Source organism: Physella acuta, unplaced genomic scaffold (genome assembly GCF_028476545.2).
Source record: "Physella acuta isolate Inbredline_101_S28 unplaced genomic scaffold, ASM2847654v3 ptg000090l, whole genome shotgun sequence".
In the NCBI taxonomy this organism is placed as follows: Eukaryota; Metazoa; Mollusca; class Gastropoda; family Physidae; genus Physella; species Physella acuta.
The window spans coordinates 2,350,656-2,422,744 of NW_026731610.1; the positions used below are offsets into that span (position 1 = coordinate 2,350,656).

A 72,089-nucleotide genomic window follows, 5' to 3' on the forward strand; every position below is an offset into this window, starting at 1 on the left:
ACTACTGCCTAGTGCTGACCCAAGTACGTTTGCCTAATGCTGACCCAAGTACGTTTTTCCTAATGCTGACCTAAGTACTACTGCCTAGTGCTGTCCCAAGTACTACTGCCTAATGCTGACCCAAGTACTACTGCCTAATGCTGACCCAAGTACTACTGCCTAATGCTGACCCAAGTACTACTGCCTAATGCTGTCCCAAGTACTACTGTCTAATGCGGACCCAAGTACTACTGCCTAATGCTGTCCCAAGTACTACTGTCTAATGCTGACCCAAGTACTACTGCCTAATGCTGACCTTTGAACATATGTCTAGTGCTGACCCAAATACTACTGCCTAGTGCTGACCTTTGAACATATGTCTAGTGCTGACCCAAATACTACTGCCTAGTGCTGACCCAAATACTACTGCCTAGTGCTGACCCAAGTACTACTGCCTAGTGCTGACCCAAGTACTACTGCCTAGTGCTGACCCAAATACTACTGCCTAGTGCTGACCCAAGTACTACTGCCTAATGCTGACCCAAGTACGTTTCATTAATGCTGACCCAAGTACTACTGCCTAGTGCTGACCCAAGTACTACTGCCTAGTGCTGACCCAAGTACTACTGCCTAGTGCTGACCCAAATACTACTGCCTAGTGCTGACCCAAGTACTACTGCCTAGTGCAGACGCAAGTACTACTGCCTAGTGCTGACCCAAGTACTACTGCCTAATGCTGACCCAAGTATTACTGCCTAATGCTCACCCAAATACCTATCCCTAATGCTGACCCAAGTACTACTGCCTAGTGCTGACCCAAGTACTACTGCCTAATTCTGACCCAAGTACTACTGCCTAATGCTGACCCAAGTACTACTGCCTAGTGCAGACGCAAGTACTACTGCCTAGTGCTGACCCAAGTACTACTGCCTAGTGCAGACCCAAGTACTACTGCCTAATGCTGACACAAGTACTACTGCCTAATGCTGACCCAAGTATTACTGCCTAATGCTCACCCAAATACCTATCCCTAATGCTGACCCAAGTACTACTGCCTAATGCTGACCCAAGTACTACTGCCTAATGCTGACCCAAGTACTACTACCTAATGCTGACCCAAGTACTACTGCCTAATGCTGACCCAAGTACTACTGCCTAATGCTGACCCAAGTACTACTACCTAATGCTGACCCAAGTACGTTTCCCTAATGCTGACCCAAGTACTACTGCCTAATGCTGACTCAAGTACTACTGTCTAATGCTGACCCAAGTACTACTGCCTAATGCTGACCCAAGTACTACTGCCTAATGCTGACCCAAGTACTACTACCTAATGCTGACCCAAGTACTACTACCTAAAGCTGACCCAAGTACTACTGCCTAGTGCTGACCCAAATACTACTGCCTAGTGCTGACCCAAGTACTACTGCCTAATGCTGACCCAAGTACTACTACCTAATGCTGACCCAAGTACTACTGCCTAATGCTGACCCAAGTACTACTGCCTAGTGCTGACCCAAGTACGTTTGCCTAATGCTGACCCAAGTACGTTTGCCTAATGCTGACCCAAGTACGTTTCCCTAATGCTGACACAAGTACTACTGCCTAATGCTGACCCAAGTATTACTGCCTAATGCTGACCCAAGTACTACTGCCTAGTGCTGACCCAAGTACTACTGCCTAATGCTGACCCAAGTACTACTGCCTAATGCTGTCCCAAGTACTACTGTCTAATGCTGACCCAAGTACTACTGCCTAATGCTGACCCAAGTACTACTGCCTAGTGCTGACCTTTGAACATTTGCCTAATGATGACCCAAGAACTACTGCCTAATGCTGACCCAAGTACTACTGCCTAGTGCTGACCTTTGAACATTTGCCTAATGCTGACCCAAGTACTACTGCCTAATGCTGACCTTTGAACATATGTCTAGTGCTGACCCAAATACTACTGCCTAGTGCTGACCTTTGAACATATGTCTAGTGCTGACCCAAATACTACTGCCTAGTGCTGACCCAAGTACTACTGCCTAGTGCTGACCCAAGTACTACTGCCTAGTGCTGACCCAAATACTACTGCCTAGTGCTGACCCAAGTACTACTGCCTAATGCTGACCCAAGTACGTTTCATTAATGCTGACCCAAGTACTACTGCCTAATGCTGACCCAAGTACTACTGCCTAGTGCTGACCCAAATACTACTGCCTAGTGCTGACCCAAGTACTACTGCCTAGTGCTGACCCAAATACTACTGCCTAGTGCTGACCCAAGTACTACTGCCTAGTGCTGACCCAAGTACTACTGCCTAATGCTGACCTTTAAACGTTTCCCTAATGTTGACCCAAGTACGTTTGCCTAATGCTGACCCAAGTACTACTGCCTAGTGCTGACCCAAGTACTACTGTCTAATGCTGACCCAAGTACTACTGCCTAATGCTGACCCAAGTACTACTGCCTAATGCAGACCCAAGTACTACTGCCTTGTGCTGACCCAAGAACGTTTGCTTTGTACTGACCTAGCACAATTGTATAATTCTGACCAAAGTACTTACCATAATCCTTACCTCAACTTTTCTTGTTTCATTTCGTACAGAGTTTCAGACGTTTTCCGACATTGAGAACAATTGAAAATTTCGGGAGGGGAGGGGGGTGGGGGTTGGTATTAAATTTTCCAGAGGGTAGGGAGGGGCGGACACGGGTAGAAATATATATGTTCTGTAAAAAGTATACTGCCGTCGGGGATGGGGGTGGTGCAGTAGACTTGCTAGTGCTACTTGGGTGGGGGGGGGGGGGGGCACTTCGGTAAGCCTGAAAGAAACACTTCTTATACATGAGCTTTAATTTTATCATTCAGCTCTAAGTGAATTCGTTTGTTATCTCAAAGTTTTAGAAAAAAAATAGTCATAATTCAGTGTTATTAAATTTTTTTTAAAAATCATGGTTTTACATATTGTATTTTTGTAACACCCCACCTCACCCATTGACGCTATTGATGTAGATGTTCATCGGCGCTTTCTTGTCTCCTTCCCTTGAACCTTCCCAACTCTCTACCCTCCCCCCCCCCCCCCCATCCCCCTAACCTCTACCCCTCGCCACACCCTTACTTTTACAATAAGATGTAATGCATAGATTAACGAACCGTTTATGAACTACTGAACTGTAAACTGACCACTTCTGCACATTTTGTTAAAGAAACTAGTCGGTAGTTGTTCATTTACCTTATGAAGTATTTCGTTGACGAATCTAATTCACACAACAAGGAAGGTAAGACTCGTCTTTATATTATTAATCGTTTTATAATTAGTACACGTATTAATGGAACATTAGTTATTAACACTAAATACATTAAAGTTAAAAAATTTTAGGATACAATGATCTAGCTTTTAAGCCTAAAAATAACCAAAAGATCTATACAGGGGCGGAACTACAGTGCCGCCAGACCCCGCAATGCGGGTGGGGGGCGGGTGTGGGGGAGGCCGTTTAGGGGCCCACTGCTGACCATAATTAGTATTTTTAAAATTTTGAATTTAATTTTCGTGCATTTTTGCCTTGATATTTAGTTTGTAAAAGAAAAACACTGTAGCTGTGGTACGATTATCTTTATTTTACAGTCACTATACCACGCTCTTCAGCAAAAAAATAAAATCCATTACACAAAATACAGTGTAAAATATAGGCAACGCTTCAAATTTGTATGACACATTTGACTCGTTGCCCCCCTTTGATAGCTAAATAGAGGACACGTAACTGTTTGACCGATCCTCCAAAGTGTACTGTGGCGGATGGGGCAGGGGATGGGGATCAAATTTCTTTTTATTTATAGTTGTATTTTTTAACCATAGTCAAGGCCGAGTTCTATTTCCCCACAATCAAACACACGCTGTCGCCGGCAAAATTCTTTTAAAAAAAAACAACAAAGACCATAGTACGAGAAGCCGCTACATATGAAGTGGCTTTCATGATGCGCGGTTCTACTTTGCGGCATAAGTTAGGGACCCGCCGAAATCCATTGTACATTTTTCAATGTTAATATGTGTTTGTGATAGTGGTTGAATTTGTATTCTGTACTATCTTGAATCCTACAAATAATAAAAAAGAATATAATACTAGAAACTTCGTTTTTATATACGTTTACTTGTTTTTTACTTTTACAAGAAATATCATAGTAAACTTTTAAGGCCTATACTTGGAATTATCTCCCCTGAGTAAGTTTTTTAATGGGCGGTGGTACATAGGCGCTTTGTTGTCTCTTTCAAGATTTTTCCCGAGCCGACCCCCATCCCATCCCTCTTTTTTAGCCTCGCAAGTATCGAGTAGACCAATGTATCGTTTATGAACTACTTCCTAACCGTACGATTCACCACTTTAGCACATTTTGTCTGACATTAGACAGCAGTAGTCAACATATATTGATTTATTTGCATAGTATTAGTATTAGGCACATCTAATTCACAAAACAAGGAAGGTAAGACTATTTTTTATATAATTATTTAGAAATTAATTAGAACGTTTAAAATTAATTGAACATTATTATATAATTAATAGTCAATTACTATTTATAAATGAAGTTATTGAGGTGGGGGTGTGTGAGGGTCTGGCTTTTTGTTAGTCGTTAAAAAATGTGACGTCATTTGTGGATTTCCCCCCCCCCCCTAAATCAGAAGGTTATCCGACGCGTGAGCTGGCCACATACAGTTGTGCATGTGAAAAACATTTTTCTGTCTATTTTGCATTACTGCATATTTACCCAATCGCCATGAAAACTTTGGAAGCTGTTGAGGACAGCTCAGGGGAGGAACTTCAGTGCCGCCAGACCCCGCAATGCATGGGGGGGGGGGGGGGGGGAGCAAGCCGTTTAGGGGGCCCACAGCCGCCCATAAAAAATTTTTTATAGTTACAATTATTTTTCTTGCATTTTTGAACTGATGGTTGTTTTGAAAAAGAATACCGTAGCTGTGGTTGGAGTATCTTTATTCTATAGACACCATCCCACGCACTTGTATATTCTTTTTCCTACAAACACACGCTGTTGTCGGCAAAATTCTTTTGAAAAAACATCAATTGCGCGAGAGACCGCTAGATATTAAGACGGCATTTTGAGACCATCCCAAATTTGGTACTGATGGATAAAATCACATTGGTGCTTTGTTGTCCCTTTTAAGTTCCTTTCTCAGACCTCCCCTCCCGCTCTTAGCCTTACAACTAAGCTGGCTCGTATCGGTGGTAGTGTAGACAAACTAGCGCTCCAACAACAACGCTGGCTCGAATCGGTGGTAGTTTTGATAAACTAGCGCTCCAACAACTAATATCCAAGAAATAAAGTGCCTACATTGTTTACGTTTAATAACCACTGTTCTAGAGAACAAGGCAGACGTCTCAAATGAATACACGAATGATAGCGTGTTATATATATATATATATATATATATATATATATATATATATATATATATATATATATATATATATATATATATATATACATATATATATATATATATATATATATATATATATATATATATATATATATATATATATATATATATATATATATATAAATCAGTTTCGTCACTGGCAACTTGATAGTGGTTTTGTAAGTAACAAACAGAATACAGATCTAATACAGTAGTTATGTTATATAGTAGCTAAGACATGCTGTTGCGTAAAAAAAAATTTTAAAAATGAACACAGCTGTAGTGTGAAAGATAGGCAAACGTTCAAACCACTTGCATAAATTATTTCCCTTTTTCAAATAGTCAAATAGGGGTGCTCAAAAACTCTTTTTAATAATCAAATTAAAAAGCAATTGCTTATCTTAATTATTATTTTTTAAAAAATAAGTACTTAAGAATGATATAGTATAAAAATGAAACGTAGTTAAAGTTAATAATATAAATCCAAAAATCATAAAAATAAACATAACACGAGACACCATTACTTATACAAAGCTTCATACACTTTTGACCGACTGAATGATTAGAAGTATTTTACATACATGAAAACAGAAATTTTTTCAAAACAGACCAATGCACTCATACACATGACATGCTGTTGTGATTAGATTTAATTGAATTTTTTTTTTAAAACTCGATCAGGCCAGAAAGGAGTATCCTATATTCGTATTGTGTTTGAGTGTATATATATATATATATATATATATATATATATATATATATATATATATATATATATATATATATATATATATATATATATATATATATATATACATATATATATACATATATAGGGGGGCCCAAAAAAAAATTTTGCGGGGTGGCCCATGTTTTCTAGTTCCGCCACTGGTGTCCAGCATCTGGTGAGGGGGGGGGAGGAGGGCAAGCCTGGTAAGAACCTACGGAATGAAAAGCGACCCACTTGTAGTTATCAAACCGGCATCTTCAAAAGCCAGTTAGTCAGTTCACTACGTCGAGGCTTGCATGGCTATATAGGAGTTCAACTCCTGAGCCGGTATATCCGTGTCACCATAGTGGTTTATGCAGTCATCAGCTGAATTAAACTGTGGTTATTTAAAGAGTAGTGTGTTGTTATATATTTAAAGAAAATCATTTTTTTATATTTTTAGTCCGTTATTACATAAAATCGTGTTATTGAAACGTTTTTTATGAATTTTTTTTTAAAGACAAGCATTGGTTGGTTGTATTAGAAACTCCGTGATCCATCTTTTTGTAAACCCCGCGTTTTAGTCATTTGTTCTCAAAACTTTGCCGATAAATTTTTAAAATGAAATTATATTTAATTTTTCTTTAAACGCATGGCCTAATTATGCTATAGTTATTTACATTTTTTTTTCTGTGACAAAATGGAAACAACCCAATTGATTTTCGGGTCAATATGGACGTCCACGTGCAGAATTAAACCAACCACAAAATACTTAAATTTGATAATTTAAAAAAAAAATAAAAATGCATGTAAAATGTAGATTATACATTAAATCGGCAGTTCTCGTGATGAATGTATCGGAAATGTAGCTGTTTACTACCCGCCTTAGAAAAAAAATGCGATTTTTTTTTTTTTTTTTTTTTTACAAGCGGGTAATCTAATTAAATCATATTAGGCCTACATCATTATTTTGTGTCAAAGCCTAAGATGATGTAGATCTAATAATTTTTTTTTCAAGTAAAAAACTCAAAACAACGTCGTTACAATTAAATATTCAAATATCAGCGCGTGTATAATGTGCTTGCTTGGTCAGGTGTGTAGGACTAACGGTCAGCGCGACCACAAAAAGGGGGAGAGGCGGTTTGTTATGGAAACACATGTAGCGTAAAGATGGGTAAAAGTAATATAACGACATGACATTGATTAGCCGAATTTACACGAACCCATATAGTCGTAGATAGCTAGACAGCCACAAATGACAGGTCTACAGCATCTTCAATTTAAAAACAAGATGCATGACTGCCTGCAATCTCTGATTCTTTATAACAAATAGAGGGTTAAAAAAAGCCTTTACAATCTAGAGCAGTGTTTCTTCCAGACTTATTTCTCCAGGGGTGGGGGGGCACTTAAAATTTTCGGGGGCGGTAGACTTTCTTAGGGGGGGGGCGGACACTGTTAAAAGTATATATTTTCTATATAAATTTCATTTCGTTCGGGGGGGGGGGGGGGGGGTAGACTTTCTTCGTCGTCGTCGTCCCCCCCCCCCCCCCCGAAAAGATGCCTGGAAGAAACTCTGATCTAGAGGCAGGCTACACAGCGTCCAAGCGCGATCACTCTTTCAATAAAGAACAATTTTAGATAGTCTTAGCACATTCTCATTCACACGGTAAGTTGACACGCCGTAGACTTATGGACATCTTGGAAAAAGTTGACTATTATTATTTAGGCCTAGTATTAGATGTTACCGAAAATATCAAGTCCCTATATTACATTATTAGTTAAGGTACACATTGCATGTAAATGAATTAGTAATTTTGCAGCCTGTATTGAGAGGTCTACTTAATTTTTGTGGACGTCCACATTGGGGGGGGGGGGGGGGTTCGTCGAAAGTGGACGTGAGAAGGGGGGGGGGGTGTCTAGAATTCCAAATTTTTGTGGACGTCATAAATGGATGACCCCTATTGTCGTCTTGTTGTCATTCAAGAAAATCGTTTTATTTTCTTCTTTTTAGTGAATAGGTAAAAGCTTGTTGTCTTTATCGTTTTTAAACATTGATTATTATTGTTCAATACTATTTAGCAATCAGATCATCATCATCATCATCATTACCCGTTGGGGCAGATGAAGTAGAGCTTCAGAGACCTCGTCATATGCCCAGCCGCCATTGTTTCCCTAACGTAAGTTAGGTACACATTAGAGCTGGGTGGACTCAGGGACATTCCATTGATTTGAACCCGCTAGGCCACGCCGTCCCCGACAATCAGATAGACTACAACACCGACGCTTTCGTTAGGTCTATAAATAGCATTTTGTGGGCGTGTTACCAAGTCGGACCATGTACTTTGGGCTTATATCATTACTGATTGCGAAAGTAAACTACACACTTAAATTTTATTTAAAAAAAAAAACACGTGTTTGTTGTGCAATAATAAAACTATTATATACAATCAACCATTGTTTAAATATAAGGATGATAAACTTCGAGTTTCACAAGATGAGCGTAGATTTTTATCTCGTGTTATTGTTAATTAACTTGAGGTAGCTTATAGAAGAAAGATGAAAGCGTTTATTGTGTTGCTGTTCCTTCTTCACGTTGATAGAAGCAGGGAAGCAACCCCTGGTGAATTTAAACGGAGATTCATCCTCAACATAATCCAGCCGGATATTACCAATGTTTTGGACGACAAAGAAGCACAGAGGCAGCTTTTTCAAGAGTTTTCCAGAGCTCGTCTCATGGGAAACGGAAATTCATTGGCAGCTGAGTTGTTATTTAAATATCATGATAGGGGAGTCGTTGAAGAGTCAGGCAGGGGAGTCATTGAAGAGTCAGGTAGGGGAATCTTTACAGAATCAGGTAAGGAAGTCTTTGAAGAGATGAGTAATGTGGCAGATGCGGTGAGATCATCAGTGAGATCTTCTGCTGGTCGAGTCGACAATCAGCTTGCCTCACAAACTCACAAGGCATCGGTTCAAATCCAAACGACTCCAATGAAAAACAAGACCAGATGCGACACTGACCTTGATAGACTGGCTTCCAGTGTTGTCTTGGGAGAGTTGTGGGCCCTGCAATGTGAGTAATTCATGTAACATATGATAACTCAAAAGATATTTCGCGTGATATATTAGTCAAAAGATAATTCTCGTGATAAATGATAAGTTATAATATATTTCTTGTAATATATGATAAGTTAAAAGATATTTCTCGTGATACATGATAATCCAAAAGATATTTCTCGTGATATATGATAAGTCAAAAGATATTTCTTGTGATATATGATAATTCAAAAGATATTTCTTGTGATATATGATAAGTCAAAAGATAAAATCAATTTTATTTTCCCTTTATAACACGACCAAAAATGTCGTTTGTTGATTCTTACCATAATCTTAACCCATACTTAACTACACTATTGTACTAGATTTAACCGTTACTGTGCACAATACTTACATTTTGTTGCGTGCTGTTAGTTGACTAGGCTAGTCTCCTAAGTGTCAAGTAAAACAAAATACTAAATTATGACAAATATGTATGTGGTGTCGTGGTCTAGTGGACAGTTTAACATAGTTGCCATTCGGAACCCATGTCCTCATTGTAAATGTCCTTTTTTTTACTATTCTCTTTACCAATCCCTCATATTCTCTGACAAATTCCCTACGGGATATTCCATCCATAAGCGTAAAGTAAACATAACAAAAGTTATAATGGGCAAATTAATACAGTAGGGCAGTGGCGTAGCAAGGTCGGGTGTCACCCGCTGCGGCACTTAATGGTGTCACCCCCCAGAGGCGTAGCGACCCTTCCCGGTGACAAACTTTCAAACTTTCGATTTGCACCCCCCCCCCTAAAGTTTTTCTCTATATATTTTGCTATTTTTTGCCTTGGAGTCACCACCCTAAATGGTGTCACCCGGTGCGGTCCGCACCCCCTGCCCCCCCCCCCCCCTCGCTACGCCTCTGTAGTAGGGCATTAATGTGAAAAAAATATTGTTATTCCATCTACAGTAATAGATGCATGGGGCAAGCCTAGCTCGTCCATTCTAGATGGGCGTCTGAACTTTGCTGGCGGATATCAACAATGTAGAAGTGTCACCGCGCCTGCGCAGTCGCAGGGGATGGAGGGGTTCAAAGGAAATTACTGCGCCGTAGGAATGCTGGTAGAATTGTTACAGGTAAAAAACATGAACGACATTGTTTTAAATATTTGTATTTCAAATTTACATTTGACGTCTTATAATTTAATGAAATATATACCAGTACAAATATTTTCTTATAATTTAATAAAATATATACCAATACAAATAATATCGTATAATTTAATAAAATATGTACCAGTAAAATTAATTTCTTATAATTTAATAACATATATACCAGTACAATTAATTTCTTATAATTTATTAAAATATGTATCAAGACATTTAATTTCTTATAATTTAATAACATATATACCAATACAATTAATTTCTTATAATTTAATAAAATATGAACGGTACAGTTAGTTTCTTATAATGTAATAAAAATATATCCCTGTAATATAAGTTTGTGTTTTTATATAACCAGAAAACCAATGTCACTGTTCAGTTGGGTGCCTGTATGCCAGACACCTGCACAGAATTGGAAATTGGGGAATTTATTGCCTCAGGTGACGCATCGTTTTCTTGAAAAAGATTTTACTCGCCAAGTTGTCCACCACATACTCGTGTCCAGTGTCTCTTACAGACTTTTTCTCCAGGGAGGGGGGGTACTTGAAATTTTCGGGGGGGGGGGGGGGGGGCGGACACTGTTAAAAGTATATATTTTCTATATAAATTCCATTTCGTTCGGGGGGGGGGGGGGCGGTAGACTGAAGGCCCCCCCCCCACACACACACCTCTCCCCACCCCCACCCCCCCCCCCTTACCGAAGAGGTGCCTGGAAGAAACCCTGCTCGTGTCGTTATTATATACTTGAAAACCTACACCCCCCCCCTCCTTGTCAATAGTCACTCCTTTGTCACAACGTGTCCCGAAAATATATCCCCCTTGTCAAGCGCGCCTCCCGACTATGTCACTTTGTGCTGCCTAACATAGTCGCCCACTCATACTTTGACACTACTTATCGACCATATTTTCTGATTCAATATAGTGGTCGTCCATAAGTGACGTCACACTCGTAGGGGCGAAGGGGGGGGGAGCTTAATTTTGTAACGGTGTATGATGAGGGAGAGGGGAGGGGGTGTTCAGATGGTGCGACGTCCACACTTTTGCGTTATAAAAAAGCAGTGTTAGAAAATATATTTGAGCCGTTCTTTCGCGTTTTAGAAAACTGTTTTAATAAATTTTAATAAAAAGTATTGATTAAAATACTCTATTCTGACAGAGTTCAGAAATATCGATGTTTAAAAAAAAATCAACTGCAATTTTGTAGGCTGAGGTGTGACGTCATTTTAGGGGGGGGGGGTCTGGGCTTTTTGTGACGTTGTGTGACGGATGGGAGGGGGGAGGTAAAAATCGTCCAAAAAAGCGTGACGTCATTTATGATGACCCCAATCTCACATTGATTTATAACATTAAAAATAAAATAACATAATATACATTCTTAAAATATAAACATTATTTTCTTCTTCTGACTCCACACCATATTTGGGGAGTCTTGTTCCGAAAACCCCCCTCTCTTCTATTTTTATAAAACAAAACAAAAGTTCTTTAAATAGTTTCTTTATGTGCTTTATTACTTTCCATTCAGGCCTTGCCAGGCTGAATCTGACGTTTGCGGTTGGTACTCCCCGAATGTCGTACGGACTACCGGGAGGTCACTCTCGCTACCAAAGTATCCATGTAGGTGCATTTGTGTTGTTGAATTATTACTGCCACTAAAATGTAATGCAGAACTCGCCTGTGTTTTTGACATGTACCCAACATGGCGATATTGTAGATTCTTTCAGCTATCTCTTCTTGGTGGGGGAGGGGGGGCCTAATAAAGAAATGTTTAAAAATCTATAATTTATATACAAAATAATTATATACTTTAACCAGTGTCCGTCGTCCCCGATCTCTGTAAATATAGGTCCACGACTCCCCTCCCGAAAGTTTCAAAATACTCTTCCGCCCCCACTCCCTCCTCTCCCCCGGAGAAAAGTTTCTGTAATAAACTCTGGATGTATTCGAGGCACGTCGCAAGAATGTTTGCTAGACATTTTCCAAACATTTTGCATGTCATTCAAAAGACCATTTATTTTTCCTAGTCATTCTCCTAGCCTTCCAGAGTATTCCGTTTAACTTCCATATCCTTCAACCCCCCCCCCCCCCCCACGATGAATACTAATAACAATACACCACCATCACCATCATCATCACCATCATCATCATCATCACCATCATCATCACCACCATCATCATCATCATCATCATCACCACCATCATCATCATCGCAATCACCATCATCATCATCATCATCATCATCATCATCATCACCATCATCATCATCATCATCATCATCATCATCACCATCACCACCATCACCATTCATTTTGACCCCTTTGCAACCCCAACTATCCATCGTACTCAGTTCTTGGCGACCCTCCAAGCTGGGCCCACGACATTCGTCTGCTTCAGTTTTAATGTATGTTTATTCTATGCTAACCTACTTACAACAGCGCTATTCTGTCTGTGGTTAGTTTTATTTTATGTTTATTCTATGTAACCCTACTTACAACCAACAGCGCTATCCTGTCAGTGTTTAGTTTTAATTTATGTTTATGTAATGCTACCCTACTTACAACAGCGCTATCCTGACTATCATCGGAGTTTTAATGCTACTCGGGAGTTGTTACGACATCTTACGTCAGAAGTGGAACCCCTGGGAGCTGAGTACACTGCCAGCTCCTGGGTCACCTGCCGTAAGACAGACCCCCAGGTACGGAGCCATGCCAGGCGGGGACATAAACAGGACTTCAAAGCCAGACACACTCCAAGACGTCTCGGGTTCTCGCGTACTGCAAGGGGACGTAATTCATGTCATGAAAGACGATGAGACCGGAGTATTAAGGGACGTAACACGCGTGATGCAAGGGGACGTAAGTCAAGCCATTCGTGACGATCTGGCTGAAACTAAGGAAGAGACGAGTTTGTTGTTGGCGGGGACTGAGAAGACTGTGAGGAGGAAGTGGTCAGGTAAGGGTAGACGTTTTTTTTATGGAAGAGTTTGGTTAGGCGTACCACTTCATTATTTTTTTTGCCAATTTCGTCGTCTCCCAACCTAAAATTTAAACTGAGAACTTATCCGGCAGTTTATTCCAGAAATGCCCAACCAAGCTGAATTTACAAAACGGACGTCTCAGAACGTAAAGCATTTTATATATATATATGTATGTATATATATATATATATATATATATATATATATATATATATATATATATATATATATATATATATATATATATATATATATATATATATATATATTATTATTATTATTTTTTTATTTTTTTTTTATATTTTTTTTTATTAATACAATTTTAAAAACTTAATTATTGGTTTTGCATTGCAGATATTTACATTTTGAATTAGCTATTGCTTTTTATGTTCTATAAAGATTTTTTTTAACAAAAAAAAAATTGCTTCCTTTAAATCTCAAGAAAATCTAAACAGTGCTGCAGTCTTGACGACAAAAAAGATATCCTCAAAACAAATAAATTAAACATCTTTATAAAACAGTGTCTAATACAACCAGAGGCGTAGCGAAGGGGGGAATATGTCCCCGGATGCCGATCTTAGAGGGCGCCAAAATGGGTTGGAAAAACAAATTGAAAGTTTGAGCGGGGGGTGCAAATCAAAGTTTGAGAAGTGGGGTGCAAATCGAAAGTTTGAGGGGAGGGGGTGCAAATCGAAAGTTTGAGGGGGAGGGGTGAAAATCGAAAGTTTGTCCCCGGGTGCCGGGAAGGGTCGCTACGCCTCTGAATATAACTCGACACATAACTAAAATTGCAAAAGTTTATTTTCACGGTTTGCTTGTGGGAGCTAGCGTGAAGCTACCACGCTATCCCTGTCTTTAAACTGCCATGCAAACTAGCACCTACCACCGTACGCACCCCAGTGCTAAACTTCACGGTGCCATGTGGTACCCCTAACACAAGACTTTTAATACCGGGTGATCTTTAATTTTAAATGGTTATGAAAAATTCTTCCACATAAGACGTAACCATTTTTTAATATAACTCTTCCTCCTCTCCAACGTCACAAACTCTTCCTCCTCTCCAACGTCACAAAGGTCCGACCCCAACACCCCACCCCCCTGTTTCACCTAAAATAATTTCCTTTTTCGGATTTATACCCACCTTCAATTTTCATGTTTTAAATGTTTTCTAGGGCGTTTCCTTTGTAAAATATTCATTGATCTGGGTTGAGGTTAGGTTCACTTACTAAGTTTAATTACAGTTTACAAGCTGTCCAATACATGTAGTAAAATAAATTGCCAAGTTTTATATGAAAATTTTTAAAAATTGAAAACAGACTTTCTGACCCCCCCCCCCCCCCATACACTCACTGTCGCAAACCTCAATCTCCCCTCCCCCATGGCAAGGTCTTTTATAGATCCCCTCCCCGCGTTTAGTACTTTATCTAGGGGTGGGCAGGTTGTGTCCAAGAGGCCAGTGAAATTTTTAAAGGGACCCCCGGGACTAGGGTTAGGGTTGTGCATTTTTCCTCCATCAAAGCCTGAATGTTTCGCCCTGATGTGAAGGAGTGGAAATGGTCAAATGGAGAAATACCAACAGCTTATTTTTTTTCAAATCAAAACATTAATAAGACTATTACAGCACCTTTCTTGATCCCAACCGGGATTTATTCCTTGGTACCATCGGGATTTTTTTCTTGGGTCCCACCGGTATTTTTTCTTGGGTCCCACTGAGATTATTCCTTGGTACCATCGGGATTTTCCCTTGGGTCCCACCGGTATTTTTTTCTTGGGTCCCACTGAGATTATTCCTTGGTACCATCGGGATTTTCCCTTGGGTCCCACCGGTATTTTTTTCTTGGGTCCCACTGAGATTATTCCTTGGTACCATCGGGATTTTCCCTTGGGTCCCACCGGTATTTTTTTCTTGGGTCCCACTGAGATTATTCCTTGGTACCATCGGGATTTTCCCTTGGGTCCCATCGGGATTTTTCACGTAAACCAGCGGACCAGTCCACCCTTGAATCTAACACATCAGAACTCAATTTTTCAGTATTGGTCGACATATTGTTGGCTTTCTCGGTTTACACGAATGGGAAAAAAGTACTCGATACTCGTCAGCCTGCTGGGTCTTTGACAGCGATACACGGTATTCGATTCTTGAGCATGACGTGGGTGATCCTAGGACATACGTATAACGTATCCATATCTATTCTCGGTAGGTAATCCATTTTTAGCGCAATTTCCATTCTGGAGAATTGCGTTTATTAACTCGTCATTTCTGGGAATGGATGGATGAATGAATGAATGAATGAATGAATGTATGGATGAATGTGTGTCCGGGCTTTAAGTCGTATCTCCTCCTCAACGAAGCAATATCGATGACTAGTTCCAAAAGCAATTATGTTAAGCAAGTTACGAGAATGAGCATAGGCCATAAAAATTCCGGTTTCTTTCATGTATTTCCCGGAAAAGCCAAAAAACCTCGAAAAAAATTCAGTTTTTGGCCAATATCTCGGCAACCAGACCACTTAGCGACTTGAAACATGTACCAATCGATTTCTGCCATAATTTAGAACAATATTGTACCGAAGAAAGTTTTCAAAAATATCCTCTCGTTCGGTCACAAATTTTAAAATTACATAAACACCTACAAACCGATCGTTCTTCTAGCTTGAACGCACCCCAGCATTATACGTCAGAGCTATTTTTAGATAACATAAGGAAATTGCGCATAAATGTCACTAGACTTTTTAAATTAACTTGTTTGTTTATATGCGATAAGCTTGGATTAAAGTACTAGTCTTTTATTTTGACTTTCGACGTTAATTGCGCACATGAAAATTCGGGTAAAAAAAAAAAGGAAGAAGACGGTGCACACATACACAAAATGACTAAACAGGCAATTGCGCACAGAAAAATCCGAAAAAGTAATTTGCGGCGTGAAAATATTCAATTGTAACTGAAATTGTAAACTTGACTAATTCTTCATTTACAATTATTTAGTGTTAAGGTTGTTAGTTGTGTTTATGTTCTGTTGTTCTATATTACTTTTGTAGCTGTTTTTGTTTTCAATGTGTCATAACTGTTTTGTTGTTGTATCGTGAAATTAATGTATATTGAGTTGTGTTTTGTTTGTTTATTTCTTGTGATTTTTCCTTGTTGTGTTTTAGTTTGCCTGGTGGTTTTGATATTGTTGTGTTGAGTTGAGAATTCTTAACGTGTTTTTTTTTTTACATTGTATTTTAGTAGAATACGAATCCTTGAACAAGCCTAAGTTTAAAAAAAAAAAATTCAGTTCAAATCATCATTTTAGTAGGGGTAAAACTATTATATTAAAAAACACGTACTTTGAAATATTTTGTTTTTTAAAAGTAAAGTTACCCTTCCAAACCTGACGGGGCAAGAGAAGTAGAGTTCACCTGTTTCTGTGACCTCGGCATATGAAGAGATAGTGTGGTCAGCACTGTAGCCAGCCACCTTTACTTTTCTAACGTGAATAGATACCCATCAGATCTGGGTGGACTCAGGAACGATCGGCTGATTATGAACCCTGATTCTAACTCGAGACTTAAGGGCTATCAGTCTAGCTGTCTACCGCTAGACCACTCCGTTCCACGCTTTGAAACACATTAGTTAAAATTCTTAACATATTACTAAAATATTTTTGAATGATTAAAATTATAAAGCATTTTCCATTTTATCTGCTAAAAAGGAAATCCCATGACTTGATAAAGTGAATTAACCCACCATACCTGTTGTATACCTTGCTGAATTCTCGAACTTTCTTCTCCACCTGTAACTACAGGCAGTACACCAACTACAGTGTTGCTGGAGCATATCAAGCGATGGACATTCGATGCCGTGTTTAATGCCAGTGTCTCCGTGGATACATTCTTCACCCTCAGGTTAGTATAGGGCTGGTAAGTAGGTCAATAAACAGTTCTATGGCTCATGCAGGTTTTATTGAGCCGTAGAACTGATTGGTGACCTACTTACCAGCCCTATACTTGTTTTCTTTTGACTCTGAGGTAACGATAAATTAAATCTCTCTGTCAGAGTTCTAAAATCTATATCATCTCATAACCCTTGTTAGGGTCGTTGGGATACTACAGTGTTGTATGTCTAGGGTTAAGTGTCGCATAGCAGCGCCCACCTCTCTCCTTGCTTGACCACATCCGGATGCCGCCATTTTGTTGACTTGCCTTGGTCACGAATACGTGGCCGTTGAAGTTCATCTAGGAACTCTTGCGCTATGGCCGGTGACCTTTCATGGAAGGTCATACGTCTTTAATTTTGGAGTTTTACCTCTCTTAGATGAGTTACTGACCCCAGCTATCAAGCCTCATCTGCCCGGGGGTTTGAACTCGAGACTTTTCGGTTTAGCAACCATGCGCTATACCGACCCGGACATACCGACTTATAGAGCTGTTTTACTTAAAATGGAGGGAGCCGGACGTTTTCCCGAAAGAAAATTGCCCGAATGCCGTTTGCCCGAAGGCCAATTTCCCGAATGGACACTTGCCCGAATGCGACAAACACCCGAATGGACACTAGCCCGAATGCGACAAATTCCCGAATGGACACTTGCCTCAAATGCGACAAATCGCTTTTTTCTTAGGCGGGTGGTAAATTGCTACATTACTGATACATTCACCACGAGAACTGCCGATTTAATGTGTAATCTACATTTTATGTGCATTTTTTAAATTTATTTTATAAATTATCAAATGTAAGTATTTTGTGGTTTAATTCCGCATGTGGACGTCCACATTGACCCATCCCCCCTCACCAGTCCACACGCGTCCACAAAAGTCGATTTTTTCGGACACACTCCCCCCCCCCCCCCCCCCCCCCCAAATGGATGACCTCATAGCTAACAACAAAATATCACCGGTCGACTAACACGACTATAGGTTGTTTTAGTACATACAACACTGTCAATAGGTCATAGGTCAAGCCCAAAAGACAAAAGCCCGTCAATCAGGAACAAAACAAACAACAGTCAATAGGTCAGAGGTGAATAAACACTCCTCATAAGGTCATAGGTCAAACAGCATAGGTCAAAAAAGTCAAGTGACGCGTGGACATGCCATTCATTTCGCTGTTGTTGTTTTATTTATTGATTTAATTTTTTTTTTTTTTTTTTTTTTTTATTTACAGCGGCCTCCTTGTGGCGTACCTGACCTGCAAGGAAATCTTCAAAAAGGGCTGGAAGATTAACTGGCCACTCTTTTACTTTCATCGTTTTTGGAGGTGAGGTTCATCCACTTCAAAATCTTTACACTGTTCAACCGAGTCGTGTTTTAATTTGATGATCACGTATACCACAGAGTATACCATTTGTATCCGGGCGCCGACCTTAGGGCAGTATTTCTTCCAGACATTTTCCCTGAGGGGGGGGGGGGCACTTGAAATTTTCGGGGGGGGGGGGGGGGGCGGTAGACTTTCTTCGGAGGGGGGGGGGGGGCGAGCCTTAGGGGCGCCAAAATAAGCTCATTTTAGCTGCTATTTTTAATTATAAATATAAAAAAAAATGGGGGGGGGCGCCAAATTGAAAGTTTGTCCCCGGGTGCCGAGAGGGGTGGCTACGCCTCTGGTATACCATGAGGGGAAAATATAAACTTTAATTCCTGTCTAAGCTTACCTGAGTATCTAATTATTTATTTTTTTAAACATACAAAACCTACCCATAATTTAAAAGCTGAAACCCAACCATAATGAAGAAATTAATACCCAGCCTTAAATTATGGACTATCGTCAAAAAAATAATTAACAGGTTAAACCCCAACCCTAGTTTAGAACCTGAAACCCAACATTGTATTGTAGCCTAAAAAACCCAACCCGATATTGTAGACCAGTGGTTCTTAACCTGGGTTTGAGCGAACACAAGGGGTTCGGTGAGTCAGTCTCAGGGGTTCGACGGAGATCAAGACACACCACCGATTCAAATGATTTAGTCAGTTTGGATGATAGAACTAGTAAAAAGGGTTCGGTGAATGCGCATAAGAAAGTGGTAAGGTTCGGTACTTCCAAAAATGTTAAAAACCACTGCTATAGACTAAATCTCATCACTTGTTTAAGAGTCTAAAATCCCACCATAGAAAGTAGACTAAAATCTTAACGCTAGTTTAAAGGCTTAAAACCAAAACAAGAGGCGTAGCGACCCTTTCCGGCGCCCGGGGACAAACTTTCAATTTGGCGCCCCCCTCGGGAGCAACCTTTCAATTTTTAATTTGCAAACCCCCTCAAACTTTCGATTTGCAACCCCCCCCCCCCCCCCAACTTTCAATTTGCACCACCACCACCCCCCCCCCCCCCCCCCCCATCTAAATATTTTTTTTATATTTATAATGCAAAACTGCAGCTAAAATGAGATTTTAATTTGTTTTTCCAATCCATTTTGGGGAAATATGAACCCCACCCCACCCCCTCGCTACGACTCTGACCCAAACCTATTTTTGAATGCCTTAAACCCAACCCTATTTTGAATGCCTGAAACCCCAACCCCGAATTGACCCTACAACATCTGCACCCCTCCCACAGGCTGACCCCACCCTACATGCTGACCATACTCCTGGTTCTAGGCCTGCAGAGGTTCATGGGGTCGGGGTCCCTGTGGCCCATGCAGATGCCCGTGGACAAGACCTTCTGTGAGAACAACTGGTGGACCAACCTTCTCTACATCAACAACATCGTTCACAACGACGAGATGGTAAGCTATGTGTTATGATATAGTCAACTGGACTCAGTTATAACACTATGGCTATTTACCTTTTCTCTTTTCAACAACATAGTTAATAAAGACGAGATGGTAAACTATGGCTATTTACCTTCTCTATATCAACAACATAGCGGTCATCCATAAATGACGTCACGCTTTTTTTTTGACGATTTTTACCCCCCCCCCCCCTCTCTTCCGTCACACGTCGTCACAAAAAGCCAGACCTTCCCCCTAAAATGACGTCACACCTCAACCTACAACCCTCTCAAAATTGCTATTGAACTTTTGTTAAAACATCGATATTTTTCCAAAATCTTGTCAGAATTTTGTCAACATAGAGTATTTTGATAAATTCATAAATTCCTATTACAATTTATTAAAACCGTTTTCTAGAACGCGAAATAACGGCAAAAACTCATTTTCTAACATTGCTTTTTTATAATGCAAAAAAGTGACGTCACACCATCTGAACACCCCCCCCCCCCCCACCACCCCTCCACCTCATCACATACCGTCACAAAATTCCAATCCCCCCTCCCCCGTACGAGTGTGACGTCATTTATGGACGACAACATAGTTCACAACGACGAGATGGTAAGCTATGTGTTATGATATAGTCAACTGGACTCTACTCTATAACACTGTGGCTATTTACCTTCTCTATAACAACAACATAGTTCACAATGAAATGGTAAGCTATGGCTATTTACCTTCTCTACATCAACAACATAGTTCACAATGACGAAATGGTAAGCTATGGCTATTTACCTTCTCTACATCAACAACATAGTTCACAATGAAATGGTAAGCTATGGCTATTTACCTTCTCTACATCAACAACATAGTTCACAATGAAATGGTAAGCTATGGCTATTTACCTTCTCTACATCAACAACATAGTTCACAATGACGAGATGGTAAGCTATGGCTATTTACCTTCTCTACATCAACAACATAGTTCACAATGAAATGGTAAGCTATGGCTATTTACCTTCTCTGCATCAACAACATAGTTCACAATGAAATGGTAAGCTATGGCTATTTACCTTCTCTACATCAACAACATAGTTCACAATGAAATGGTAAGCTATGGCTATTTACCTTCTCTACATCAACAACATAGTTCACAATGACGAGATGGTAAGCTATGGCTATTTACCTTCTCTACATCAACAACATAGTTCACAATGACGAAATGGTAAGCTATGGCTATTTACCTTCTCTACATCAACAACATAGTTCACAATGAAATGGTAAGCTATGGCTATTTACCTTCTCTACATCAACAACATAGTTCATGTTACGTCCCTTACATGTCCCCTGCTTGTGTGTGTGTGTGTTGTGTGCTGGAACGACAGGTACCCTCCCTTTGGTGTATAGTTGTATCCCTTGGTTGAGTGTGTTTACATGGAGCGAGAGGTGTTCACGTGAGGTGTGTCAGGTGACGGGTGTCAGAGCGTGTGCTAGTGTGTGAATCAGTTGGTTGGAGTGTGGCTGTGGCTGTGGACGTGGAACGTGGAACGTGGGGGTTGAGATCTGGATGTGAAGTTGTGCTGTGGCTGTGGACGGGGAGACGTTGAGTATCTTGTTATTTTATGTTGTAGATTCCATTTGCTCTTTTATTATTCTTATTACTATATATATTTATATTAAACATCTTATTGTTATTATTATATTTATATAGTGTTAGTTGTCTTTGTTTGTCGCTACATATATATATATACCCTAGATTCCAGAACCCAACATTTGGGGGCCCGTCCGTTTAGCATGGCTACTACCAGGAGTGCCAGAAGACAGCTAATAAGTGATTTGAAGGAGGAGGGAAAGCTAATTGGGCTGACCGATGACAGTTTGGCGGAGTGGGTGAAGGAAGAGTTGAGGAGGGTGGAAGATGCGAAGGTCGAGGTTGTAGCAAAGGTATGTAACCCTGTACCCCGCTTGAGGGATGTGGCGGCGATGACGGTGGACGAAGACCTGGGTGCGTATGTGAGGCATTTTGAGAGTCAGGCAAAGAGACAAGGCATTGACCCCAAGGACTGGTCGCTCCTTCTGACGGACAAGATGAGTGGACAACTGAAGACTTTCCTCGTTGAGACGGGACTGAACCTGCATCATGACTTCGAGTCAGTAAAGGTAAAGTTATTCACGCACGCAGGTTTCAACGAGGAAAAGTATAGGGTCAGATTCCACCAGCTAGTACCAACACACGACGACATGAGAAGCTTCGCAGTCAACACAGAAGCCGCTTTGAGAGCGTGGGTCCAGCAGTCGGGAATAAAGGAAACGTTTGAGGACTTGATGAACCTTTTGATAGTTGATCGGATAAAAGCAGTTGTTACTTGTGATCTGTTGGAGAGGCTGAATGGTGCTGCTAAGGTAAGTGTGGAAGATAATCTTAAAGTTATTGACAACTATAAGAGCACTCGGAACGCTAGAGTGACGAGGCCAGTAAATCAAACCCCTCCGTACGTCGCTGCTAGTTCGACAGCAGAGAGGATACCCTGGCTAAACACGACACCGCGATCTCCAGGACACCACACTTGCCCTGGTGTACAGCCTATGCATGGTGTTAGGAAGGTCAGCCGGAGCAGTAAATGTTTCACATGTGGACGTTATGGACACTATGCCAGGGATTGTCATAGCAATAGTAATAGCGGCTTTACTTGGAGAAATAGGTCAGATAAAAGAGCTGTTGTGGAGTATGGAAACAACAAAAGACCTTATCGGTGCTACAAGTGCAATGAACAAGGTCATATTGCCAAAGAGTGCAGTATGGATATAGATACAGGCGCCTGTTATAGGTGTAGAAAGCCAGGCCACATACAACGAAACTGTCCCAACGGGACCAGTAGAGCGAGCAACTGGCGTACTGAAAATGTATATCGACGGTCAGATGATCTCAAGTGTTATTGCTGCGGTGGTGTTGGTCACATATCACGGGTGTGTCCCACAGCTCAGCGTGATATGTTAGGAAATTTTTCCCTGCTTAAAGACTCTCATATGAGAGTGAGGTAAAGCATGAAATTTGGAGGCGTATCCTTACAAAGGTAAGTTTTTTGTTAAGATAATTTATTCAATCAATGTAAATTTTTCTTTGTTTTTTTTTTTTTTTACAGAAGCTGTGTATGATGATTACGGGCTGGAGATGATTAATGTAGTTAAAACGGCTATCGAGAAAGGAACTCAGTTTGATCGCCTTTAAGAAAAGATGACCATCTATGGCGACGTACGCATCTGCCGATGGGCCCTTACACTACAGGAAACAGCCTGTACTGTGAAACATATCAAGGGAACTGAGAACTTTGTAGCAGACATTCTATCACGAGTGTTTTACGCCAACTAGTGTATATGATATTGAGAAATGTATTATTGTTGGAGTATGGTATGATTATGTTAAGGAATTTACTATTGAGGCATTATAATATAATTATATTGAGAAATGTTTGAGAAAGGTATTACTGATGCAGTTTAGAATGATTATGCAAATCAAATTTTTTATTGTGGCTTCTCACATGTATCTTCATAGGTTGAGATAGTCAGACCACGAGCTTGGTGCCCGGCCGGAGAAAACCATAGTCCACACTCAGGACCGAAATGTTAAAGCTGGATGCGAGCCACACTCTGGACCGAACTGTCCAGGCTGGATACAAGCCACACTCTGGATCGAACTGTCCAGGCTGGATACAAGCCACACTCTGGATCGAACTGTCCAGGCTGGATATACGCCAAACGCTGTCCCCACCGGTCAAAGCGAGGCTTCCTAAGGACTAAAGAATAAGTAGTCGAGCTCGGGCACCAACAGTGGCTAATGGAACAAGAAATATTTGATCTCTTTGAAGAAAAAGAGATCTGAAGGTGGAGGGGAGGGATGTTACGTCCCTTACATGTCCCCTGCTTGTGTGTGTGTGTGTTGTGTGCTGGAACGACAGGTGTATAGTTGTATCCCTTGGTTGAGTGTGTTTACATGGAGCGAGAGGTGTTCACGTGAGGTGTGTCAGGTGACGGGTGTCAGAGCGTGTGCTAGTGTGTGAATCAGTTGGTTGGAGTGTGGCTGTGGACGTGGAACGTGGAACGTGGGGGTTGAGATCTGGATGTGAAGTTGTGCTGTGGCTGTGGACGGGGAGACGTTGAGTATCTTGTTATTTTATGTTGTAGATTCCATTTGCTCTTTTATTATTCTTATTACTATATATATTTATATTAAACATCTTATTGTTATTATTATATTTATATAGTGTTAGTTGTCTTTGTTTGTCGCTACATATATATATATATACCCTAGATTCCAGAACCCAACAGTTCACAACGACGAGATGGTAAGCTCTGTGTTATGATATAGTCAACTGAACTCTACTCTATAACACTGTGGCTATTTACCTTTTCTATATCAACAACATGGTTCACAATGAGATGGTAAGCTATGGCTATTTACCTTCTCTACATCAACAATATAGTTCACAATGAGATGGTAAGCTATGGCTATTTACCTTCTCTACATCAACAACATAGTTCACAATGACGAAATGGTAAGCTATGGCTATTTACCTTCTCTATATCAACAACATAGTTCACAATGAGATGGTAATGTATGGCTATTTACCTTCTCTATATCAACAACATAGCGGTCATCTATAAATGACGTCACGCTTGTTTTGACGATTTTTACCCCATCCCCCCCCCCCTCCGCTCCGTCACACGTCGTCACAAAAAGCCAGACCCCCCCCCCCCCTAAATTGACGTCACACCTCAACCTACAACCCCCCTCAAAATTGCTATTGAACTTTTCTTAAAACATCGATATGTTTCCAAAATCTTGCCAAACATTTCGTCAACATGGAATATTTTGATCAATTCCTATTACAATTTATTAAAACCGTTTTCTAAAACGCGAAATAACGGCCAAAACTCATTTTCTAACATTGCTTTTTTATAATGCAAAAAAGTGACGTCACACCATCTGAACAACCCCCCCCCATCCCTCCACCTCATCACATACCGTCACAAAATTCCGATTCCCCCCCCCCCCTCCCCCGTACGAGTGTGACGTCATTTATGGACGACCCCATAGTTCACAATGACGAAATTGTTAGCTATGGCTTATTACCTTCTCTATATCAGGTTTATCCACATTTTTATTTAGTTTTATCTTCCAGGTAACATAGCCATGTATTTCATGTTGGAACACCTGTGTGCTTCCCTTGCGTGTTCCATCTCAATACCTACATGGTGACTTTGGTTGGCGGTCTGCGGAAATTTTTATTACTGTAACTTACTGATTCCTTTAAAGACGACTGAAATCATTCGTATTTTAATAAGATGTATTTAGTTTGGTTTGTTTTTATCCCGTTTAGTGCTTGGAACAATCATGGTACCTGGCCAATGACATGCAGTTCTACGTCCTAAGCCCTTTGATGCTTATTCCATTTTACTTGTAAGTTTACTAGAACCATATGCTGAATCTAGGCCGTGAGAATACATACGGGGAAGGGGGAGTTGGAACTGTAGGCATATCAAATGTTTACATACGTTTAGAATATTTCTACTTCTATATTTCATAAAAGATGGTCTGTTCTTTATATTGAAACAGCAATGGGTGGGTTCGGATATATATATATATATATATATATATATATATATATATATATATATATATATATATATATATATATATATATATATATATATATATATATATAATGCCGCTCCCTACAATTCAATAAAACAGAAAGACTATATCTGCTTAAGATAATAATATCTCGTTGTACCCATCATATTTCGATTGTGAGTTTAGTTCTTGTAACTTTTTCAATTCTTCTAAAGATCCCAAATAAATTTGTTACAACAGTAAATACAGGATATATCTTATTTTATTCACTATTACATTTTTTGAAAATATTAAAACTCTATAAACCCAATTCGCAGCCATGCATACGCTGGACTGGCGTCGTGTTTGGTGTTTCTTTTGGCCCAGTGGATTACAACAGGTATTTTGGCAACACAGAACGATTGGACAGCGACACCACTGCTAAACGTACCTGCCAAGTAAGTATTTGTTGGCCAAAAATAAATACTGATAAATGTACTCCAAGGGTGTAGGCCTACATGTTATGGACATTATAGAGAAAAAGTGTGATTTTTACGCAAAGAATGAAAAGTCTATTGTTTTATTCCTTGCCTAGACATTGTATAAAACAAAATACCCAGTTTTAACATTTCGTGTTATTGACATATTTTAACAGAATATAGCTGTTGTAACTACTTTCATACATTGGTATCACGTGATTTATCTTTCACAGACCTGGAGCTTACAGACCTGGAGCTTTAAACTGGCAGTTATATTATTATTTCGCACCTTACTGCCGCATTGGACCATACGTCGTTGGAATAATAGTTGGTTATTTTTTGGCTGTTTCTAATGGGAAAATTAAAATGCGAAAGGTAACAGTAACATGCAGTGTTTCTAAACTTTATTTCACTAGATTCGAAAAAAAATTTTTTTTAGAAAATGTTGAAATTATAGTATATAAATAGGTCAATATAACAATATCAATTAATAATATGTAATGAATTTATGTAATGATTTTGAAATTGAGCAACGTTTTTAGAAATTCTTAAAATATGTAGCAAAATTCATACTGCAACCGCTGCCTTTTTTAAATTTTAATTATTCAAGTTTGCTTTCTAGACCAGAAGAACAATTTAACATGTGAAGGAGAGTCGATCTGTATCAACTATCATTTAAATATAAATTTTTCAAGTTTGCTATCTAGAACAGAAAACCCATTTAATTCGTGAAGTAAAGTCCATCTGTATCAGCTATCATTTAAATATAAATTATTCAAGTTTGCTATCTAGACCAGAAGACCAATTTTAAAGGTGAAGTAGAGTCCATCTGTATCAACTATCATGGAGTATGAAATATATTGACAGTGATATGGAGACGTTGATTATCTCACAGCATGAATCGAACTTTTACCCATCGGTTTGATTATAGTCATAACTACTTCTAGACCACACCTATCACTTATGAACAACTACTCGATCTCACACCAATCACTTGGTATACAAGGATCGATAGTCTAAACACTTTTAACCAATGCAGACTTGTATTTTTTTTATTCTAGTACGTGGTGTGTATAGGCTGGGCCCTGGCCACAGCGGTGGCCTTGGCCGTCCTGTATGGCCTTCGTGGTGACATCAGCGGTGACCACTACAGCAGTGTGGGCGTGGCAGCTCTCTACCTGGCCCTGGCACGGTCCGCCTGGGGTGCCAGTGTGGCCTGGGTGGTGGTGGCCTGCGCCTCAGGGTATGGGGGTAAGTCGGTTCTATGTGCAGGAATGGTGTACTAAAGTATAATTGGTTAAATATTCTTTCTATGTGGGTAAGTCGGTTCTATGTGCAGGGATGGTGTACTAAAGTATAATTGGTTAAATATTCTTTCTATGTGGGTAAGTCGGTGCTATGTGCAGGGATGGTGTACTAAAGTATAATTGGTTAAATATTCTTTCTATGTGGGTAAGTCGGTGCTATGTGCAGGGATGGTGTACTAAAGTATAATTGGTTAAATATTCTTTCTATGTGGGTAAGTCGGTTCTATGTGCAGGGATGGTGTACTAAAGTATAATTGGTTAAATATTCTTTCTATGTGGGTAAGTCGGGGCTATGTGCAGGGATGGTGTACTAAAGTATAATTGGTTAAATATTCTTTCTATGTGGGTAAGTCGGTGCTATGTGCAGGGATGGTGTACTAAAGTATAATTGGTTAAATATTCTTTCTATGTGGGTAAGTCGGGGCTATGTGCAGGGATGGTGTACTAAAGTATAATTGGTTAAATATTCTTTCTATGTGGGTAAGTCGGGGCTATGTGCAGGGATGGTGTACTAAAGTATAATTGGTTAAATATTCTTTCTATGTGGGTAAGTCGTTGCTATGTGCAGGGATGGTGTACTAATGTATAATTGGTTAAATATTCTTTCTATGTGGGTAAGTCGGGGCTATGTGCAGGGATGGTGTACTAAAGTATAATTGGTTAAATATTCTTTCTATGTGGGTAAGTCGTTGCTATGTGCAGGGATGGTGTACTAATGTATAATTGGTTAAATATTCTTTCTATGTGGGTAAGTCGGGGCTATGTGCAGGGATGGTGTACTAATGTATAAATTGGAATTATTTTCTTATGGGGGGGGGGTGAGTCGGGTTCTGTGCAGGACAGAGGGGTCGGCGTGGTCGAGTCTGTAAAGCTCAGGGTTGTTAAACCGAAAAGTCTCGAGTTCGAACCCTCGGGCAGATGAGGCTCGTTAGCTGGGGACAGCAACTCTTCTAGGAAAGACAATTCCAAAATCAAACAACTGCTGCCTTGTAGTTTGTTCTTGGTTGGACAAAGGCTATGAAAGCAAATCCAAAAAAAAAGCAGGCTGAAATCGGAGTCAATGGCCTCAATGGCGCATAACAAGTTAACACGTATACTTAATTGTGTTGGATGGAATCTCTTCCAACACTTAAGTGCACTAAAGTATAAATTGGATAAATCTTCTTCGTGTGGGGCTGTGTGGCTATGTGTAGGAATTGTGTACTATTGTAATAACGTGGATACATCTTCTGGGTATGAAGGTATTGTGGGCTATGTGTAGTAAATGTGTACCTAAGGTTGCTGCACAAAACTTCAGTGAATAGATCAGCAACAATCTAATGATGCCTGTTGCTACTTAAGTTTAAATTGAAGCAACTTTGACCACGTGACTGTCAATAAATTGGTGTTAGAGTTCAACTCTGACCAAGTACTAGGTTTATCATCCAAGCATGTCGCTAATATTTGACCCCGTGTGTGCTATGTACCTGCACACATAACACATTGTGCCCTCATAAGCGCTGTACCACACGACCTCGGCTTATGCTTCAACATTTACAATACATATTTCAACTGAGATAAAAATATCTTTTAAGATTAAAGATTATCGGTATGATATTTTTTAATTCATATCTATACAGTTTATTTTAATTTGATTGTTATTTATTTTTTTTTAACTTTTTTTTTCATCTGCGAATCAATAGGACCTGTGAATGCAATATTGTCCTGGCCACCTTTCGTGGTACTTGGTCGACTGACCTATATGGCATACCTGATTCATCCGTGTTTGATGATTGCCTACTTCGCCAACATGGAGTCTCCGTATTACACGATTGACACAAGCATTGTAAGATCCTTTCCTCATTGTCGTTGTATAATGTCAGATTTACCGATCAGTGGCGTAGGCAGGGGGGGGGTTAGGGGGGGGGGGGGTCATAACCCCCCCATAGACCCCTCGGTATATATATAAAGTATGAGGGGGGTGCAAATCAAAAGTTTGTCCCTGGGTATAAATTGGAACCCCCCCCCCCCTTGAGACGATCCTGCCTACGCCACTGTTACAGATATAGGCTAGATTTTCACAAAAGTATACGGAGTGACACTGTGAAAAAAAAACTCACCAAAAGGGCTATTTTTTTTTTTTGCTAGTGGTCAAACAGACCTACACAGTGGCGTCCCTAGGTCGGTTGTCATCCGGTACGGTAACTGGGGGTGCCACCCCACCCCCTTAAATAATTTAGTATTTTCGATTAAGTGTCACCCCCTTTCGCTCCACTGTTTTATTATTTAAACTAGATTTAAAACATGCTTTGACGGTAAATTTAACGATCTTTTGATTTGGTGTCGCCAATAAATGGGGTCACCCAGTGCGGACTGCGCACCTTACCGATGTTTTGTGACATTACTGCATTTAAATGGTATTTACTGGGGATTTTTATGTATTTACTTCTCAAAGAAATGGTCAGCTAAATATTTAACAAAATAGACCGCAATCCAAGCACATTGACACCCTTTTATGGAACGAGCGTGTCACTACCACGGCCCTGACCTTCACTTCGTCACCGATGACGAGACACTGGCGACTCTATGACGTCAGTGATTCTGACCATAGTTCAAGTGGCACATTCGGTCAAGGGTACAGTTGGGATTTTCCAACCCACATGAGATTTTAAAATGAAGTGCTTCTTTGGTAGGAAAAAAAGTGTTGTTATTAACAATTGTTGGGGTTTTGGATTTAAACCCAGGTCTACACTGAAAACTCCCGGGTCAGAAAGGTGATCACATCTTCGGTGTGAACTCGTGTCGATTAAAGAGTTACGCAAGGCCCTAAAATCAGGGCCAAAGTACGCAATGTTTGCGTTACATATCAGGTCATTTGCAGCCCTCATGGTAGGGCTGTTGACAGTGGCGTAGGTAGGGGAGGGGGGTTATGGGGGATCATAACCTCCCCCATAAACCCCTCGATATATATATATAAAGTATGAGGGATGGGGTGCAAAACAAAAGTTTGAGGGGGGGGGTGCAAATCGAAAGTCTGAGGGGGGTGCAAATCGAAATTTTGTCCCCGGGTAAAAATTGGACCCCCCCCCCCCTTGAGACGATACTGGCTACGCCACTGGTGGTTGATAAAATCTAGGTACACATGTACCACGGGATACATTCTTCTAACACTTCACCTCCCACGGCTATTTAAACAATCACATGATCAAACTATATTTAGAAACAACAGACCAGTAAAAACAAAAGAGCTATAAAATGAACTTTTAAGTCACATGATACGATGGCGCGTTCACGGAAAACGTGATATGATAACTACATTACTCAATGAAGTGTGTGGTTTATGTTTTTGTGTGATTTGATAATATGAACAATACTGATATGGTTCACGATTATATACTATCAATTAAGGAATCCAGGTCAAAATATACCATCAGATGGTCATTTTACATCGGTGTATTCCAATTTGAGCGTCCCTTCGTATTGTATACTGAATAATGGGGAAAATTTTCTCTAGGCCTATAGTCCTATCTAAAATCTTTCAATTGTCAATGACTGTGTGAATCAGGAGTCTCCAAACTTTTCAGTCCGAGGGCCGCATTAACTATCAAATTTCTGTTCGGGGGCCAGTTACTTCCAGGCATGTCTTTGATTTTTCTGGGCAAACTTCCTCAGCCATCACCAACAAACGATTTTTCCTTGGACAAAAAGATCTCCGCGGGCCGGATGAGAAGACTTCGCGGGACGCATCCGGCCCGTGGGCCGTAGTTTGGAGACCCCTGGTGTAAACAGTAAAACAGTTTACAACTTTGCAGTAGTAATCCGTGGATTGTGAAGTATTAACATCAGTGATTAAATATATAACTGTAAACAATCCATTCTAAATCTGGTTCAATTGTTTAAAGGATTGTATAATTCTTTAACTCTTTAGTAAATAATACGAATAAATTTTGTTATAGGAACTAATTTTATATAAATCCTTACCCTATTACGAAGTTTAAAATTCGCTATGGCAGTTTGCAATATGGTGTCTAAATGTATAGCGTGGGCATAAACTTAAACATTCCATTTTCCAATAAGCAAGCTCAAGATATATTGCGTTAATTCCGACATCTGACACGTGTAAATATATGTACTACTTTTCCCACACTAGTTACGTCACATCCTCTCCAGCGTGTTCATTTGACCTTGACCTCTGACTTTTCTTTCCATGCAGGCGATATCTTTCCTGGGGATTCTGGTGGTCGTCAACATGGCGTCGTTTGTTCTCATGCTGGCGCTGGAGTCCCCCATGATCAGTCTGGAAAAAATATTCCTGGGCAAAACGAAAAAGAACGCGTGACGTCTGTCGCCAGGTTCAAAGTGACATTGGAATATCTGTCTTCAATGAGTAACGGTTCGAAATGGGTTTAGTTTCGAATCCTTGGATTTTTTTCACTCGGGATTCTAACGTATAGTCACTCCTAATTAAAAGTATTTTATTTTCTAAAATGTAATACTTATATCGTGTTGGATATCCCTTTAAATTTATTTCATTTAAGAAAAATGATTAATTTAATGTATGTTGTATTGTTTAAAGTAAATCGAAATATAATAAATTTGTGTTTGAACTTCAAAATTTATTGCTTGACAATTATTTATTGAAAAATTAAAATAAATTATCATATTTACGTTAAGTATTATTATTTAGCGATTGTGTTTGTTTTGGTTTTTTTTTTCGGCTTATTTAGTTGAACGATAATGAATAACTAAAGAACATTAAAAAATAAATTACTTGGTAGAATTTTAAACAACACATTGAAAATACATAATACAGAAATACACATTGCAAAAACATCCCATGCAGAAACAGATAAACACATCAAAAACAGAATACATAACAACAACATAGAATACATCTATTGCTTTTTTTGGACCTTTTTAATTTTTCAACAACAATGCCAAGGGATACAACTCAACAAATGTAAAACAAAAAATCCAACAAACTTCTCTATCTACGAATGAAAGCTTTTTCCAAGCCAATCATCGGAGATTCTAGAACCAGGTTCAGGACGAAGGAGAGAAGGTAGGTGAAGACCAACACACCTAGGTAGGAGATCACCTGTGGAGGATATACATGGAACTCATTAGCTTCAGCCTCTACGCTCCATGTCAAGCGTTACCCCCCCCCCCCCTCCTACTACTACACCATGAACATCAAGGTTGAGAGTCTAATTATTGTTTTTAAAAAATCGATCAAGCTGCAATAGACGAACAGGATTTTTACTTTCTCGTATATACGAAGTATAGAGAAAGTCTTGTAATCGTGCAAAAAAAAAAAATCGAGATTTTTGCAAATCTCGACGTTTTGCATCTCACTGATACGGAAAAACATAATTTTGCAATCTTGTCCGTATGTCTGTGTGTCTGTGTGTGTGTGTCTGTGTGTGTGTGTGTCCGTGTGTAAACACGATAACTTGAGTACCGTTACAGCTAGGTTGATGAAATTTCATATATAAGTATTTTATCAAAATCGTAGATCCGTATCAACTTTTGAGCGATTTCCGACAACCGGAAGTGGTACTTTTTCTACTTTGAATTTTTCAAAAGCCTATAACTTGAGTACTATTTCAGATAGATAAATTAAATTTCACATGTAAGTAAAAGATCTAATTCTCTACCTTCTGTTAAATTTTGAGTAATTTCCGTTGACCGGAAGTAGTAATTTACGCTACTTCCGATTTCTCAAAAAACTAATGTAAATTTTTAAAGTACTAATAATATTGCGCACTATTATGCGCTTTTTTATTTCGCGTTCACTTGGTGTGCAATTAATTTGTCTACGAGATTTTATTCTATTTTTAAAACTTTAAGTATTTAAAATGGATTAAAAATCATGTCTAGAAGTCTATAGCCCGAGTTCCCATCCCCTGTTATTTTATATAAGAATATTCGAGAAAGTTTAGGGGAGATCACTCCCGGTTTATTTTTAAAAGAGGCCTTAAATAAACTATGAATTAATGAGCTTGTTATTTTGTCAGATGTTTACACACACACACACACGCACACGCAAGCACCACAAACACGCACATCACACACACGCACATCACACACACGCACATCACACACACGCACATCACACACACGCACATCACACACACGCACATCACACACACGCACATCACACACACGCACATCACACACACGCACATCACACACACGCACATCACACACACGCACATCACACACACGCACATCACACACACGCACATCACACACACGCACATCACACACACGCACATCACACACACGCACACGCATCACACACACATGCACACGCATCACACACACATGCACACGCATCACACACACATGCACACGCATCACACACACACGCACACGCATCACACACACATGCATACGCATCACACACACATGCACACGCATCACACACACATGCACACGCATCACACACACACCACACACACACACACACACACGCACACACACACATCACACACACACATCACACACACACATCACACACACACATCACACACACACATCACACACACACATCACACACACACATCACACACACACATCACACATCACACACACACATCACACACACACATCACACACACACACATCACACACACTCACATCACACACACACACATCACACACACACATCACACACACACACATCACACACACACACATCACACACACACACATCACACACACACACATCACACACACACACATCACACACACACATCACACACACACACATCACACACACACACATCACACACACACATCACTTACACACACACATCACTTACACACACACATCACTTACACACACATCACACACACACACATCACACACACACATCACACACACATCACATACACATCACACACACATCACACACACATCACACACACACATCACACACACATCCCACACACACATCACACACACACATCACACACACATCACACACATTACACACACATCACACGCACATAAAAAAACAGACATGTACATCAATACATCAGATGTGCTCACATAAATCAGTCGTTTACACATACATCAGACGAGTGCACATACAATAAACTAGTACACAACATGTACACCTACAAGGTTTGTATCGTTGAGCAGGTAGGGCGTGTCCTGGTTACCGTAGTACACCCGCATGAGACACGGGTGGACCAGGTAGGCCATATAGGTCAGGCGACTCAGTGGAATCAATGGCGGCCAAGACAAGATGGCGTCCACGGGTCCTAGGGTAGAAATAATTGACACAAAATATGTATCTGGTGATGAGATGATTTTAGAGTTATAGTGTAGTTTAACACTGCACTATTTTTTAAAAGGGGGGGGGGGTGTCATCGTGGTCGGATTAGTGAAGCTCATTGTTGCTAAACAAAAAAGTTCCCGAGTTCGAGCCCCCTTGACAGGTTCGAGGGACAGCAACCTATCTAGGAGAGAAAACTAGCTATCTGATCAAAATAGGGCTGGTAAGTAGGTCACCAACCAGTTCTACGGCTCAATAAAACCTGCATGAGCCATAGAACTGGTTGGTGACCTACTTACCAGCCCTATTGTGATCAGATAGCTAGATACTATTCATCCATTTTATATAGTTATACGTGAAAGTATAGCCTGTTTTGAAAAGTCCCGAGATCGAACCTCGCGCAGATGATACCCATCTAGAAGAGTAAAAATTCATAAAAAACGTTTTAATAACAAGCTTTTATGTAATGATGCACTAAAAAGTAGAAAATAAATTATAGACTACTATTTAAATAACTATAAAGAAAAGCGTGGGTCACTTTAGTATCTATTGGATACCTTTACTAATGTTAAGGAAGACACCCACGCTTTTCTTTATAGTTATTTAAATAGTAGTCTATAATTTATTTTCTACTTTTTAGTGCATCATTACATAAAAGCTTGTTATTAAAACGTTTTTTATGAATTTTTTTTTCAGTACTTTACATGTTTTATCTACAATAGAGTTACATGACTAAAAACCATTGCGCGCCTACTGAATATCACGTTCAGTAGGCGCGCAATGGTTTTTGAACGCAGCCATTACGTGGTCGTGATGGCGCAGCTATTGATGACGCGTGTGGTGTGGTTGGCTAGACATGCCTACTAATTCGGTCCAAATTTTAATTAATTCATAAAAAATCAATTAGGCATCCAATTAAGTCAAATTTAGATTCAGATTGCATTGTCTTCATGTCTTGACCCACGTGCCAACTGTGAATCGTATCGGTCAAGTAGAACTGTCCGAATTTTCACTCCTGCGTTTCCGTCTAGACTGACGACTGACGACTTACGACAGACAGAGGAAGTGAGTTAAATAAAAGCTTGTAAAATGGTGCATTTTGTTCTTTTTATAACATAACAGTTTTACACGTCATACTCAATCCCGTTCTGTGAGGGGGGATAACCAGTAACCACCACCAAATGTGACAGTGGGGTTGATGAATATGATGAAAAATATCCAACTCACAGTTCAAGTCATGATATAAAGTTCTTTATTAAAATTTATATTATCAACTTCCTACCTAACTAATCTACACGGTACTACTACCACTACTATCTAACTGTATGTAACTCTACATATGTCTGACCGTCTCTACCTAATTCTACATTTCTCTTTTCTAGCTACCTATCAACTGTAACCTAGCCCTACACACCTCGACCGTCTCTAACACCTAACACCAAGTCCGTCGCTGATCTCACTACTGGCCCACGCCTCAGTGGTCAGCTGACCGTTCCACGTGACCGGTCAGCTCCTGTACGTCCATTGGTTTCTCTACCCAACTATCTGTAGTCTGTTTCTGCTAACCTCTATCTACTTGACAAACTAGCGTCATCACACCGTCCACCATTACAGTATCTCTCACCTCCATGACCCGAGGAGCAGGCGACCACCACCCAGGCCACACAGACTCCCCAGGCCGACCGGGCCACGGCGTTATACAGGGCTGCCACCCCCACGACGCTCGGGTCCTCCCCGCCGATGTCGCCACGTAGACCGTACACAATTGCGAGCCCCGCCCCTACAGTTGAGACCCAACCCGTCAGGACCGTCATCTGGAGAATAAATAACAGGTTAGCCGTACCACGGTAGATATGAATTCAGTTAATGAATAGCTAACCTTAAGCCTAGCTTCGTGGTAAGGTACGCCTAAGCAGTGTAGAGTCGATTAAATGTATACACAAACTTAATATCGTTTCATGAGAGCAGATGATGAAATAACTTTGTGAGTCACACGGAATGGTCACTTAGCTTTTATTTTGCAATATCAAGAAATCGTTACATAACTTTAGGAATATCAAGAAATTGTCACTTTTATTGCATAGTGCTGACCATACTATCATCCCTTCATATGCCGAGGTCACAGAAACAGGTGAACTCTACTTCACTTACCCCATAGACTGTCAGGTTTGGAAAGGGAACTGAATCACTTAACTTTGGAAATATGAAGGAATGGTTACTTAACATTAAGAAAGAAATAACGAATGGTCACAATCATTTGGGAATATAAAGAAATAGTCGCTTCACTTTGGGAGTATCAATGAGCAGTGGACTAAAGCTTTAGAAGGTAAACATTTCTAGTTCCTTAAGAGCTTTAGAAGTAAACCTTTCTAGTTCCTTAAGAGCTTTAGAAGTAAACATTTCTAGTTCCTTAAGAGCTTTAGAAGTAAACATTTCTAGTTCCTTAAGAGCTTTAGAAGTAAACATTTCTAGTTCCTTAAGAGCTTTAGAAGTAAACATTTCTAGTTCCTTAAGAGCTTTAGAAGTAAACCTTTCTAGTTCCTTAAGAGCTTTAGAAGTAAACATTTCTAGTTCCTTAAGAGCTTTAGAAGTAAACATTTCTAGTTCCTTAAGAGCTTTAGAAGTAAACATTTCTAGTTCCTTAAGAGCTTTAGAAGTAAACATTTCTAGTTCCTTAAGAGCTTTAGAAGTAAACATTTCTAGTTCCTTAAGAGCTTTAGAAGTAAACATTTCTAGTTCCTTAAGAGCTTTAGAAGTAAACATTTCTAGTTCCTTAAGAGCTTTAGAAGGTAAACATTTCTAGTTCCTTAAGAGCTTTAGAAGGTAAACATTTCTAGTTCCTTAAGAGCTTTAGAAGGTAAACATTTCTAGTTCCTTAAGAGCTTTAGAAGGTAAACATTTCTAGTTCCTTAAGAGCTTTAGAAGGTAAACATTTCTAGTTCCTTGAGAGCTTTAGAAAAACATTTCTTGTACCTTAAGAGCTTTAGAAGGTAAACATTTCTAGTTCCTTAAGAGCTTTAGAAGTAAACATTTCTTGTACCTTAAGAGCTTTAGAAGTAAACATTTCTAGTTCCTTGAGAGCTTTAGAAGTAAACATTTCTTGTACCTTAAGAGCTTTAGGAGTAAACATTTCTAGTTACTTTAGAGCTTTAGAAGGTAAACATTTCTTGTTACTTTAGAGCTGCCCTAACCTCCTTTTCTTGCCTACCACCGTTAAAAAGTTCTTTTACTGCTATATAGCCCACATAAACGATTATCATTGCCTCATTCTTGCTTTCCCAATTAATTCCAGACAAACATTAAAGCTGAGTTAGCTCCACGCAAACAGAAGCCGACTACATATTCAGCAGAGGACTTTTAACTCACACGCGTCAAAGTCTATACCAATGTAAGATTATATTTAAAAAAATTTACTGTACATAATGTATTATGGCTTACTTTATTCATGTGTAGCTTCCCCTCGTAGACGGCCAAAACGTAGCCAGTAAAAATTCCAATGATGTAGGGTCCTATCCTACACCACGGTACGATGTAATAGTGTTCCATCCAGTGGGCCGAGGTTTCCCTAGCACGACATACAAAATACCGAAGTTGAGGGTTTAAATTCTCATGGATCTATGACAATAACTAACCCCTTGTCCTTGTTGGGGTTTTAAAAGAAGATTTAGTTTAGTTATTTGGCCAAAAATACATAAGAATTTTTTAAACCACAAGCTATGCGCAGTGGCCTATCGGTAGAGAGCTGGACCGCTAACCCGTAAGTCTCGAGTTCGAATCCGGGTTCAAGTCAGTAGACCGTCCCTGAGTCCACCCAGCTCTGCTGGGTACCTAACTCACGTTAGGGAAAGTAAAGGCGGCTGGGCATAGTGCTGAAAACACTATCTCTTCATATGCCGAGGTCACAGAAAGAAGTGGAATTTCACTTGCCCCTTGGACCGTCAGGTTTGAAAAGGAACTTTACTATGCTAATGGATAAAAATCTGAAAAAATATGCACCTTAAACTAGGTTTATAAATTATTTAGTAGATCAACTTCATATTTATCAATTTAATTTTACTTAACGTGGGTACATAATTTGGAAAATATTCTCTCAAATATCAGGAATTTTTAATGGAATCTGAAAATTTAAAACTGATCTGCAAACTTTAAACACAACGTTAAGGCTTTTAAAACTCTAAAAATCTGAAACGTAAAAATATTATACACACTGTAACCTGGATTTTTAAAAGTTTGTGTAGTTCGAACGTTCGAATATTTAGATGAACTTACTTCGTCCAACTTCCGGTCAAGAGTAAAGCTCACTTTTTTCTCTTTTTTTTTTGGCTAGATAGTGGGGTGGATTTTATGCCCAAGCACATTTTTTTCTGATGGAGTCTGGTACTATCAGAACTGAAGATTTCCTGCTACATTTTCGCAGTCTGGGAACCGAACTCGAGACTTTTGTATTAGAAACGTGCGCTCTACCATTCGATCTCTAAGGTGCTGGATCCTTAAAGCGATTGTACATTGAACTAGGAATCGAAACGAACTCTAGTCTTTTGGATTAGCATTCGTGCGCTCTAGATACCTTTAAGCGATGATACATTAAACTTGGATCGGAACCGAACTCAAAATCTTTTCATTAGCAATCGTGTGCGCTACCACTTAACCCTGTCGCTCAGGATCCTTGGAAAGACGGTACATTAAACTTGGATTGGAAATTTCAAGGTCCAAGACATAAGTTTCAATTTGATGCTTAACCTCTTGATTAAACTGTGGCGCATAATCGTAACATATTTGCCTGCGAGACTATTCTGACTTACAGAATATGGACATCAAGTCCCAGCATCACTGGGGGCCATTCGTTGACCACAGACAAGGTGGCCGTAGCTGTCCAGTGGGCGAAGAGTAGAGTTACACAAACCACCACACCGACAGACCTGTTTCTGAAAGAAGAAAGTAGAGTTACACAAACCACCACACCGACAGACCTGTTTCTGAAAGAAGAAAGTAGAGTTACACAAACCACCACACCGACAGACCTGTTTCTGAAAGAAGAAAGTAGAGTTACACAAACCACCACACCGACAGACCTGTTTCTGAAAGAAGAAAGTAGAGTTACACAAACCACCACACCGACAGACCTGTTTCTGAAAGAAAAAAGTAGAGTTACACAAACCACCACACCGACAGACCTGTTTCTGAAAGAAAAAAGTAGAGTTACACAAACCACCACACCGACAGACCTGTTTCTGAAAGAAAAAAGTAGAGTTACACAAACCACCACACCGACAGACCTGTTTCTGAAAGAAAAAAGTAGAGTTACACAAACCACCACACCGACAGACCTGTTTCTGAAAGAAGAAAGTAGAGTTACACAAACCACCACACCGACAGACCTGTTTCTGAAAGAAGAAAGTAGAGTTACACAAACCACCACACCGACAGACCTGTTTCTGAAAGAAAAAAGTAGAGTTACACAAACCACCACACCGACAGACCTGTTTCTGAAAGAAGAAAGTAGAGTTACACAAACCACCACACCGACAGACCTGTTTCTGAAAGAAAAAAGTAGAGTTACACAAACCACCACACCGACAGACCTGTTTCTGAAAGAAGAAAGTAGAGTCTAGTAAACTTCATCAATAGACCTGTTTCTGAAATCAGAAATTAGAGGATCACAAGCAGTGGCGTAGTCAGGATCGTCTCATGGGGGGGTGTTCAATTTTTTTTCCCGCAATATAAATGTATATATCAGAGGCGTAGCGTCCCTCCCCGGCCCCCGAGGACAAACTTTTGATTTGCACCTCGGGTGCTAACCCCTCCCCCCCCCTAACCCACCCCCCCCCCCTGCCTACGCCACTGATCATAAGAGGGTCGGCGTGGTCGAGTCGGTAAAGCTAATGGTTGCTAAACCGAACCCTCGGGCAGATGCTCGTTAGCTGGGTACAGCCACTCTTCTAGGAGAGACAACTCCAAAATAAAACAACTGCTGCCTTGTAGTTTGTTTTTGGTTGGACAAAGGCTATGTAAGCAAATCCAAAAAGAAAAGCAGGCTGAAATTGGAGTCAATGGCCTCGATGGCGCATAACCAGTTGACACGTATACTTAATTGTGTTGGAGGGGGATCCCTTCCAACACCAAAATTATGAACGAAGAAGAAAGAAGGGTATCACACCAGTATTACACCAAAAGATTGTTTATGAGAGAAGAAAGTAGAATCTAGTAAACCACCACACACATGGACCTGTTTCTGAAATCAGAAAGCATGAGTTAATCTAACAATACGAACGAAGCTCGTGATTTGGATAAAACATAAGTTATCAATTGCTAAATGTATACGTTGATTACCAGGTGTTGAAAATCAACGAGTGTATATACCGTTAACAAGAACCGTGATCAATGATTGGGGTACTTACATCAAAAGCGGAAGTAGCATAGCAGGCGTGATGAGGTAGAACTGCATGTCGTTGGCCAGGTACCAGGAATGGCCAAAACACTGGGAGAGTAAACAAAAACAGGAGGAAATTAAATGCAGTGTGGTGAGAGATAATGTTACATAATGTGGTGACTGCCATTATTTCACTAAAAAGTAAACAAAGACAGCAAGTGCCAGCTATAATTTAAACTGACTTGAAGAAAACTTTTTTAAATCTACTTATATTGTATATGGGAAGGACTTTATGGGTCTGTCTTAAACTAGTGAGACTACACATTATGTGCTCTACGTGACGCCGCATGCATTAGTATTACCAAACACTCTAAAGCACTTGTGCCAGCGGTCAACAGTGCCCCCGAGGTCAACAGTGCCCCCCCCCGAGGTCAACAGTGCCCCCGAGGTCAACAGTGCCCTCGAAGTCAACAGCGCCCCCCGATGTCAACAGTGCCCCCGAGGTCAACACTGCCCCGCCCCCCCCCCCCGAGGTCTACAGTGCCCCGCCCCCCGAGGTCTACAGTGCCCCGCCCCCCGAGGTCTACAGTGCCCCGCCCCCCGAGGTCTACAGTGCCCCGCCCCCCGAGGTCTACAGTGCCCCGCCCCCGAGGTCTACAGTGCCCCGCCCCCCGAGGTCTACAGTGCCCCGCCCCCCGAGGTCTACAGTGCCCCGCCCCCGAGGTCTACAGTGCCCCGCGAGGTCTACAGTGCCCCCCCCGAGGTCTACAGTGCCCCCCCCCGAGGTCTACAGTGCCCCCTCCCCGAGGTCAACAGTGCCCCCCCCCCCCCGAGGTCAACAGTGCCCCCCCCCCCCCCCGAGGTCAACAGTGCTCGGAGTCACCTATACCTGTATCACCTTTACTCGTACCACCTTTACCCTGAACTGACCTGACCACCAGCGAGTGTCTCACCTCTTCACGTGACCTCACCAAATTGTTGACGTACAGAAGATTCAACCACCAATGGGTCTCACACTTGTCCTTATCTGGGGGCTGGAGGGTCCGCCAGAGGGCGCCGGACCCCATGAACCTCTGCAAGCCGAGGACCGTCACCAGAATCATCATGTAGGGCGGGGTCAACCTGGGGGACAGTCATCATTTCTTGCACGGCTTTTCAAAAATTCATTTTAAAATGTAGTTTGTATCGTAGAATAAACTTAGTATAATGTTATAATTTGAGTAAAATAGCATATTAAATTATTGTTACATTTGTCTAGTTGTAGGCCTACACTTAATAAATTAGTAAAAACGTTGCTAGTATTGTCTTCGCCGCAAAGGAAACTATATAATTATAATCCTCTGTAGGCCGATTGCCGTCATTAGAGTTATGTAGGGTTGCGTCAAAATAGGTACGGAAATAATTTAATTTTCTAAGGGGCTTTTTTTATGTTTTATTTGAATAATTTCTATGTTTGACTTTAGATAGTATGTCAAAAAATTTAAAAAAAGTATTTGTGTTATGTCGTTTAATTGTGTTGAAAATAAAGTGGCTAAAGAATTGTTAAAATTTCTTTTCTTTTTTTAAATTTTAGTAGACAGTTATTGTTAGATTGACAGTAAAATTACTTTTTTAACTTTTAAGTATTAATCTTGTTATACTGTATTTAAACAAGTCTATTATTGTACAAGCCACATCAAAGGACTTAAAGCAGATGATACAAAAACAGTTTCTTCCAGGCATTTCTTTAAAATGTCTACGGTCCCACTCCCAGAACGATATATAATGTCTATAGAAAATATATAATTTTACCAGTGTCCGACCCTCCCCCCCCTTCGGAGATTTTAGTCCGCCCCCTCGTCGGGGAAATTTCAAGTGCCCCCCCCCCCCCATCCCTGCCCCGGAGAAAGAAAAATGTCTGAAAGAAACACTGTATAGATAACGTACCGCCAAAGACGATGGAAGTAAAAACATGCCCAGTTGACTTTCTTGCCGGTAGCCAGGTAATCTTTCACAACCAGGTACGAGACTAGGATGCCACTGAAAAGTGAACCAAAAATATGCAGGTTTTTTTTTTACTAAATTATAAATCAAAATAAATATTCGTTATGAATAGTTTGTCTAAAGTAAACGTTATTTAATACCCTTTATGAATCAGGCCGCCGACATAGAGCGGCAGTTTAAAATATCCCACTAGTAAAACAACCCATCGACATAGAGCAGCAGTTTAAAATATGAATTACAACACAATACCTGAGCGTGAAGAAGGTATCCACAGACACGAAACTGTTGGCTATGACGTCAGCTGTCCAGGTACTCAATAAAGCTGAGAATTTCGTCAGTGTGTTGGCTGTAGCAGTAGATGCAATACGATTTACAGGTAAACTTAATCAACGAGATTATACAGGTTGTACAGCTAGCTAGGTGTAACTAATCGGCTTAAGCTTGTAACTATAATTTCTCATGCTAACTGAGGTTTAGAACACAAGCTAAAAATTTAGCCAGGAACTTGGTCCTTATCTAAGTTATAGATTAATGATATATCCAGATATAAGACTAAGCTAATCTTTAACCTACCTATCCCTAAACTTGGACAAACCCAACATTAGAATTTATGCATTAAATATACACACATATACGCTACGCGCATGTGCTACGCGCCTGTGCTACGCGCCTGTGCTACGCGCCTGTGCTACGCGCCTGTGCTACGCGCCTGTGCTACGCGCCTGTGCTACGCGCCTGTGCTACACGCCTGTGCTACGCGCATGTGCTACGTGTATGTATATATTCATTTATATATATATATAACCCAAACAGAGATGTAACAACTGACCAAATGTCTCCACACCGTACGTGTACATATGACCCAGCATGACCCAGGACATACTCAGGAACCGGATGCCGTGGACAGCGGTCAGTGACCCCGGGGGCTGAGTCGTGTTGAGAAGTTTAGAACCGTTGGTGTAAAAAGAGAAAGCTATCAGAACCTTCTGCCATGCCGCTGGAAGTGTGATGGTAAATCTGGTGTTAACAGTACTCTATTAAGTTAAATGTGGCTGTAAAATTAGGTATATAGATGTACATGGGCATGATTTCACTCATTGGTATTGCTAACCTGTGGCCCGTCTAAGTATGGATTTTATATGTAAATCTATATGTTTATAGCTATACATACATCAATGCTCTGCGCCAGCCAGTTCAACACTGTTCATGTACACATACCATGACCGTCTAGTCCGCTACTTCTCATGTACACATACCATGACCGTCTAGTCCGCTACTTCTCATGTACACATACCATGACCGTCTAGTCCGCTACTTCTCATGTACACATACCATGACCGTCTAGTCCGCTACTTCTCATGTACACATACCATGACCGTCTAGTCCGCTACTTCTCATGTACACATACCATGACCGTCTAGTCCGCTACTTCTCATGTACACATACCATGACCGTCTAGTCCGCTACTTCTCATGTACACATACCATGACCGTCTAGTCCGCTACTTCTCATGGTCACATACCATGACCGTCTAGTCCGCTACTTCTCATGTACACATCTCCCCGGTCGTCCAGTCCACCACCTCATGTACACACCCATGGCCGTCCAGTCCACCACCTCATGTACACACCCATGGCCGTCCAGTCCACCACCTCATGTACACACCCATGGCCGTCCAGTCCACCACCTCATGTACACACCCATGGCCGTCCAGTCCACCACCTCATGTACACACCCATGGCCGTCCAGTCCACCACCTCATGTACACACCCATGGCCGTCCAGTCCACCACCTCATGTACACACCCATGGCCGTCCAGTCCACCACCTCATGTACACACCCATGGCCGTCCAGTCCACCACCTCATGTACACACCCATGGTCGTCGTAGTCCACCGCTCATGTACACATACCCATGGCCGTCCACTCCACCACTGCTCACGTACACATCTTCCTGACCGTCCAGTCCACTGTTCATACCCCTGGCCGTCCAGTCCACCACCTCACGTACATTTAGCCCCCATATAGACCCACTGACCTTGAGAGGGCTCCGGCAGTTTCTTGGATGCCTGATCCACCAAGGTCACCGTCTCCTCGTCCGAAGAATCCGTCTCCAAGGCGTCGTAGCTGTCGTAGTCCAGCGCCGGCCTCTTCCGGGACGCCTCACGCCGCGGGGAGTTATCCGTCCTTTGCAGTTCCTGGGTCACGTGGGACCGCCGGTCACGTACCTCTTGCAACCGGATGTTGGCCCTGTTAAGTTTCCAGGCCGGGTATTGGAAGTGAACCAGGTCGTAGAGCGTCCCGCATATGGCAGTGATGGCAATCACGGACAGCAGGACGCTGTTAGATAGATGGAATAAAGAGTCACAATATATACAGGACTGGTATCATTGTATGTACGGGTGGAGACACAAGATGTACAGGTTTTGTATCATTTTATGTACGAATGGAGTCATACTTCTTCGTTCTTAATTTTTTAGTGTTGGAAGGGATCGATCTAGAGGGTTTGAACTCGAGACAGTTTCGAATGTATCAACCATTAGCTTTTTTTTTTTTGCCGACTAGACCACACCATCAGAAATTAAAGATACGTGTCAACTGGTTATGCGCCATAGATCATTAGATGCCATTAACTCTGATTTCAGCCTGCTTTTCTTTTAGGATTTGCTTCCATAAGGCAGTAGTTGTTTGATTTAGGAGTTGTCTCTCCTAGAAGAGTGACTGTCCCCAGCTAACGAGCCTCATCCGCCCTAGGGTTCGAACTCGAGACTTTTCGGTTTAGCAACCATGAGCTTTACCGACTCGACCACTCCATTGGAGTCATACGAAACTACCATTCTACACAGCAAGTGTTGAGATATAAATTTTAAGGCGTTTTGTGTAAAACTCTAAACCACTTCATCATACGATTCTATATAACAGACTGGCAACTCCCCATATCTCCATTCCAAATTATGTTATACGAAATTTTTTAATTAGTAATTAGTAAGGACTCGAGACCAATAAATACCGTAATGATTTAGTTATATATTTTGTAATAATGTCCAATAGGATTCAATAATGTCAATTATCAGACAAATAAAAATTTTACTATCTCAAATAACAGAAAGACTTCCTCCACTTATAGGTGCCTCGTGTTCACCTTTTAAGGAAAAACTTAACTCACCGCTTAACTCACATGTTTGTCATTAACATCAGCTCAAATCTACTTCCCCTAGCCAATCAGCTACCATAATGCGTTACTCACATGGCGGTGACTGTGGCTGCCGTGACCTCCCTCTCGTCTGTCCGACACTCCGTGACCCCAGCTGACAGGGTGTCAGTGACATTCAGCACGTGCAAACCTGCAGGTGACAGTGTAAGGTGCACGTAGATGTACATTCCATTCATGGCCATTAATACCACTCTTAAAATATGATAAATGGATTTTCGTTTGCTATTAATTTTCTAAACCACATACAAATATTAGTTGCTACTACTTATATCGACACTAGATCTTCTTGACCTAATCAGAAACCCGTTTAACAATAGCCCAGCCTTAGTCTAAAGTCTAAACTAAACTGATATTACAATACCACTTAGTACAAACATAATTCGATTTATGGACGAGTCCTTTGTTGAAATGAAATGGGGAGCTGAAAACCTTAAGTATATACGTATAGTATTGTCTACGCTTTTGAAATCGCAAATATACAACTTAAAATGTATTTCATCAGAGAAGCCGATAAGAGCAACAGATAAAGATTTAAATGTAGTTCTGATCTCGGCTTGTGATGGGATATTGTGACCATCTGTCATGCTAGGTACCCATCAGGGCTAGGTGAACTCAGGGAAGTACTTCAATCATGCTAGGTACCCATCAGGGCTGAGTTGACTCCGGGGAGTCCTAAAGTCTAGCTACTATCAGAGCGAAAATTGGACGAATCCTACGGTCAAGCTAGGTACCCATCAGAGCTGAGTTGATTCAAGTGAGTCCTGAAGTCTATCTACCCTCTCAGCGAAAATTGGACGAATCCTACGGTCATACTAGGTACCCATCAGAGCTGAGTTGACTCAGCGAAGTTCTACGACCTCAAACGCCAGATCCGAACTCTAGACTGTCCCCGTTAGTAATAGAATGCGCTACCATTCGATTACGCCGTCTAACAATACAAACTGTAATTCGAAAGTTAAAAAGCCCAATAGTTTTATTGCTCTAGTTATAAGTAAAGTCATAGTATATGTTTGATTTTCTACAGCCAGGGGTGGTCAGAACTTACCGGCACCAACAAGTCTAGAAATCTCCTCCTCGGTACAGCTGTCTGGCATGCAAGATCCAAGCTCGATCTTTGAGGTGTCAAAAAATATATTCCTTAGGTCCTTCTGTGGAGGTAGACAGGTAGGTTTGGGTAGAAAGGTAGGTTGGGGTAGACAGGTAGGTTGGGGTAGACAGGTAGGTTGGGGTAGACAGGTAGGTTTGGGTAGAAAGGTAGGTTTGGGTAGAAAGGTAGGTTGGGGTAGACAGGTAGGTTGGGGTAGACAGGTAGGTTGGGGTAGACAGGTAGGTTGGGGTAGACAGGTAGGTTGGGGTAGACAGGTAGGTTGGGGTAGACAGGTAGGTTGGGGTAGACAGGTAGGTTGGGGTAGACAGGTAGGTTGGGGTAGACAGGTAGGTTGGGGTAGACAGGTAGGTTGGGGTAGACAGGTAGGTTTGGGTAGACAGGTAGGTTGGGGTAGACAGGTAGGTTTGGGTAGACAGGTAGGTTTGGGTAGACAGGTAGGTTGGGGTAGACAGGTAGGTTGGGGTAGACAGGTAGGTTTGGGTAGACAGGTAGGTTTGGGTAGACAGGTAGGTTTGGGTAGACAGGTAGGTTTGGGTAGACAGGTAGGTTTGGGTAGACAGGTAGGTTCGGGTAGACAGGTAGGTTCGGGTAGACAGGTAGGTTTGGGTAGACAGGTAGGTTGGGGTAGACAGGTAGGTTGGGGTAGACAGGTAGGTTTGGGTAGACAGGTAGGTTTGGGTAGACAGGTAGGTTTGGGTAGACAGGTAGGTTTGGGTAGACAGGTAGGTTCGGGTAGACAGGTAGGTTCGGGTAGACAGGTAGGTTCGGGTAGACAGGTAGGTTGGGGTAGACAGGTAGGTTCGGGTAGACAGGTAGGTTCGGGTAGACAGGTAGGTTGGGGTAGACAGGTAGGTTCGTGTAGGCAGGTAGGTTCCTATGGACCGGTAGGTTCCGGTAGACCGTAGGTTCGTATAGACAGGTAGGCATACATACGTTGAAAAATCAGCTCAAGAAAGATAACCTACCGAATTGTCAACCATGACGATATTCAAGACGCAGTAGTTTCCCTTGAACCTGCCGTCGGCGGTGTGTGACGTAACATTCCGACACTGGCGATAGTTGCCCGCCATATTGAGTCGACCTTCCAACAGGGAAGGGCCGGGCTTACCCCAGGAGTCGAGGGCTGGGGAAAACGAAAGTAGATTTTAAGATACCAAGAGTTGGGGCTCATAAGGGGATATGGAATACGAGTTGAGGACATTTCACCTGCCAGGTCAATTACCCCCCCCCCCCACCCGCAACCTCTGTAATTGACCCAGGGGGTAATTGACAGAAGGGCACTCTGCTGTTCGCATGAGATACGAGGACTAAATTAGTTATAAAACATTTTGTTCAAATTTTTGTTTTCATCGCTGTTGATAGAGACCTCAGTTTAAAGCGCAAGTGTTGTTTGTTTAAATAGAGTCTGTTTTACAGGCTTCGATACAAATAACTCTACATTGCTTAGGCATGGCTTAAAGCTGGGTATTGGCCTCTAAATGGGACGGCCACTAAAATAAGATGGCCACTAACCTGACCAAATGGCCAACTATCTATATACACTAGACCGTTTTCACTCAACTACAAACAGCGTTAGTCTGAATATTATGTCTTACTTTTCTTAGACATGGTTCATAGTTGTACCTACCTTTGGTATTACGGTAAGATTATATGTTAACCGTCACATTATATACTATGGTCAAGAAACAGATGAACTCTACTGCATTTGCCACATAGATCCTCCGAAAGAGTGACTCGACATTGCCCAACTTGCTTTGATTAGCTTTTTCGTTTCCGAAAATCTCAATATTGGAATCTTCTTTAAAATTGGCGATCGGCTACTGGTAGTAATCTATAAACTAATGTACCTTGCTACAATCAAGACTAACCCTAACACAATTCCTGACATTACAAATGTTTCCTCTAAGCTGCGCGGTGGCGCGGCCGTGCTGTAGTTTCGAACCTGCTGCGCAGTCATTTTGTGAAATACAAATATCCTTGTATTAGACTTTTAGAACACCGCGCACAAAATACGTTGCATACCATCTTTTTGCCCTTAGAGGGAACGTTGGACATAAACCTAATCATAAATGAAACGGGACGATTTTTTATAACGATTACCGATAATAGACTTGCATAAAATAGGTGTGTTGGGTTGTTAGTAGTATTGTAATCTCGACTAATTTTATGGTTAGAAATTAGGGTTAGGTTTATGGTAGGACTAGGGTTGGGGTTAGGGACAAAGTTAGCATTGACTTTAGCCAGCCAAGTGTGTATTTAGTTAACTATTAGTAACCTAACACCCCTTTTTTAAAGAAGATTCCATTATCGGACACTGGTATAAAAATTCCCCCTCTTTTTTCCCTTAATGGGAACGTTGGACATAACCCTAATTATAAAAGATAAGTTCCGGCAATAAGAGAACTTGATTATACAAAACAACTAACAATTTACCTAATGTTGGAATAGTCCACTATCAAACAATAGGACGAGGAATATTACCTACCTATGAACGCCCATAGCTCTCCCGTCTTTAGACCGTGCAGCAGGTAATTCAAATCTTGAACACACCTGGATACGTTGGCATCTGGTGGCGTCACATTCGGAACAAACTGTAACCATGGTAACTTCCCCTGCCTGTCATTACCACCTCCATCGCTGTCCAGATAAATCCGACTGAGAAGATTTTCTAGAAAACGAATTTCTTTGAAGAATACGTTAGTCCTCAACCAAAAATCAGGAAAATATTCTAAGGAGTCATTCTGGTTGAATAGAGTCACAGGGTGTTGAAGAGAAGAGCCGAGGCTTCTTGTCTTTGAGTCTGTTCCATGGCTGATGGTGGAGGTTAGCATAACCACAAGTGTAACCAGCATACCCGTAGTGGTTAGTGCCCTTGTCATGTCGGGGGGAAAGCTACGAGCGGAGAAATAAAGCCACAATAAGCAGAAACAGGTTATACCGTAACAAGCTGAAGCTAAACCGCAACAAGCTGAAGCTAAACCGCAACAAGCTGAAGCTAAACCGCAACAAGCTGAAGCTAAACCGCAACAAGCTGAAGCTAAACCGCAACAAGCTGAAGCTAAACCGCAACAAGCTGAAGCTAAACCGCAACAAGCTGAAGCTAAACCGCAACAAGCTGAAGCTAAACCGCAACAAGCTGAAGCTAAACCGCAACAAGCTGAAGCTAAACCGCAACAAGCTGAAGCTAAACCGCAACAAGCTGAAGCTAAGCCGCAACAAGCTGAAGCTAAGCCGCAACAAGCTGAAGCTAAGCCGCAACAAGCTGAAGCTAAGCCGCAACAAGCTGAAGCTAAGCCGCAACAAGCTGAAGCTAAGCCGCAACAAGCTGAAGCTAAACCGCAACAAGCTGAAGCTAAACCGCAACAAGCTGAAGCTAAACCGCAAAAAGCTGAAGCTAAACCGCAAAAAGCTGAAGATAAACCGCAAAAAGCTGAAGATAAACCGCAAAAAGCTGAGGCTAAACCGCAAAAAGCTGAAGCTAGGCCGAAAAAAGCTGAAGCTAGGCCGCAAAAAGCTGAAGCTAAACCGCAAAAAGCTGAAGCTAAACCGCAACAAGCTGAAGCTAAACCACAACAAGCTGAAGCTAAACCACAACAAGCTGAAGCTAAACCGCAACAAGCTGAAGCTAAACCACAACAAACTGAAGCTAAACCGCAACAAGCTGAAGCTAAACCGCAACAAGCTGAAGCTAAACCGCGGACTAAATTTTCCCGGGAGGGGAGAGAAAGGGCGGACACTGGTAACAGTATATACTATCTATATAAATTCTATTTCGTTGAGGGGCGGTAGATGTTCTTCGTGGGAGGGGGTGAAAAACTCTGGCAGTAGAGGCAGACCTAAAATCACCAAAATATAGACATTCTGCTGATTACTTATCTTTAAAGACGAAATACTGAATCTTTAATCGTCACACTTGGAACTTACTAAAAATCATGGGTAATATTTAGAGTCGACTCTTTAGATTCCTCGCTAAACGAAATTTTCTGACAGATCTGACTAGCACTTTGACCAGCTTCGGTACATTTTGAACTGACTTAAGTACAATATAACGTAACGACAGCACATTCTAAAATTTACTTTAAAACACTTATGAACTACTAATGATAACACATTATGAATTGACTAGCTACAGCACAATTTGAATGACAAACTACAGCACATTCACTTTAGCACATTATGAACCGATTATTGAAAGCACATTATCAATTGACAAACCTTAGCACATCATAAATCACATGAAACTTTACGCAACTGAATCTTTCAAAAATAAACTACTCCAGCAGAACCATAACTTGTAAGAAAAACGCTTTTAAAATTGTATAAAGTAGTAAAGTAAATATTACTTTATTTTACACGTTACGTTTCCTAACACAAATCCCGTAAATATTTCAGTGTGATTGAGGTGTGTGAAAATGTCAACAATAACCGTAGCTTAATGATGTAGCTATGAGTGAGAAGGTCAAGGTATTACAAGATCTATTCTAGATAGAGTTTGGATTCACTGTTCAAAAAAAGTTGATCGACTTCGCTGAACTCAACTCACATCAGAAAAAAATGACACAGGGGAAGCCGGGGGGGGATATAAAATAAGACTGTATCCATCTTGTAAGAAAGGTGAAGTGGGGGAGGGGGGAGTAATAGTGTTCAATTCCAACCAAATATGTTAGGATCGGATTAAACAAGACTTTGCGTGTGAATTATCGTACTAGTATCTGGCAAATAGATTTTTTTTTTATTTGAGATTAGAGTTTGGGTCGTATCAAACACCTGGGTTAGTTTCTGACCCGGGCTGTGGCCGAGGGGTAGTCTACCTTACCATTACTATTGTGGGGAAGAGGGATGGGGGGTGGTGGGTAGTCTACCTTAACATTACTATGGTGGGGGAGAGGGGGAGGGGGGGTGATCAATGTCCACTGAAGGTTTTCAAACACGGTATACCCAGAGATATCTAAGCGGAAATGTTTATTTTCATTTTTTTTTCTCCGGGGTGGAGAGGGGGGGGGGGGGGACTTGAAACATGCGGGTGATTGGGGGCGGACGAAATTTTCCGGAGGTGACGGGGGAGGGCAGTGGTAAAAATATTTTTTCTATTTAAATTATATTTCGTTTGGGGGGGGGGGGGAACGGTATACGTGCTTTGAGATGGGGGGGGGGGGGCAGTGTGCCCCCGAAGAGATGTCTGAAACAGAGTTTCTGCCAGGCATCTCTTCGGGGGGCCAAGCCCCCCGAAAAAATTTTACCGCCCCCCCCCCCCCCCCTGAACGATTCTTATGTGCCCGCCTCTCACTATTCGACAGAGACAGAAATTTTTTCATAAACATTATTTTAAAATTTAAAATAATGATTTATTTTTATTCAATTGTTACAGTTTTAATTTTTAATACGCTCCTAATTATGAAGCTCTGGCCAATGAAATGCAATGCCAAAGATCACACTGACTTTATTAATATTTTTTAATTAAATGTTTTCTTTGTATTTATGTGTTTTGTTTACTTTCTTTACGTTTTGTAAATACATTGCTCTGTGTGTATGCAATTTGAAAAAAATGCCAAATAATTTTATTATTTTGAAACATTTTTGTTTATTATTTATTAATACATTATGACTATAAGAAAATAAGAAAATAAATTATGGGAAAATGACAAGTTATGGAAGGAGTTTGTCGATTTAAAATAGGTGGTGCCCGCCACCCTACCGATATTTTAGAATGTGCTCTAGAGTAAAAAAAAGGTTGGGATCCCCTTCTCTACAGGATTGTTTCTTTAACTAGTTAAACAATATTATTAGACGTTTTATAAACGCCATAGTGACTGATAAAACTTGTTAGCTAATGGTTTATTTTTAGATGTGTTACCTCAATTTCTTATTACAGCATCAGTAGATTCAGGTTGCGTCATTGGCAATATACAGAAAGGTACCGAACAGTTTCCTCGCGTTGCAAAGTTATTTTTAGAAGTATGACTATGTTTTCTAGCAGAGCGTTATTCTTTGTAAACAACGTTGGTGATATTTTTTTTAGATTTGAGTTGTCCTACAAAATTATTTTTTAATAGAATTTTTATGGACAAAGGGAAACAACTAAGTCTATATTTTTGCTATAAAAAATCTAAACATGGTTACTTCCCCTGAGTATTCAAAATTCAATAATATTCTTTATTACAAGCTTTTATTTATTTTTATTATGGGGGCCATCAGCATTATTTATATTTATTAAATAAATCAGTTTCAAAATATACGATTGGTAACGCTTTGATGAAACACTCAGAAAAGTTTGCGTCATTTTAGTGTGTAGGACTAGATCAAGATATTGCCTACTTTCACTAGTTTTTTTTTATAAATGAAAAAAAAAACTATTTACGTATTGCTACATAAAGTACTGATTTTATCGTTCTATTAACACAATGTGGAGCGTTCATTTTAATTTTAGCTACGTTTTTTAAAACATTAACTTTATAGAGTTTATAATGACGAGATTTTTTTTACATGTACTAAAAAGAAGAAACTAAAATGTCACTCTCTAATTATATAATAATGTACATTATTTAAAATATTAATATTAAACAGTGTTTTTCAGACTTTCTTTTCCTGGGAATGGGGGGGGGGGTGGTGGCACTCGATACTTGGGGGGGGGGGGGCGACGACAAGGGTAAAATAAAAGTATACAATTTTGTTCGGGGGGGAGGAATGATGGATGTGCTTCGGGGGCAGCCTACCCCCCTCTCACCAGTCCCTTCACCCCCCCCCCCCACACACACACACCCAAAGAGATATCTGGAAGAAACACTGATATTGAGTATTAATGTGTTCTTCTATTTTACAACGCCAGGGTGTTCGTCAAAGCAACACGGTATACCATCGCCATCACCTCACCCAGTACTCGATGCACTGCGCATGTCCCGGCTTATCAGTTCAATTAAATCCATGTTTGTTTAGATAACTATTTTTTTTTTCAATCGCTAATGGCGCGCTGACTAATAGCAACAATCGACGTCACGAGAGATATAGTGGGTAGGGGTTGGTGATAAGGTTTCTTTTGTTAGCATTTTAATGGAAAAATTTTCAAGCTAAAAAAACAATAAAGTACATCCAGGCATCTCTTCGGGGTAGGCACCACTCCCTCCCTACCCCCCCCCCCCCAAAAAAAAGCACGGTTAAACACACACACACACACACACACACACACACACCCATCCCCGAAAGAAAATAATTCATAAAGAAAATATAAACTTTTACTTGTGTCTCCGTCACTCCTCCACCCGGAAAATTTAGTAGCCCCCCCCCCCTCAGCTGCCTCGAAAGTTTTAAGTGCCCACCCCCCTCCCTGAGAGTAAAGTCTGGAAGAAACACTGAGTATATCCGCATGTCTTGAAAATTTCAACCAGAGTTTCTTCCAGGCATCTCTTCGGGGGGGGGGGGGCTTAGCCCCCCCGAAAAATTTTTACCGCCCCCCCCCCCCCGAACGAAATGAAATTTATATAATTTATTTAGAAAATATATACTTTTAACAGTGTCCGCCCCCCCCCCCCCGAAGAAAGTCTACCGCCCCCCCGAAAATTTCAAGTGCCCCCCCTCCCCCCCGGAGAAAAGAGTCTGGAAGAAACACTGATTTCAACACGATAGGCTCTTTACAATGTGAGTGTGAGAAGATGAGGAAATTAATTATCTCGAAGAGAATTTAATTTGAACGTATAATTTATTATTATTCGCAATGTTCTTAAATAGGTGTCATCCATAAATTGCAATACGCTTTTTGACGATTTTTACCCACTCCCCTCCGTTACAAATCGTCTCAAAAAAGCCAAACTCACCCCCCCCCCCCAATGAAGTCACACTTCCGCCTTCAACCCCCCCCCCCCCACCTACTTTCACAATTGAAGATTTTTGTAAAGACCTTGCAGTAGAGCGCTAGAATGCTAACACGAAGGTCCCGAGTTCAAATCCGGGTTCAAGTCAGTAGACCGTCCCTGAGTCCACCCAGCTCTGATGGGTACCTAACTCACGTTAGGTAAAGTAATCAGACAAAGTTACGGACCCCCTCCCCACTAAGAGTGTGACGTCATTTAACGACGACCCTAATTGTAAAAAAATGTGCGTGTGTGTGTGTATATATGTGCATGAGTGTGTGTGTGTGTGTGTGGTGTGTGTGTTTTTTTTATCAAGAATTATTATTTTTCTTATTGACGACCGTATTGTTACAAAAAAAACAGGTATCCAAAACTTAAATTCATTAAAAGTTAAACAAAGAGAGTTAATTAATTATTCGACCAACATCACAAGTAGACATCTATAGGTCATATAAGTACTGATACAACCTGGTCATTCAACCAGCACGCCGCACGTGATTGTCCTACTGGGTTAGATTCACCTGGTTAGGTATGCTGGGGTCAAATCCCTGACTGGACTTTGACCCTTAGTTGAGATAGCTCCAGTTAACCTGTTGAAAGATCTTGTCCCGCTAATAATAAATTGGATTTAGTAATTAGCTGATGGCGTAATGGCGGCGACTCATTACACAGGTGCTGGAGTTATGATTACACATCCTGTGTGACTTGGGTTACATTGTTGTGTGTACTGTTCAGGTAGGTGCGCCGGTTAGGTGTACGAAGATAAACCCGCTATGTGCGAGTTGGTTTAGAGCAGGGGTCTCCAAATTACGGCCCGCGGGCCGGATGCGGCCCGCGAGGTCCTCTCAACCGGCCCTCGGAGATCTTTTTGTCCGCGAAAAACAAAAGTTTGTTGGAGGTGGCTGAGGAAAAATTCAAAACAAATTGAAAATGTAGCATTGGGTGCAAATAGCATTGAAGTTAATGTGGCCAGTTGCCAAGCAAATGACCTCCTTAAAGACAAGTTCAATTTAAGGGCGGGTGGGTTTTATAAGTATTTTGCCCAAGGAAGACTTTTCTAATATTAAAACTTTTTCCTCAAAGTACCTTTCAAATTTTGGAACAACATACAAACTTTATCAAGAATGAAGTAGGCCTACGTGAAAAAAATGTGAGAACAAACTTGGACCTCGAGTGTGTTGTTGGTCCCCGAAAGTGTTTCTTTCAGACTTTTTTCTCGGGTGGGGGGACACTTGAAATTTGCATATATATATATATATATATATATATATATATATATATATATATATATATATATATATATAATATATAAAATATATAAATTCTGGCCCCCGAACGTATATTTGATAGTTAATCCGGCCCTCGGGCTGAAAAGTTTGGAGACCCCTGGTTTAGAGGACGGTAGTGAAGGGTGGTGTTTTGCTGAGCTGTTGCCTAGGCGTTCAAGTTTCGGGGTTCGTGTACACGAATTAGTATGGAGTGTTAAGCGACGTGGAAGGATTATTCCTTGCGTAAAATGCCAAAACTTGTTTCTATACATGTAAGCATATATATATATATATATATATATATATATATATATATATATATATATATATATATATGGCTCCTTATGCCTTTTGAAACAATAGATTTACGGCCAGAGATTAAATGTTATTTCCTTTTGGTACAGGCTCTGTTGTGGCTGATCATGCCATTTCTGGAGAGGCAATCCATGCTTTAGTGGAAGGAATAACCTGGAATAACCCTTGGCAGTGTTTCTTCCAGGCATCTCTTCGGGTGGGGGGAGGGGACTCCGTCCCCCTTACCCAGAGCACTTCTACCCCCGCCCCTTCCGATAGAGATAAGAAAATATATTTGATAGGCATACTAAATATATGCTTTAACTAGTGTCAGCCCCTCTTCCTCCCCCCACCCCTACCCACCTCCCCCCCTCCCCAACCCACCCCATCCCCCCCCCCCCCCCGCTTCTGGGAAGTTTCCGCACCCTAGAGAAAAACGTCTGAAAGAAACTCTGTATCATCTAATTTTTATGTCATGGGGCTAATTATCCTAATCTAATTATTCTAATTATCCGATTCTTCCTATCTGAACTGACTAAACTAACGATGAAAAAAAAATTAAGCTTTCACGATACAATCAAATGGAGGATGTGGAGACAACAGCAAACATGAAGTTTAAAATACGAAGTTTATCAAAAGTGCAAGAGTACTTTAAACCATGGATTCTCAAATAGTTCTCTTCCGGACTTCCTTTAGCCTATAATCTTTTACCTAAAATTGTTTCGGTTTTTTTTTTAAATATCTACTTATTTTATAAAATTATAATTATGCACACTTCCGCTAGGTTGTTTTATTTTTAGTTTTTAGTTGTTGTTTTGTTTTGTTTTTTGTGAGACCTAATTTTGGGTCGGGGAATCCATTAATTTGAGAAACGCTGCGATGGGGGAAAAAACAGGCCCAAGTACATCGGGTACCTGCTGGCTGCTCCACAAATAAAAAACAATTTGTTGTCTGCTTGTCGATGTGTACGAGATGCAAAATTTCGCGCACCGTAAACTCAAATTTGACAACGTAAATAACAGAATAGTCTTTATTGGTCATGATGAGGCTCGATAGCAAGGGACAGCAATCTATCTAGGAGAGACAACTCCAAAATCAAACAACTGCTGCCTTGTAGTTTGTACTTGGTTAGACAAAGGAAGCAAATAGAAAAGCAGGCTGAAATCGGAGTCAACGGCCTCTAAGGCGAATAACATGTTGATAGTTGTGTTGGAGGGAATCCCCCCGAAATTACAAATAAGAAAGAAGAAGAAGAAAAAAATAAGGAAACCGGTTTTGGGGAAAGTCGGAGTGGATGGTTAAAGCAAAAATCGGACTTAAGGGCAGTTGAGTGCTGAGGACAGTTGCCTATCTTCGAAATCAAACGACAGCAGCCTTGCTTTTGTTCTTGGAATTGCCCAAACCATCAGTCATCTTTACTACATGTTGATTGTGATATAGGCACCGTATCTAGCAAAGACAGGGGGTGGTAGCAGAGGCGTAGCGAGGGGGGTGCGGACCGCACCGGGTGACACCATTTAGGGGGGTGACACCAAGGCAAAAAATAGCAAAATATAAAGGGAAAAACTTGAGGGGGGTGCAAATCGAAAAATTGAGCGGGGGGGGGGTGCAAATCGAAAGTTTAAAGGGGGGTTGCAAATCGAAAATTTGTCCCCGGGAAGGGTCGCTACGCCTCTGGGGGTGACACCATTAAGTGGCGCACCGGGTGACACCCGACCTTGCTACGCCACTGGGTGGTAGAATAGACTCCTCCCCCCATACCCAAGGACCTTCAACATCAAAGTTCTCACATTTCTATACATCTACAGGCGACGATGCTCTTGTATTGTTGAATATTTACAACTTTAAAAAAAATCAGATCGCCATATAGAACCTTATCAAACCTGGCGACATCAGCATATAAAGGGATAATGTAATCAGTTAAATCTCCAACCGCTTTTACTTTTCCTAACGACGTGAATCGGGTACCCGTCAGAGCTGGGCGGACGTTCAACTGACACAAACCCTGGATTCGAACACGAGACTTTATAGTCAGCCGTCTTATGCTCTACCATACGACCACGCCGTCCCACCTTTTCATATAACAATAACTTTATATTGTTAAAATCGTTGTATCAATATGACTATCTTTAACCCCCCCCCCCTTCATTATAAAACCCTACCTACGTCATCGACCGAATCACGTGTTAAAGTACAACACTTATAAACTAAGAGGCTTTATCTTGAAGCTAAAATTTATTTTTTTACAATACTAATAAACGTTAAGTGCATCCCTGCCCTTTGGTAGATGTGGCCTTCTATAGCCTTGCATCGAAACGTGCGCATTTTGAGCGCGTTAACATATAGAGTGAAAAGTGTAACTCTATATGTAACTTTAGTCGTGAGGCTATTGCACTATATGTGACTGTAGGACTTTAAGTCTGTAGGTTATCAAATAGAGACTATCAGATAATGATCTAGACTATGTGGGGGAGGGGAGATGGTTGTCGTCTGTGACGTAGGTGTACGTTAAAGGTCAAAGGGTGAATGTTCTAATTTATGGCGTTGTCTCCCCATAGTTTAGGCCCGCATAGAGGCAACTAGGCTCCCTATGTGGGATATGGACTATAGACCAGAGTTTCTTCCCCCACGAAAACAATTACCCCCCCCCCCCGAACGAAATGAAATTTAAATAGAAAATATATACTTTTAACAGTGTCCGCCCCCTCCCCCCCCCCCGAAGAAAGTCTACCGCCCCCCGAAAATTTCAAGTGCCCCCCCCCCCGGAGAAAAAAGTCTGGAAGAAACACTGCTATACACACACATATATATATATATATATATATATATATATATATATATATATATATATATATATATATATATATATATATATATATATATAAGCCTGTAGGACCTACATATATTGATGCATATATATATAAGCTATATATAAATATGGCATATATTATATATATATATATATATATATATATATATATATATATATATATATATATATATATATATATATATATATATATATATATATATATATATATATATATATACATGTATATATCCTTACAATATAATTCATATCTGTGTGTATTGTTGTTTCATAATGACGTATGATTGTATAACCTTAGCCGTGCAAAACTAAACTGTAATCAAAACCATAACAATAGTTTCGTAATCATAAATGCAGTGCTTGAACTTTGAAATCACCCCCCCCCCATTCCATTCAAACACACACATCACACCAGAGGCGTAGCGACCCTTCCCGGCACCCGGGGACAAACTTTCAATTTGGCGCCCCCTTCGGGAGCAAATTTTCAATTTGCCCCCCCCCCCCCCCCATCAAACTTTCGATTTGCAAAAAGGCAGCTAAAGTGACATTTGAATTTGTTTTTACAACCCATTTTTGCACCCCCTAAGGTCGGCGCCCGGGGACATATGTACCCCCCTGCCCCCCCCCCCCCCCCCCCCCATCGCTACGCCTCTGCATCACACATGATCTTTTTCACTGCTGGCACCACCCTCAGTGGCGGATTAAGGGGGGTGCTGAAAGGGCTGCAGCCAGGGGCCCCCGAATTTTAGGGGCCCCCAAATTTTGATTTCTCAACTACAGCAAATATTACTTTATCATTGATTTTTTAACAGCTTAGTTAAATTATTTTTTTAATGTCAGAAGTATGAGTTAAAATTTCACCAAGTATTAACCAGCATCACTTAAATAAAAGCTTTATCAGTGAATGTGCAGATACTCTCTGATCTTTAATGTTTAATGTTGCCTTATTTAACTCTCTACCTGACATCGTTAGGCCTACCGATAGAAAATGTTTTGAAAACCATTTAAAAACACATAGGCCTAGTGTCGAGGCTGAGGGAGGGTGGGGGTGGGGGTATTTGTATGAGGGTTTGTTTGCGTATTGTCATAGCGTAGCTTATATAGATAAATATAAGACTAGACTAGGCCTAGTAGAGACTAATAGGCTAAGGACGGTGTAAACTTGACGGTAGACGATTTTTTTTTTCGAGAGTATGTGTTACATGGGTGTTAAATTTGGGAAAAAACGTCCCAGTTGTAGGGAGGGTCTGATATAGCGAATAGGATGGTTAGACACAGAAGTGTTTTTTTTTAAGTATTGACCTTTTGACAGAGTGGCTTAGAGATTTTAAAAAATGCGAAACATTTCTTGTTCAAGGCACACTGTCACCCGTATTAATTGCACTATAGGAATTGCCAAACCGGCCAAGAGAGAAGAAGCCTATAAATAAAGGCGTTACCGACGTCCCTCACGGTAATACAAAACCGGATGAGACTCTTTTGCATGGCATGGCATCTTTTGTAATACTCGTTAGAAAACAATTATTTCTTTACAGCTTTATTAAAATACATCCGCATATGCATTTTCACTAAAAAAATGGTGGAAAAATCTTGGTAACTATGAAAACGGCGGCCATCTTGAAAAATTAACCCCCCTCGTAGGTTTTCCACCATTCATATAATATTATATTTTATGCCCAATAAAGAATGAATTCATAATCTTCTTCCATATTTTGGGGTACTCAGCTAAAACTTTTAAGTGTATATCTTCAAAATTATTATTAATAGATTCAAGTGCATTTAGAGCTTTCCAAATGTGCACATTGCTCTTCGAATTTATCTGTGTGTGATGACGTCTAACTGCAGCGGAGAGCGCTCATTTTCCCAAAAGAAAAATATTTTAGAAGCACAATGGGACAGCAGAGACTTAGTATGCTCTCACTTATGAGCATAGAAAATGACATTGTAAGCTCACTGAATTATACGTACAGAACTAATAGAAAAGTTTGCTATCAGGAAAGCTCGAAAATGTTCCCTATAAAAGTTACTTGGTCTTTAGTTCTAAGTAAGAAGAAATGTAATAAATGTATGTATTCATAATTTATTTTGCATTGGTAAATAAGTAATTGTTACTTTAAATGCTCTTACTCTTATGTCTCAATGTATTTTAACATTACATTAAATGTAACATTTTTTGTTTATGCCATGGCTTCTGTTAACCTTTAGTACATTCCATTCGACCTTTATTTCTGGGTAGGCTTCTGTTTTGTGATATGTAATTATATAAACTACATGTATATATCTAATATATAAAGCTCAGTTCTGTATGTAATACATATGTTTGTCGCTGGTCTTCCATGGATTAAAGCGTTATAATATTATCGTGCGCATTTCTCTAAATTTATGAGTTAAAAAATTACTATTGAAAGTGTTGGGAAATAATTTTCATTTTTCAAATTATAGTAATAATTGTCGGCGTGTTCATTAAACACAAGTTTAAAAAAAATATCATCTTTTACAAAAATTCTAATTATGTCTTTATTTAGTCCTATAGCATTTACTTCCCTTTGATAAATTAGGAAAACACAATTACTTCCCTTTATAAAACCATTGCATTTACTTTGCATTAATTTACTTTTTATTACTTTGTTTTGGTGTTGGGAAAAAAAATAATTACATAATTAGCGGGGATTGATCAAGTGCAAATGTTGTAGGTATTTTACGGATAAGCTTGGAGTATTAAAATTGTTCATTAAATTGAAACAGGCGCGTTCGTTTAAGTGAGTGCAAAAGACTATGAATAAGTTGGGGTACTATAGTCGTTCATTAAGCTAAAACAGGTGATTCCGCCCCGGGCGTTTATGTTCGCGTTAGTGTTTTCTTTGTGTTTAGGTGGGTTTGCGTTAGTGGTTGCGTTTTGATTTGGTTCGTTTTTGTTCTTTCTTTTTTCGTTTTTGTTTGTGTTTTTTTTGTTTGGGTTTGTATTTGTGTTTTTGGTTGGTTTTGCGTTTGGATTTGGTTTGTTTTCGTTTGCTTTCTCGTTGTTTTTTTTGTTGTTGGTATTGGTGTTTGTGGTTGGGTTTGTTGTTAGTTTTTTGTTTTCGTTTGCTTTTTTGTTTGTTTTTTCTTTGTGTTTGTATTGGTGGTTGTGGTTGGGTTTGTTGTTAGGTTTTTGTTTTCGTTTGTATTTGTAATTGTGTTAGCGTTATGTTTGCGTTTTGTTGTTTTGGTTGGTTGTGGTTTGGGTGGGCAATGCCGGGTTTATGATGATTACTAAACACACAGGTAATGGTCTTTAACAGAAAGGTTTTTCACAGAAGCCAGAGCAGGGCCTGGCCGGGACGGCTAGTATATATATATATATATATATATATATATATATATATATATATATATATATATATATATATATATATATATATATATGTATATGTATATATATATATATATATATATATATATATATATATATATATATATATATATATATATATATATATATATATATATATATATATATATATATATATATATAGTTAAGGGGGGCCCCGGAAAAAGTTTCAGCCAGGGGCCCCGCTGAAGCTTAATCCGCCCCTGACCACCCTAGCTACCTCCCTGAATAGGAGATTTAATTCCGAATCAACATGACCAACACAGGTAGTCATAGATCTAATAGATAATGTACGAGGCCCGTAGCGCACAGTGATAACAATAAAGTCGGTCAATGTTCAGACTTACAGTACACTGTTATACAATGGGACTGCGCAGTCATGTGTCAGTGTGACACAGCCACTAAGGGAAGCCACTCTTTTATTTCGTCGTTGATTGCTAAGACTAGTGCAATACTCAATACCCCATTCATTCAACACGGCCGGGGTATCTTCGTCACTCTGGGTATAGTTATATTAATATATTTATTAGATTAGATTAGCGTTTAGAGAGATAGATTCTATTACTAGATCTAGATTTATAACTAGAATCTGTCTTATAAATGAACATTGTACCTTTCTTTTTGTAAGTAGATCTAGATTCTAGAATCCAAGCCAATTTTAACTTTTTAAATTTAGTCGAGACTCCTAGAGTCTAGTCTAGTGTCACTCTAGCCCTAGCTAGACTCGTCTAGAGTCTAGTACTGTAGTAGAGTCTAGGCCAGTCTAGGCTCTAGCTAGAGTAGAGTCTAGCTAGAGTCTAGATTAGTCTAAAAGAATCTCTAGATCTAGAAATCTAGATCTAGATCTCTAGGCCTAAATTACTAAATTTACTAATTTAGGCCTAGATTCTACAAATTTTAATTTTATTTGAATTTTTAATTTATTTGAATTATTGGTAATCTATCGTTTTGGGTACGTAAAATAGCCCGCGACTAGTAATGTGAAAAACAGGTGACTCCTTAAATTTTAATAATTATTTCACATTTTGAGGAGGATTTATGTTTTGAAAAATACAACATTTTTTCCTTCTTTCATTTATGTACCTGTTTTTAAACAAATGAATTAAAACTTTTCAGTAATAAATGAAGACTAGCGATGTTTCCAACAGATGCAACCATGCTCATTTACTATAGCAGCCATCTTGTTTAAGTTTTTTCTTTTTGTAAACTTATAGCGGATATAGCGCACAATTCAGGGGGAAGCCATTCTATTTTACAAATGGCTGCTGTTTATATAGCAATCCTTGCTCACAAACACTGCTGTTTAAAGTTAATTTCTGGCATATATTGATATATTTAGCCATTGATTTAGGCTTATTATTAATTTATCTGTAATATTTGACACAAATATATCACAATATACTTCTATTAAAGCCTTGACAATGAGGTAACTTTTTCGTACATTAATAGCCGCGGGCGATTTTACTTACCCAAAATGATATATTACCGAATTATTAATATTTTATTATCATGGCCTGCAGATCTAGAATCTAGACTAGATCTAGATTTGGTAAAATCATGATAAAAATGATAGATCTAGCACTAATAGTATAGGCTAGTAGCCTATAGCGTCGTAAATTATCCGGTGATTTTTGTTGAGTTTCTGTAACATTCGTTACTGTAAACCATAGTTTATTTGACCGTTGAAATAAAAAAAAAGTCTTTTAATGACTGACTACTCCATGGTTTTATTGTTTTTTACTGCTGTACAATAGTGTACAATTCCAGAATAATAACCGACGCTATATACTATATCGTGATTTTACCAAAACAAGTAAGTAAGTAGAAGAATCCTTAAGGCCTAACAGATAACTAGGGTAGAAGATTAGACTAATAACTAGACTAGATCTATCTAGAACTAGATGTCTACTCGTAATATAATTATTTTATAGTAGTACTAGTAGGCCCTATATTTTTACTCTTCCATAAATGACGTCACACTCATAATTTTGTGTGTGATGAGGGGGAGGGGGGTTCAGATGGTGTGACATCACACTTTTGCATTATAAAAAGCAATGTTAGAAGATGAGTTTCGCCTTTTATTTCCGCTTTTTCGAAAACTGTAAACAATCTTATCCTCTTGGCTCTATAAAATTTTGACTGATTTCAGGTGACATGTAGTAGTATTTTCCGCTATTTTTTATTTCTTCGAAAACCATAAGGATTTATTTAACTATCTTGTGTCCATCATGGGTAAAAACTTACAAGCAAAATTTTGAAGTCTTTTACTGGATGGATTAATTTAAAACTTTTCACGCATGTCAAGAAGACAAAGTAAAGCGACATAAAATGTTACGTAATTAGATGTTTAATAAACTTTTTAAAAATGAATCAAGGTTTTCTTGATAAAGTACAAATTTTCCGTACTATTAAACACACATTGTTTGCTGTTTGTTTGGTGCACATTTCTTTTGTCTGTGCGATTATTCTCTATTTGAAAATTGATAAAAACATGTCTATAGCTTCATTGAACTGGAGTTGCCATCCCCCTTAATGTTATAGGGCTGGTAAGTAGGTCACCAACCAGTTCTATGGCTCATTAAGTTTTTATTGAGCTGTAGAACTGGTTGGTAACCTACTTACCATCCCTATAGCCCAATATTCAAGTAAGTTTAGGGGAGAACACTCCTGCTTTATTTTTTTTGTAGATTTTTTAAATTAGGAGGAAGTCAGAAGGTGCATCATGGTCTGGCACCCTCACTCACCTGTATATATCTGTATGTAGAGGATATCTATCTCCCACATACCAATTCCTTTCTATCCCAAATAAACTGAACTGCCAGATCTGCTTATATGACACTTTAACCATTATCTTAGCGTCACGTATGTTGTTTTCAGAAACAAATGTATTCGTGAGTTTCTATTTGCTGAGCTGTGTAATTCTTCACATGTATTTGACCTTTTTTTTATTTCTAGCTTTTTTTTTTTTTGCGGTTTCATAAGCCATTGAGCATTCTCTGTTAAAATTCATTTATAAGGTTAAAAATTTTGGACTTTTTGTAGCAATTTTCAATAACAGCAAAGTTTGCATTATTAAAAATTAATAGCCATGTATTAAAATCTGAAAATAGGGGTATTGCCTTAAGCCATTAATAATTTTGGCAACAAAGAAATATTTGAAATATTGTTTCAATATGGCAGCATGCAAATATATGTTTGAGTTTAAATTTAATAACAATACCATGTTATGTCAGAACCTTCATTATTCCATTTATTATTTCAAAAAAATATTTACCCCTAGTTAATTTTTTTTCTTTGTTTAATAGCCAATAAGTTTTTGTTTTATAAAAATACAAATGGCTATGACTGCTCATGTTTTTTTTTTCCACTTTAAGATATAGATAATTTTATCGAAAAAAAAACCATTTGTAGAGTACTCCGTAGAATAAAAGTATTGTTTATCACTCTTACCATCTGTATAGAAATGTAGGATTGGCTAATCAGTAAAAACTAGCTGTTTATTCCCTAGTCTCTGACTCAGGTTTATATTTAGCTTTGCACTAAGTAATCTCTGGGTCACCTATTGTGTGATTCTGTAAGTTCTATCTTGTCTTCCAACTGGGACATAAAAATTAGTCACATTCATCCCACACTGACTACAGCTAATCAGCCACAAACTTTTTTTAAATGCGATTGAGGAAAAAAAAAATATTATCTTGTGCATGGACAGTTCAATAACTGTAACAACCTATTTAAATTTTTGTTTTATCTTTAGTGGAAGTTCTCTTCAACCCCTTTGGTTTGTCACTGAACTTTGTAAACAATAAGAAGATATACTTCACTGATAAAGCTCGCATTTGCTTTGTACAGCAACTGATGTAACCATTTGCAAGAGACAAAGTTTAGAAAATTATCAAGTAAATATATTTAACCTTTGTTATTTTTTTGTTTTTTTTTAACTAAAAACATTTGTTACTACATCAAAGAGTTATGTAATTTATAACTAAATTACTCTGTTATATTTTATACAATTTAGTATCTAATTTTAAAATGAAGTTAACTAACATAGGGTTGTTTGTTTTTAGCTGGGTTTTTTTTTGTATTTTTAAAAGTAAATTTTTGTTTCATTTTTTATGTAAAGATTTTAAATATACGTGAAGAATGATGCTTTTCACAAGATAATTATCTGTTATATAGTAATTAAAAAATTAATCCCTTATAACACATATGTTCATGTTTTTAATAAAAATCAACACAAATATTCTGAAAATACTGCAATAAAGTGTTTATATAATTTTGAAAAGACCTAGTTACTTATAGTATTTTTATTATCAGCTTTACTATTCATACATTATCTCTAAGGTACTTTAAAATTAACATGTTTACCATTGTTTGCTTTGTTCTTCTTGTTGAAAACTCAATATTGGGTGCTAAAAAATAGAATTTTTAATTAAGATTTAAACTTTGATCATACCTTTTTGTAACTTTTTACATTTGGTTTATATATTTAAAGTCATAAGTATTAATAAAATGAATAAAATAAAATGTTTTTCACTCACTTGGTTAAAAAAATTGTATTAGCTGCTGAAATAAATATCAACTATACTTTAAGATGCTTTGAGTCTGGGATAATATCATTTGGCAACTACCATTTGTAATTTGTATTTTCTATTTTTGTTACTTTTAAGCTAACATCATTTTAATTTTTTTTTAATTTTAAATATATATTTGTAGGTGCTGAAATAAGTATCGACTATCCATCCAGACACTATGGGCGCACTAGGATTATCTACATATATTTTGCTCAGCTTGTTACAACTTTTTACATTGGACACAACAGCCGCAGTTCAACAAGGGAGACAAACATATTTCCACACCCTCACTCGTCCTGTTCAACTCTCACAACTGCAGAATGACATCAAAGAGCAACCCGTGCTGCAGGAAAGTCTGGAAAATGTTGTAGATCAGCTACAGATCCTGCATACAAAATCACCTTCTAAAGGTTTCAGTGCTGGGGTTAAGGGTGATCTCCCTTTATTGGGTCATGTGAAAGACTCTTTGCTGGGTGTGTCAGAGGGTGGCTCCACTTGTTTCAATGACACTGGACTTATCATCACTAGTTTGTTGGGGAAGAACAACTCATGGGCACTGCATTGTAAGTTACCTTTTTTTTTAAATAAGACATATTTTTTAACTTAAAATTTTGGTTTAAGTAAGTTAGTATTAGTATTTAGAATACTGTAACTGAAAGTTATGAAAAAAATAGGTAGGCCCTATACTTTCCATGCAGTTTGAAATAATTAAATTTAAATTTTATTGCTAACCCTGGGGAGATAGGTTAGTTGGGGACAGCAGCCCATCTAGGAGAGAAAACTCTAAAATTAAACAACTTTTGACTTGCTGGTTGTTGTTCTTGGTTGGAAGCAAATCCAGAGAAAAGCAGGGTGAAGCCAGATTTAACAGGCCAATTGTTGCATAACATTGACTTGAAAACTAAGTTACAGTCATATGACTACTAACACGAAAGTCTTGATGGGTAGCTTACTCGTATTAGGAAAAGTGAAGACCACTGGGCATAGTGCTGAACACACTATCCCTTTATATGCCGAGGGAAAAAAAACAGGTTAACTCTACGTGGACAGTCAAGTTCAAAAGTGAACTTTACTTTTATTTTTATTTTACTAATCTATGTTGGAAGAAATCCCCTTCATTATTAAAAAATAATAATAAAGAAGACAAAAATATTAGCATTATTGAAGTTCTGTTTTTGAATGTGAATTTGTTATGTAAATATTCTTGCCTTTTTAAGTGTTGCTATAATCATTTATAATTATTTTTTTTAAATTAAAATATATTTATAGTTCTAGATGCCATGGGTAAGCCTGCACCGGGCATCCTGTTGTATAGGTTCAACTTTGTTGGGAGCTACAAGGAATGCAGGTCATCTGAAGCACCTACATTTGCCTCTGGTAGGAAAGGATTCAAGGGAAACTACTGCACACTTGGGTTGTCCCTTCCTGTGAGTTGTTTTTCCATACCTGATAGAACTCTGCTTGTTTGGTGTAAAAGTTGTTCCTCTTTGTATGCCTCGTAATTTACAAAATCAAAACCTGACTATAAAAAAAAGTAAAGTTACCGTTACGAACCTGGCAGATGAAGTAGAGTTCACCTGTTCCTGTGAGTGACCTCTGTATGGTCAGTAATATGTCCAGCCGCATTTACTATCCCTTACTTGAATCAGGTACACGTTAGATCTGGGTGGCTCAGGTTGTCCTATGTACTCATGCCCAGTATCCCAATTCAAGATTTCCTGGTTAATAGTTGTACTCCCTACCATCTGAAAGTGCCATCTCTCAGCTGTTTTCCCATAATAGGAAGAAAGATGACATAAATGCAGCTAAGAAAAAATCAACATAATATATTCACAACATAACTAAAATAATATCAAGAAATATTGATTTAGCAATTCTAAATAGACTTTTACAACCTTCTTTATATATTTATTTATTTTTCTAAATACAATGAGTTTCATTCAATACTTTATCATCAATTTTTTTCGCTCCTGTACTTCCTGATCCAACTTTTTAAGAATCCCTATATATTTTTATTTTTGCAGGGTGGTGGCTCTCTGATGGGGATGGGAGCAATACAGCTGGGGGCTTGCATGCCTGACACATGTACAGAGGCTGATGGTGACCTGTTAATGCAGAAGTGTAAGCCCACAGATTTTAAATCATAAACATTCTTGTATTTATAAAAAGTATAAATTACTTCTTAAACTTATATGTTTAATTTTTTTTTTTAAATTTGACTTTGAAGTTGTGGGATTTTTTTTTCATTTAGTTTTACAAGGGGAGATAATGGTTAATATTAGATATTTTTATCTTTTTCAATATTTATTTTAGCTATTAATTTCTTACACTATAAGATACTACTCAATGTCATTACACAGACCTTAGATTATTTTGATTAAACAACAGAAGAAAAATTAAATGATCCGAAAAATAATCACCTTTTTACAAAGAATAATATTCATAGCATCCTAAGGCATCTAACTCCTTTTAATATTTTAAAATGCGAAGTAATTCACATAAGCCTTCACATTTTTATAGGTTGCTCTGGCAGAGTTTGAATGAGTTGGTATATATTTGGCTAGATGACTGTCAGTGTAAAATAATATTATTTGTTAAAATAATTAATCCATCATGAATATTTCATTTAGAAATTATGAACTCAGCTTTTTAAAATACTTTTTCAGTTAAATAGTTTTAATTCATTTATTTATAACTGCAACTTAGTTCTTATTTGTTCTAAATTTTTAGTTTGGGTTTCTTTTGTCATATGCAGTGTCACAGAGACTAACAAATGGCACATTGTCACCTGCCCCCACTCAATGCCACACAGATGACAGAGAGATGACAAATGCTACTATAGTATCTATGTGAGTATCTGGTTGTATCTGGTCATTTCAAGCGGCTAGCATATCCCCTTTTATTTATAGTTTTCTTGGTCACATGTGCAGTTTATTGTGAAAATTAACAATACTAACAACATCAGGAGATGACAAGTGGTACTGTAGAATACAGGACTGCTAATCTGAAAGTCCATAGTTTGAATCCCAGCCTCAAATCTGAAGGACTTTCATGAGTTTACCAAGCTAAAGACTTCTACTGCTCTATCTGTCACCAGGCCTAAAAAGGTCATTGCTTATAGGTGTGGATTTTTTTAGGGCTATATATTAAATATCTTCAAGATATGCTTCATTTGTCAATTATAAAAAAAAATTTAAATACTTGAACATAAAGGAATAATTTGAATACAATTACAGTAAATTTAAAATAGATAAATTTAAGCTATTTAATAAATTATGCAACTTCTTTTGATAATCTTAAGTTTTTTACCATATATGTAGATCTGTTAAAGTAAAGATTCCTCTTTACACCTAGCAATCCCTTAGGCAGAGAGAGTAGATTTCTTGTTTCTTGATCTCAGCATAAGAAGGGATGGTGTGGTAAGCACTTTGACCAGCCACCTTTACTTTCTGGGTTTCTCTACACACCAGAGCTGGGTTGACTCGGGGATGTTCTACAGCCACAAGTCCTAAACAGCCATAAGCTTTACCATTCAACCACGCTGTTCTACTGTATAGATATGTATATCTAAATTGTTTTTGTTACAACTGCAAATCTCACCCTCTAGAGTTGTCGTGTCTGTGATCCAGCCACCTTTACTTGCTCCAACACACCAGAGCTGGGTCCTACTGTATAGATATGTATATCTAAATTGTTTTTGTTAAAACTTCAAATCTCACCCTCTAGAGTTGTCGTGTCTGTGATCCAGCCACCTTTACTTGCTCCAACACACCAGAGCTGGGTCCTACTGTATAGATATGCATGACTAAATTGTTTTTGTTCATCTCACCCTGTAGAGTTGTCGTGTCTGTGATCGTCTTCCTGATGGTTGTTGGGACTGTGGTGGACATCCTGCTCATCCAGCGCCCCAAGTGGCAGAGTGACGTCTACAACAGTGGTCTGGTGACCAACCTGAGGAATCCAGAAACCAACGGCTACGGAGCTGTGGATGTTAATCCAGTGAATGAAACCACCAACCTATTGGGCCTCCACAGTGAGCCACAAGAGGGTTTGTACAAATATATATATATTTACGTATATATAGAAGAGGCGAAAGCAGCTGGGCACACATGGGCACAGCTAAAGGGGGCAGCCCAAAACCGAGTCCGATGGAGGGGCTACAAAGGAATGATGATGATGATGATGATCCAAACTCAAGACTGTTGGGTTAGCAGTCAAGAGCTATATCAATCTGATAATGTCGTCCCACATATGCATATCACCTATTTAAGTTAAAATTTGTTTTTAACAAATATTGGCAATCATCTATTCCAGTATAAACAATTTATTATTCATTATTAAATATGAAATGTAAATTTCTTTGGAGGGCAATATATTTTTTTAAAAATTGTTGTTTCTCTTTTGCTTTTAAGTTTAGGGTTAGGGTGTCAATACCAGCACACACAAAAATTGCTTTCGTTCTTTTAATTCAGCTAAAAAATAAAATGGTAAAAAAAAAAATATTTTTCCAGGTATTTGCACAAAGATTTTGGTTGCTTTTTCTGTGTACACAAATGGGCAGAAGGTACTTAACACAGCACAGCCAGCTGGATCACTTAGCTCTATCCATGGTATTCGATTTA

The 72,089-nt window shown here is 39.5% G+C and overlaps 4 protein-coding genes across 9 annotated transcripts in view; 3 read left to right on the top strand and 1 right to left on the bottom strand.

Annotated features, from left to right (window-relative positions):
• Positions 1-8,482: 8,482 nt before the first annotated feature.
• Positions 8,483-31,867, top strand: LOC131928261 (nose resistant to fluoxetine protein 6). 2 transcript variants are annotated; one of them, XM_059284244.1, is made up of 15 exons: positions 8,483-9,175; positions 10,108-10,274; positions 10,663-10,744; positions 11,827-11,918; positions 12,865-13,253; positions 15,311-15,475; positions 17,066-17,165; positions 18,421-18,513; positions 19,804-19,972; positions 25,333-25,412; positions 25,904-26,023; positions 26,293-26,419; positions 27,106-27,295; positions 29,034-29,176; positions 31,544-31,867. In XM_059284244.1, the coding sequence occupies exons 5-15, from the start codon at positions 12,893-12,895 to the stop codon at positions 31,667-31,669; spliced, it is 1,674 nt and encodes a 557-aa protein (XP_059140227.1). In that variant the 5' UTR covers positions 8,483-9,175; positions 10,108-10,274; positions 10,663-10,744; positions 11,827-11,918; positions 12,865-12,892; the 3' UTR covers positions 31,670-31,867. The 2 variants fall into 2 exon arrangements, with proteins under 2 accessions (XP_059140227.1, XP_059140219.1); XM_059284236.1 differs by having other exon boundaries at positions 15,311-15,479; positions 17,070-17,165; positions 31,544-31,865.
• LOC131928272 (uncharacterized) lies at positions 21,489-24,244 on the top strand. Of its 4 annotated transcripts, XR_009383748.1 has the most exons (3): positions 21,630-22,357; positions 23,098-23,363; positions 23,508-24,244. XR_009383748.1 is itself a non-coding variant. In XM_059284258.1 (2 exons), exons 1-2 carry the CDS (start codon positions 21,749-21,751, stop codon positions 23,128-23,130), a joined length of 642 nt encoding a protein of 213 aa, XP_059140241.1. In that variant the 5' UTR covers positions 21,630-21,748; the 3' UTR covers positions 23,131-24,244. The 4 variants fall into 4 exon arrangements, 1 of the variants encoding a protein (XP_059140241.1); XR_009383749.1 differs by lacking the exon at positions 21,630-22,357 and adding an exon at positions 21,489-21,561 and having other exon boundaries at positions 23,098-24,244; XR_009383751.1 differs by lacking the exon at positions 21,630-22,357 and adding an exon at positions 21,489-21,556 and having other exon boundaries at positions 23,098-24,244.
• A 293-nt stretch (positions 31,868-32,160) lies between the features above and the next one.
• Positions 32,161-47,325, bottom strand: LOC131927986 (nose resistant to fluoxetine protein 6-like). The gene is made up of 13 exons (XM_059283869.1): positions 47,228-47,325; positions 46,216-46,312; positions 45,007-45,308; positions 43,799-43,966; positions 43,219-43,315; positions 42,913-43,005; positions 41,940-42,108; positions 41,015-41,094; positions 39,419-39,541; positions 38,055-38,181; positions 36,241-36,430; positions 34,460-34,602; positions 32,161-32,428 (listed from the first exon to the last, which is right to left on the bottom strand). The coding sequence occupies exons 1-13, from the start codon at positions 47,274-47,276 to the stop codon at positions 32,318-32,320; spliced, it is 1,749 nt and encodes a 582-aa protein (XP_059139852.1). The 5' UTR covers positions 47,277-47,325; the 3' UTR covers positions 32,161-32,317.
• A 15,949-nt stretch (positions 47,326-63,274) lies between these two features.
• LOC131928298 (nose resistant to fluoxetine protein 6) overlaps positions 63,275-72,089 on the top strand; it is a 21,801-nt gene continuing 12,986 nt past the window's right edge. The window contains exons 1-8 of one of the 2 annotated variants that reach the window (XM_059284288.1): positions 63,277-63,399; positions 66,651-66,792; positions 67,610-68,030; positions 68,737-68,894; positions 69,492-69,588; positions 70,223-70,316; positions 71,304-71,515; positions 71,979-72,089. The exon at positions 71,979-72,089 is cut by the window's right edge and continues 57 nt beyond it. In XM_059284288.1, the coding sequence (XP_059140271.1) occupies positions 67,646-68,030; positions 68,737-68,894; positions 69,492-69,588; positions 70,223-70,316; positions 71,304-71,515; positions 71,979-72,089 (1,057 nt within the window). In that variant the 5' untranslated portion in view covers positions 63,277-63,399; positions 66,651-66,792; positions 67,610-67,645. Of the gene's footprint in view, positions 63,400-66,650; positions 66,793-67,609; positions 68,031-68,736; positions 68,895-69,491; positions 69,589-70,222; positions 70,317-71,303; positions 71,516-71,978 lie in introns of both variants that reach the window. The other variant, XM_059284294.1, reaches the window with a different exon arrangement.

Excerpts from the sequence above, each read along its gene's own strand:
- LOC131928261 (XM_059284244.1), top strand. The coding sequence starts at position 12,893 with ATGCTACTCGGGAGTTGTTACGACATCTTACGTCAGAAGTGGAACCCC. Across the intron at positions 13,254-15,310 it reads TGTGAGGAGGAAGTGGTCAG|TATTGGTCGACATATTGTTG; the intron begins GTAAGGGTAGAC and ends TCAATTTTTCAG. Across the intron at positions 25,413-25,903 it reads ATGCTTATTCCATTTTACTT|CCATGCATACGCTGGACTGG; the intron begins GTAAGTTTACTA and ends CCCAATTCGCAG.
- LOC131928272 (XM_059284258.1), top strand. The coding sequence starts at position 21,749 with ATGGCTACTACCAGGAGTGCCAGAAGACAGCTAATAAGTGATTTGAAG. Across the intron at positions 22,358-23,097 it reads GGCTGAATGGTGCTGCTAAG|AAGCTGTGTATGATGATTAC; the intron begins GTAAGTGTGGAA and ends TTTTTTTTACAG.
- LOC131927986 (XM_059283869.1), bottom strand. The coding sequence starts at position 47,276 with ATGCCAGACAGCTGTACCGAGGAGGAGATTTCTAGACTTGTTGGTGCC. Across the intron at positions 45,309-46,215 it reads GCAGCCACAGTCACCGCCAT|CGTCCTGCTGTCCGTGATTG; the intron begins GTGAGTAACGCA and ends TCTATCTAACAG. Across the intron at positions 42,109-42,912 it reads TACTTCCATCGTCTTTGGCG|GTTGACCCCGCCCTACATGA; the intron begins GTACGTTATCTA and ends ACTGTCCCCCAG.